The sequence below is a fragment of the Salmo salar genome, chromosome ssa07 (genome assembly GCF_905237065.1).
Source record: "Salmo salar chromosome ssa07, Ssal_v3.1, whole genome shotgun sequence".
Lineage (NCBI taxonomy): Eukaryota > Metazoa > Chordata > Actinopteri > Salmoniformes > Salmonidae > Salmo > Salmo salar.
The window spans coordinates 36634670-36705662 of record NC_059448.1 but is presented as its reverse complement, the minus strand read 5'-3'; the positions used below and the strand labels follow the sequence as shown (position 1 = coordinate 36705662).

The window sequence follows — 70993 nt, the reverse complement described above, 5'->3', positions numbered from 1 at the left end:
GGATCCTCTTGATGGGGCTGTCCGTATCGGCAGACTGTGAAATGGCCATTTCTTGGAGAGACTCCTTCCCCTCCAGGAGACTGTCAAACATGATGACAACACCACCCCAATGGGTGTTGCTGGGCAGCTTCAATGTGGTACTCTTATTCTTCTCACTTTGCTTGGTGAGGTAGATTGCTGCTATAACTTCATGATGCTTCACTTACCTAACCATTTCCTTGGTTCTCTTGTCGAGTGTATCCATTATTTTCAGTGCCATGATGTCCTTGAGGAGCAGATTCAATGCATGAGCAGCACTGCCAATGGGTGTGATGTGAGGGTAGGTCTCCTCCACTTTAGACCAAGCTGCCTTCATGTTCGCAGCATTGTCTATCACCAGTGCACATACCTTCTGTGGTCCAAGGTCATTGCCTTCAGCTCATCTGCAATGTACAGACCGGTGTGTCTGTTGTCCCTTGTGTCTGTGCTCTTGTAGAATACTGGTTGAGGGGTGGAGATGTAGTTAATTGTTCCTTGCCCACGAACATTCAACCAGCCATTAGATGATTGCAATACAGTCTGCTTTCTCTATGATTTTCTTGACCTTCACTTGAACTCTGTTGAACTCTGCATCCAGCAAATGAGTAGATAAAGCATGTCTGGTTGGAGTGGTGTATGCTGAGCAAAGAACATTCAGAGATCTCTTCCAATACACATTTCCTGTGAGCATCAGAGGTGAACCAGTTGCATACACAGCTCAAGCAAGACATTCCTCAGCATTTCTCTGACTACGTTCCTCCATTGAGTCCAGGAGGACCATAAGCTGTTGCTATCGATAAGGTGTCTGATTCATTTTCACCTCGAATAGAAGTAGAGGGACTTTTGTCAGAGGTCGCTTGTTGTAAGTGCTGAGGGAACTTTATGCACATGGCCAGATGATTCTGCATCTTTGGTGCATTCTTCACATATGATTTGGCACAGTATTTGCAGATGTACACAGCTTTTTCCTTCTACATTAGCTGCAGTGAAATGTCTCCACACATCATATAGTGCCCGTGGCATTTTCCCGTAAAGATTAGGGAAAAATGAGTTTTAAAAAAAACATACAATTCCATGTACAGATAAATTAAGCAGTTAGATTAAACAACTCCTTTGTAAGATAAATGTAAAAAATAAATAATAATAATAATTTCTTTCACTTTTTTGACCAGCTAGGATAGTTGAGAACAGGTTCTCATTTACAACTGCGACCTGGCCAAGGTAAAGCAAAGCAGTGCGACACAAACAACAGAGTTACACATGGAATAAACAAACATACAATCAATAACACAATAGAGAAAAAAAAGTGTATATCTACAGTGTGTGCGAATGAGGTAAGGCAATAAATAGGCCATAGTGGCAAAATAATTACAATTTAGCAATTAAACACCGGAGTGATAGATGTGCAGAAGATGAATGTGCAAGTAGAAATGGGTGCATGGAGCAAAATAAATAACAGTATGGGGATGAGGTAGTTGGATGGGGCCATTTACAGATGGGCTATGTGCAGTGATCTGTGAGCTGCTCTGACAGTTGGTGCTTAAAGTTAGTGAGGGAGATATGGGTCTCCAGCTTCAGTGTTTTTTTTGGGGGGGGAGAACTGGAAGGAAAGGCGAGCAAAGGAGGAATTGGCTTTGGGCGTGACCACTGAAATATACCTGCTAGAGCGCGTGCTACGGTTGGGTGCTGCTATGGTGACCAGTGAGCTGAGATAAGGCGGGGCTTTACCTAGCAAAGACTTATAGATGACCTGGAGCCAGTGGGTTTGGCGACGAATATGAAGCGAGGGCCAGCCAATGAGAGCATACAGGTCGCAGTGGTGGATAGTATATGGGGCTTTGGTGACAAAACGGATGGTACTGTGATAGACTGCATCCAATTTGCTGAGTAGAGTGTTGGAGGCTATTTTGTAAATGACACCGCCGAAGTCAAGGATAGGCAGGATAGTCAGTTTTACGAGGGTATGTTTGGAAGCATGAGCAAATGATGCTTTGTTGCGAAATAGGAAGCCGATTCTAGATTCAGTTTTGGATTGGAGATGCTTAATATGAGTCTGGAAGGAGAGATTAGTCTAACCAGACACCTAGGTATTTGTAGTTGTTCACATATTCTAAGTCAGAACCGTCCAGAGTAGTGATGCTGGGCGGGCGGGCGGGCAGGTGCGGGCATCGATTGGTTGAAGAGCATGCATTTAGTTTTACTTGCATTTAAGAGTAGTTGGAGGCCACGGAAGGAGAGTTGTATGGCATTGAAGCTCATCTGGAGGTTAGTTAAGTGTCCAAAGAAGGGCCAGAAGTATACAGAATGGTGTCGTCTGCATAGAGGTGGATCAGAGAATCACCAGTAGCAAGAGCGACATCATTGATGTGAAGAGAGTCGGAACGAGAATTGAACCCTGTGGCACCCCCATAGAGACTGCCAGAGGTCCGGACTACAGGCCCTCCGATTTGACACACTGAACTCTGTCTGAGAAGTAGTTGGTGAACCAGGCGAGGCAGTCATTTGAGAAACCAAGGCTGTTGAGTCTGCCGATAAGAATGTTGTGATTGAGTCAAGCCTTGGCCAGATCGATGAATACAGCTGCACAGTATTGTCTCTTATCGATGGCGGTTATGATATCGTTTAGGACCTTGAGCGTGGCTGAGGTGCACCCATGACCAGCTCGGAAACCAGATTGCATAGCGGAGAAGGTACGGTGGGATTCGAAATGGTCGTTGATCTGTTTAACTTGGCTATCGAAGACCTTAGAATGACAGGGTAGGATAGATATAGGTCTGTAGCAGTTCGGGTCTAGAGTGCCACCCCCTTTGAAGAGGGGGATGACCGCAGCAGCTTTCCAATCTTTGGGGATCTCAGATGATACGAGAGGTTAAACAGGCTAGTAATAGGGGTTGCAACAATGTTGGCTGATAATTTAGAGAGGGTCCAGATTGTCTAGCCCTGCTGATTTGTAGGGGTCCAGATTTCGCAGCTCTTTCAGAACATCAGCTATCTGGATTTGGGGGAGGCTTGGGCAAGTTGCTGTTGACCAGGGTAGGAGTGGCCATGTGGGAAGCATGGCCGGCTGTAGAAAAATGCTTATTGAAATTCTCAAGTATTGTGGATTTATCGGTGGTGACAGTGTTTCCTAGCCTCAGTGCAGTTGGCAGCTTGGGAGGAGTTGCGCTTATTCTCCATGGACTTTACAGTGAAACATGTATGGAAACACATGCATCATGTATGGAAACAGGTGAATTAACACTCGTCAGTTAGCAGGTTCAAGCAAGCTACAACCCACATGGTAGCAAAAACTAACTAGCAGAAATTAACAAGGTAGAAATTATTTAAACACACTTTGCTGTAGGCTACTATTTACTATTTAACAAAACATCATGTATGTCATATAAAATATATTCACCCCACCCAGTATTGTAATCAAAACTTACCAGAAAGCATGACGTCCTTGGCTCAGACAGTGTAGTAGTGTGGGCTCAATAGCATCTCGTTAGTGTGCAAGATCTTGCGAATCCGCTGCACATGTGATGGAAGAATGCACTGTGCATGCAGAGGGTTGCAATTCCATTGAATTGGGGATAGTTTAACCAAAATATGCCACTAGACCTAGAGTTGCCTTATGTGTATCCCACATAAAAGGTTCACTGTCATAAGGTAACTTTCTTTTAGGACTTTTAAGCAAAATTCCCGGGCTTAACTACCCATGGAAAATTTCTGGGAAAATCAGGAAATATACCGAAAGGTTTCCGACCCTTTGCAACCCTACTACCACCCCATCAAATGTTCCATGGATTAGAGAATCATGGCAGAGTTCCAATGGAATGTGGGAAAAACCATAGAAATAGAGTTATAGAACTTGCTGATTCCTGTCACTTTTTCTTGCATCATTATAAGTCAGTCAGCCAGAGTATTCCCAACTCTTACCATCTCTGCCATGCTCAGTTTAATGTGTAAGGAATTTGATTTGCTATCGTCTGGCAGTGGCAATTTTATCATTGTAAATCTTGGTGGGGCAAACAAAACAAAAAGTGTGATGCATGCCTGCAAAGCCACTACACATAAAAACATAGCTGATATGGCAGATTTGTTAAAACAAATGTGGTTTCTACTGAGAATTGAGGTGTACAAACTGTGACATAAGGGGATGACAAGCAGATAAGAGGCAATCCGTAATTTCGATTAAGACGATGAGCAAGTGATAACGGACATAGTCAATAGATTCTTCAAATAGCCACCCTTTGCCTTGATGACGACTTTGCACACGCTTGGCGTTCCCTCAACCAGCTTCATGAGGTAGTCACCTGGAATGCGTTTCAATTAACAGGTGTGCCTTCTTAAAAGTTAATTTGTGGAATATCTTCGTCCCACCTACTCAACAGCCAGTGTAATCCCGTGGCGCGCTATTCAAATACCTCAAAAAGGCAAAAACTTCAATTTTTCAAACATATGACTATTTTACACCATTTTAAAGACAAGACTCTCGTTAATCTAACCACACTGTCCGATTTCAAAAAGGCTTTACAACGAAAGCAAAACATTAGATTATGTCAGAAGAGTACCCAGCCAGAAATAATCAGACACCCATTTTTCAAGCTAGCATATAATGTCACATGAACCCATACCACAGCTAAATGCAGCACTAACCTTTGATGATCTTCATCAGATGACAACCCTAGGACATTGTTATACAATACATGCATGTTTTGTTCAATCAAGTTCATATTTATATCAAAAACCAGCTTTTTACATTAGCATGTGACTAGCATGTGACTAGCATTCCCACCGAACACTGCCGGTGAATTTACTAAATTACTCACGATAAACGTTCACAAAAAACATAACAATTATTTTAAGAATTATAGATACGGAACTCCTCTATGCACTCGCTATGTCCGATTTTAAAATAGCTTTTCGGTGAAAGCACATTTTGCAATATTCTCAGTAGATAGCCCGGCATCACAGGGCTAGCTATTTAGACACCCAGCAAGTTTAGCACTCACCAAAGTCAGATTTACTATGAGAAAAATGTTATTACCTTTGCTGTTCTTCGTCAGAATGCACTCCCAGGACTTCTACTTCACTAACAAATGTTGGTTTGGTCCCAAATAATCCATTGTTATATCCAAACAGCAGCGTTTTGTTCGTGCGTTCAAGACACTATCCGAAAGGGTAATTAAGGGTGACGAGCATGGCGCATTTCGTGACAAAAAAATTCTAAATATTCCATTACCGTACTTCGAAGCATGTCAACCGCTGTTTTTAAAATACATTTTTATGCCATTTTTCTCGTAAAAAAGCGATAATATTCCGACCGGGAAAGCGTGTATACGTACAAAGAGAGAGAAAATAAAAACATCTCGTGCACGAGCCTGAGTCTCAGAGTACTCTGACCGGCCACTATCCAAACGCGATAATGTGTTTAAGCCTGGGGCTGCCTCGATATCATTCAGCTTTTTCCCGGGCTCTGAGAGCCTATGGGAGCCGTAGGAAGTGTCACGTTACAGCAAAGATCCTCAGTCTTCAATAAACAGAGACAAGAAGAACAAGATCTTGTCAGAGGGCACTTCCTGTAAGGAATCTTCTCAGGTTTTTGCCTGCCATATGAGTTCTGTTATACTCACAGACACCATTCAAACAGTTTTAGAAACTTTAGGGTGTTTTCTATCCAAAGCCAATAATTATATGCATATTCTAGTTACTGGGCAGGAGTAGTAACCAGATTAAATCGGGTACGTTTTTTATCCGGCCGTGTCAATACTGCCCCCTAGCCCTAACAGGTTAATGCGTTTGAGACAAACAAGTTGTGTTGTGACAAGATAGGGGGGTGTACAGAAGATGGTAAGAACAGCTCAAATAAACAACGCGAAACGATAGTCCGTTACGTTAAGACATGGTCAGTCAATAACATTTCAAGGACTATGGAAGTTTCTTCAAGTGCAGTCACAAAAACCAAGCTCCATGATAACTGGCTCTCATGAGGACCGCCACAGGAATGGAAGACCCAGTGTTACCTCTGCCTTAGAGGATAAGTTCATTAGAGTTCCCAGCCTCAGAATGTGCAGCCCAGATAAATGCTTCACAGCGTTCAAGTAACACACATCTCAACATCAATTGTTCAGAGACTGCGTGAATCAATCTTTCCTGGTCAAATTGCTGCAAAGAAACCACTGCTAAAGGACACCAATAAGAAGAGACTTGCTTGGGTCAAGAAACACGAGCAGTGGACATTGGACCGGTGGAAATTTGTCCTTTGGCCTGGAGTCCAAATTTGAGTTTTTTTGTTCCATCCACCGTGTCTGTGAGAAGTGGTGTGGGTGAACGGGTGATCTCTGCATGTTTATTTCCCACCATAAAGCATAGAGGAGGAAGTGTAAGGGTGCTTTGCTGGTGACACTGTCTGTGATTTATTTTCAAATCAAGGCACACTTAACCAGCATGGCTACCACAGATTTCTGCAGCGATACGCCATCCCATCTGGTTTGGGCTTAGTGGGACTATCATCATTTGTTTTTCAACTGGATAATGACCCAACACACATCCAGGCTGTGTTAGGGCTATTTGACCAAGAAGGAGAGCGATGGAGGGCTGTATCAGATGACCTTGCCTCCACAATCCCCCAACCTCAACCAAATTGAGATGGTTTGGGATGAGTCGGACCGCGGAGTGAAGGAAAAGCAGCCAACAAGTACGCCGCATATGTGCGAACTCCTTCAAGACTGTTGGAAAAGCATTCCAGGTGAAGCTGGTGGAGAGAATGCCAAGAGTGTGCTACGCTGTCAAGGCAAAGGGTGGCTATTTGAAAAATCTCAAAAATAATATTATTTTTGATATTTCGTGATTCCGTATGTATTTCATCGTTTTTGTGTTCACAATGTAGAAAATAGTAAAAATAAAGAAAAACCCTTGAATGAGTAGATGTTCTAAAACGTTTGACCGGTACATGAAATATTAGTTCAAATCGACACAGGGCTTTTATTCCAGCTGTTAAGGAATACGAATCAATAACACATGCACTGAAAGGGATACGGTTGTTTAGCTCTGCGGAAGAGGTGTCCTGGGGCTGGGCAGTCCGATATGGTCGCGCAGCCTAGGCCAAGGTGGAAAATACCCCCTGGCTATGAACTACAATCATCAGCCTCTGTGGAGGAAGAATCACTTCAAACAAATACTAGGCGATTGCCGGTAGGCCGCTATACCTTGCCTGACGACTCAAACTGAATTATTCCACTGCTCATTAGCTGTATATTTCAGTCTGACACTGCCGTCATTGAAGTCGTTTGTGGTGACATCAAAATGAGGTGTCTTGTACAAAACAACGTGATCAGTCATCGGATTATCTCTAACCAATCAGAGTATCAAAGCTAATGAATGGCTAGAATGTTTGTCCTTTATAGAAAAATACTTGTCAGCAGAGTGGAGAGATTCTCTAAAGCCCCCCCTTTTGACAAAAATTCTCTGCAGCCTAGTTGTAGGGGGTTGAAGCTGAGCCCTATACTACGAATCAGGTTTGAGGAGTTAACTTTGGTAAACTGGTGCGATGTTTAACAGGGAGAATGGCAGAATGGTGACCTTACTAAATGACAGAGTTTGACTGTGTGATATTAGGTTGCTTCTTGTGTAAATATTTTCCGTCTGGATTTTAATGATTTGATACAAATCATTAAAATCCAGTCTGAAAATATTTAGTAAGGTAGTCATTTAGTAAGGTCACCATTCTGCCATTCTCACTGTTAAACATTGCACAGTGTTCAACACAACAGCTCTTTATGTCCATCATTTGATCTGATCAGTCAACGGCAGTTTTTTTTCCTTTTTTTTCTAAAGTAATCTGTGAAAGTGGTTCACCTTTTTAGCCAGGTACATTTCTACAGCAACAAATCCTTCAGAACTAACCTGCTCCAGGGCAGTCTAACTCCATTTATCCTGAAATCAATGTCTGAGCCACGAGTTGAGGACCAATGAAATCGGATACCCTTCCTCTAGCAAAGTTTGTCTCATCATCCCCTTCATTTGAGGACAAATTCAATATTTTATTAATTATACTGAACAGAAATATATAAATGCAACAATTTCAACGGTTTCACTGAGTTACAGTTCATATAACAAAGTCAGTCAATTGAAATAAAATCATTAGGCCCTAATCTATGGATTTCACATGACTGGGCAGGGGTGCAGCCTTGGATGGGCCTCAGAGGACATAGGCCCACCCACTTGGCAGCCAGGCCCAGCCAATCAGAATTAGTTTTCCCTGACAAAAGGACTTTATTACTGAGAGCGTTACTCCTCAGCACCAGACCCACCCCTCAGACGATCCCGCATGGGAAGAAACCGGATGTGGCGGTCCTGAGCTAGCGTGGTTAAAATAACTCAAAGAAATATAATTACTAGAACGGGCATTCCCATTCAAGTCATGGTTCTGTGATTGGTGGTAGGCTAATTCTGTGACTATAGATCTCAACACTTTACACCAATCTGACCTCTGTGATCCCTCTTTCACAGAAAGCCACGAGGAAAACAGACAAGCCTCGGCCAGAGGACCTGGATGTGACTGAGCTGACTAGTGAGGGCCTGAAGGATGAGCTGCTCAAGTATGGAATCAACGTCGGACCCATCGTGGGTGAGTCAGTCAGTAAGAGTTGGAAATTCAGGGAATTAAGAGTTGTATTGAAATGTATTTTAATAATGGACATTATTGTTGCAGTCTTCATTCATTTATTAACAAAGTTGTGTTGAATTCATTTGAATAATGTCTGAACTTTTGGCAGCCTCCACCCGTAAGAGGGATTCATAAAGTTCTATTGAATTTATTTGAATGCCTTGTCATGGCAGTCTCAACCCGTAAGCTGTATGAGAGAAGGCTCCAGAAGCTGTTGGACCAGGGTCCTCCTGAGACCGTGGCTTTACCGGTGGTCATCACTCAGGTAGACAGCAACCATAACGGCAACTCTGACTCAGACCGCTACAGCGACAAGGAAGAAGGTAAGAAACGGAACACTCAGTCATCCTCTTTATTAGACCAGGTTTATTACAGATTCTAATCGGATTCATCTTGGCAGTTGACACATTAGATTACACATTAGATCTTTTTTTTTCGGAGATGCCAACTTTCAAACCAAATTGGCCCTCTGGGATAATACGAATCATGGATTGATTGGTTGGTCAATAGACTGACTGACAGAGCGTGACATTGCTAGAAATGTTGTGGTGTGTATGTGTTTAGAGGTGACGACAGAACCAGAGCCTGTCCCAGTCCCCGTGGTTGAGAGACCTGTCAGAAGCAGAGGGAAGACCCCAGTCACCACCAGGACCCGCAGCAGCCAGCACAACCGGGTAAGTCCCTCTTTAATTTATTATCTTTTTTTAAATCGGTGGACAAAAGCGCATCCTCACCCTAGGTCAACCTCATGGTTTGCATTCCTTCAAATCTCACAATACAGAATGTGTTAAAATCTGAGTTAAATAGCATGCATATCTCAAGTTGTGATTTGGCCCGAAGTGCTACACATTTGGCAATGATTAGTAGTCCCATTACAGGCTATAGGATGTGCAGCGGCACAGCTGGGGTCGATTAAACCGGTCTCTAATAAATTATTTGGGAGAGGGGAAATGTGTCATTTATGAGACGCCTATAGGGGTGTGAATCACGTGTGTGTGGAAAACAAAGCACCAAATGTCTGTCTGAAGGACCCTCTTTGTGTCTGTCTGTCTGCTGGGAGTTAGTGCAGCAGGCTTTGATCTCAGGACCGGCCACATGACTTGGATTAGCTTGTATTTTTCTTTGCCACTGGGTGCCTCTAGTCCACTATTATTGTTCTCTCTATCCCTGTTTCATTCTTTCCTCGCACGAACATACTTAAAGCCCCTGCTTATTATTTAATTTTTTTTTGCAAATTCTATTCTTTGAGTTTTAAAAAATATATATTTTTAAGCCATTTTACTTTTCCCCTCCTCTTTTCCTGATACTTTGGGAGGTGTTGGTGACATCTAGTGTCGAAATCCTGAACGTCCCAGATGGGAACCTATTCAACTGAAGCTGCCTGTCTCATGTGGATATTGTAACCACATTAAAGGGATAGTTTGAGATTTATCTACTACCTCAAGTTAGCTGTTCCTGTGTGTTTCCAGTCATGGGCTAACTAGTTAGCGTTGTCTCGCACCTCTAACTTCCTTCATACTGGAAGTATAGACATCAGAATGTTATCCCAGAGTTCATCTGACTCTGGGGAAGTCGATGGGCTTCATTGGCAAAATCTCAAACTGTCCCTTTAAAAGCAACTTTACTCACTGAAGTTGGCTTTGTAAGGTGTGTTCGCGAAGAGGTGGAAGGTCGGGTGTTCTGAGAAGTGTGTGTGTGTGTGTTTAGATCTATGCTCCGGAGGAGGAGGATGATCTTGAGGAAGAGCATCCTGTGTTGAACATAAAGAGACCATTGAAAAGATCATCTCATAGAGTTGACCAGATGGTCCCTGCAAGCGATGATACTGTAATATACACTGAGCCTATCCATCTCCTTGGGTTTGTGGTGCACTGGAGAAGTGTTTAGCTTGATAATCACCTTTTTTTGTGGATAGTGTTAGTCATGTTATATATTTAAGGTTTATTTGAAATTGTCCACATTTGCAGCATACATAAGTTCTAAATAAGTAAAAATGAGGTGTAGTATACAATTAGTTAGGACAGGCATAGGCTGTCTTAATTCACTGGGTTCTCCACATCGACTATTTAATATTATATGTTTGGATTTATTTGGGAAGCTACTTTTGTGTGGATGGGTGTGTCCTCCCTTTCACCACGTCACCTGGTGCCACTGTCTTCCTCAGCTATAGTGAACACTGAACACTACACAGGTAGCAGGTCTCGCCTTAAGCCTAGATGCATGATTGCCTCAATTATTACGCAGCTTCCTCATCATTCTCCTCGTCCTGCTCCAGGATGTCTCTGAGCTATCAGCTGGTGAGGTAGTTCTTCCAACTCCAAGAGAGGCAAAGACCAAGGCACCTCTGCTTCTGGTGGGTTTGTGATCAATAGACATGGGTTTGTGATGTCCTGAGTAAACTTTCCACTGATTTCATTTGTCAGTCTTCCCTCTAACTTCCTTTCGCCTCTCTCTCCCCATCTGTCATGTTCCAGGAAGTCCTTAAGGAACCTAAGCCTATATTGACAGAAAAGCCAAGCTCTAAGTCCACTCCCTTACTGCATGGCCCAGCCCATGCCCAGTCCACTAGGACTATCCATCAGGTTGTCCTAACAGCCAGGGCCGAGTCCCCATCACCCAGACTGACTCAGGTACCTGTGAGGTTCGCTGTGGTTACTTGTCACTCACTGTCACTATGAATGGTTGTTGTGTTCCTGGCACGGATTGATATTGGAAGTTGTTTAGTGGGTGTACATGGCTAATGGTCACGTAGTCACAGTGGTGTCTCTTAGTCATAGTAAGATATGTGGGACTGTACCATTTTGCATATTTTTTTCTTATTGCTGAACCTTAATGTTGAGTCACTCATCCACCCACCTGACGTTTTGGCTGTTTAGTCTAGTACTCTAAAGTCTCTACTGTGACTTACCATCAGTCTGTCCTTGACCGAGCCTTCCCCCTGAATGTGAATGCTGCTGCGCTCTGGTTCCACAAAGCCAAACCCAGCAGGCCCCCAGTCAAGACCCCCAGCCACGGTGTCCCTGAGGGCCACATAGGTCTGGAGAGCCCTCACTCCCTCACTCCCTGGCAGACCTGTAGGAAGGTGCTTTCCTTGCCCCTTTCACGTATTCACTCACTGGGAGATAGAAATAGCAGGGTAAATGTTTGTCGGGGAGGTGAAGGAAGCGGGGATTTTATCTTCTTGGCCTTCCTGCCACACCTGGTATTGTAGGTGTCCTGGAGGACAGGCAGATGGTGGAACTAGGGTGTCCAATCAAAAACATATTTTTGCCAATAGGTAAATTAATGTTAATTGTGTAGATACTATAGTCCAAACCTCATGTCACTATCATAATCCGTTCAACGGTTATTGCCGTTTTTACCTTTGTAAGATGGCCCAAATTAGGGTAACTAAATCAATGGAGGTCAGACAAAAAGTGGCAAAAACCTGGAAAATAGCATCTTTCTTCTCGAATCCGAAGGACACTAAACAATATAGAGGTAAGATGTTTATCGATTTGAGGCGGGACAGAAGATTTCTCTCAAAAACAAGCATGTCTCTTATGAAATACTTTTTATTTTCAAAGCTTTTTACATTTAATTTAGCCCATTCATGCTAATTTAGCTTTTTGCGACTGGCAGAAACATCCTTGCAGACTACCACCACAACATGTAAAATCCTAAAATGTTGCTGCGAGAAAGCGGCACCACTCTGTCAAGAGTTCGGTGCTTATTGGATGTATTAGGTTACGAAATTCAACTTTTTGGATATAATGTTAAAGACCCCACGGAATGATTCAGAACATGAATAATCTTATTTGTCTTGGTAAAATGTATTTAATAAAATAAGGGAAGTGAAAGTTGATCAACAAACCGTGTTTTCACCCACTCTGGGCAGAATTGGTGGACACCCTAGAGGAAGCCAAATGAGATGTGGCAAGAGAGACAGTGGAAACCAAAAAGGAAGAGAGGGGGGGGCTGGTGGTAAAGGAACGATGGAAGGTATGCTCACTGCTCCCTTCTATAATTCTAGCTAGTCTCTAGTCTTCCTATTAAACAGGATGAGCTACATGTCAATGTTTCGTTCCAATGGCCAGCCTGATTTTGGTTTACTGAGCATGGTTGGATGATTTGATCGATTTCGGGATGGGTTCGGAACTATACCTATCATGTGTAAACGGCGAGTGCAGCACAAACATCTCGACTGTTTCAATGCAGTGGACAAGTTTGACCTCTGGCGTAAGAAGAACTTCCTGGAAGATTTTTCTGCCACCAAGACCTTTTCATCCACTTCGAAAATCAATTCTCGTTTGTTTCTTGTGTGTGTTGTTTATCTAATCCGAAAGCCACAACTGTTCTTTCCCCTCTGAAAAAATAAAGCCATTCTCTTGTATTCTAGCTGTGCTGTGAGGAGGATGGTGGTCTTCCTCTCACTCTGACTACTAAAGCTCCCAGTCATGAGCTAAACTCCCTACTCAATACAGCTCTTTTAGAGGTTTGTGACATCTCTCACGTGCTATACTTGGGACATCACTCTGTATTGAGTGTTTTTGTCTGATTTTTGGATCTGTTCACAATTTGCTCAATGCTCTGATCACTGGCTATTTGTTTTGGTCTCACTCTCTTGCCGTCAGTCTCTCTCCTGGGTCTGTATGGATATCAACCAACCTCTTCTATAACTGATATTTCTAATCTATATCTGTGGTCATCTCAGGAACCTGCACCAAGTGTCCATGCTCCAGTAGGACAGAGCATAAGACCCCTGAAACAATGGCCTCTGGTGGGTATATGATCTTAATCACACTGTCCTCTTAGGATACACACTACTGTAATATTGCTCACTGGATTTTAAATGCACCTGTGTAAGTGATGGCCCGACTCTTCTAGTATAGGATACTGATCCAGTGTGTTACTTACCCTATCTCTGTTAAAGGGGGTACCACAGGAAGTCCGCCCGCTCCTAGGAGCCAACCCTTCCCCACTACCTCGTTTGTCTGGAAGTGACCCCTTTGCCTCCTTCACCGTCAGGCCTGTAAGCTATGTCTCACACACCCCCTCATCTCCATCCCTGAAGGAACAGCTGGAATCCCTATCATCTCTCTCTGCCAAGTTTGACATGCTGTCCAATCGCTTTACTCGGGTATACAGTTTCAAGTATATTGTCCAATAGTTGTCCTCAAGAGTTCTGTTCTCCTCACAATGGTTTGTTGTGGTGGCACCTGGAATTTGGAACTTCATTGTGTTGTTGGGGAGTGAAAGTGATCACACTGTTTTTCCTCAGACATGGTATAGTTGTAAACATATGGGTGATGATTATGAATGGGGCTACTGTAGAGTGTGTGTGTGTGGGGCACAGCTGTCTAGTACAGCTGCATAAAATATGTGAGGGGAGCGAAAGAAGACTAACCCCAATACCCACCCGTCCCCCGTCTCTTACTAACACACACTCACCTCTTTGACCAGCAGGACCAGCGTGAGTCTAAAAATGACCTCCAACCTAAGTGGAAACAGCAGAAAAACACCCCCTTCCTCTCCTCTGTGACCCCAGTGAGGGGGCAAGACAGTGTCTCCTCGAGTATCTCTAAGGAGCCATGGGTACGACAGTAATTCACTGCTATGCCTTATGCAGGTATTACCTAGGGTCTGTGCTGGTTTGTTTGTCAAGGTGGTATTATTCACAAGACAAGGTTATGGTGTTTGTCACAAGCCTTGGGTTTACTGGTGGTTTGGTCACATGGGCATAGGACTGCAACAGGCCCATCTAGTGGTCTTTAGGAGTACACCCTCTAGCTTATTCCAAAAAATAATAACCCTCTAGCCCTTATGTGAAGGTGGTGGTTTTGGCATTGACTTGGTAACACGCAAATGGAACAATGTCTCATCCTCACCCTAATCGCTCCGCGTTGGCCTCAACGTCCAAGGAATGTGTACTAAAAGATGTGTGTTGCAGGTGGAGAAGATAGCAGCTGGTGAGCAGACACCCAACAGGGTGGATGAGAAGGATGTCCTGAAGGAGATGTTCCCCTACGAGACCGACACTCCAACAGGAATCAAGTAAGACATATGCTTTATTCTATCGGCATACATAAACAACTTTAATAAATCCTTGTTATATCTGGCAGACTCCCACCCACAGTCTTGTCATTCTGTAAAGCAGTATCCTGTAACTAATTTAAGAGTTTGATCATAATACTTGCCTGATGGCAACTCATGTGTGGAATGTCACAATGAATCTCAACTTTCTTTCTCTGCCGTCCTTCTAGCGCCACCTGTCGACGGCCCATCCGAGGGGCAGCCGGCAGGCCCCTAAAGTCTGGTGACCTGTGGACAGATGACACCCTCCTGCGCTCCTCTCGCTCTTCCTACACAGAGAGCCGCACCGCCACCGTCCACAGAGTCGCCACCCTGCCCCCCTCTACCAGGCTGGTAACGTCAGTGGCACCCCCTACTGGAAAGGCCATAGCACCACCCCATGGCCTGCCTGTCTGGCTGAAGCTGCTGCTCCTCGGCATTGTAGCTGGCTTCATATTCTTCATCTACCAGACCATGGAGACCAACGCTATGGCCCCCTTCGGAGGGTCCTCAGATTCCACGCAGACCAGTGACCGTGAGGTCCGCAAGTGAAACCTGGATGACAGTGCTCTGGCAGCATAATGTTACTGCCACCGTTTTCATCGTTCTTCGCTTCCTTGGCATTCTTTTTTCTTTTTTTTTTTCCTGTTTCCGTCACTTATAATTGGTTAAATGGTCTGGTACGGGAGTCTAATCTGTATCGACTCCTCCTGAAGGCGACAATGTCCAAAATGATATATTGAACATTGAAGATGACCATTTCATTCTAAAATGACAATACTGTCTTCTGTTTGTTTCAGTCCGTCCTTTCCCCATCTGTGAGGCTGAGAGAAAGCCAGTCACACCAATAATCTCCAGATAACGTACATACACCGAAACAGTGACTTCCAAATTATGTGAACTTTCTTTATATGGTCTGTTTTTGTTTTATATCTCTGCACGGTGTAATCATATGATTGCATTTGCCGGAGTCTGTGATCGAGAATTGCCTGTGTGTGTGTCTGTGTTTCACACGGTTTGCTTTTGTAATTAGCAAAAACAGTCAGGCAAAGACTGAAGGAATTTCAACTAATTGTAATCAGTTATTTCTTGATCGAACCATCTATACAGCGGGTATGTGTGAGAGACAGGGATTCTTAAACTCATGCACACATATAGCTCTTATATGCCACCGCCACTTTTCTATTTTTTCTTTTTTTTGAAATTGTCTGTGGAGCCTAATTAGTAATGTATGTATTCATTCTAATAAATAATGTAATATCCTCTCAATAAAACTGTTGTAATATGTAAGGATAAATGTCTATTGAGATTTTTTTTACTAAACTTGAAACAATAATAATAACAAATGTGATTTTTAAAATCACATTATTGTTTCAACAAAACGAATATTAGCTGTGAGCAGCAATGAACAGGGTTCACAGCATGACAGAAAGGAAACAAGATCAGTTGGATTATAAAGTAAGCACTCTGTTTCTACATGATAATCTTCCTTTATGTGCAATAAGGGAAAGGGTGGGATACCTAGTCAGTTGTACAACTGAATGCCTTCAAATGAAATGTGTCTTCCGCATTTAACCCAACCTCTCTGAATCGGTGAGAGCATTACCAAGTTTCTCTGAATACCACAAGAATGATGCAAGTGAAGTTTGGTCTAGTGCTGTAGGCTGGTTATCTTTGAGTGCAGCAGGTAATCATTCTTAGTCATTAATAATGTATTGAGTATATGCCAATTCTGGGGTCAATTTGACTAATGGTTTATGTTAAGATAAGTTAGATATTTTCAGTGTTTAGTGTAAATATTTGTTTGTGTAAATGATTTTAAGTCTGTTGGTAAACTCCACATTAGTGTTCCAAAATGCTTCAATACACACTCAGCTGTAATGTGTCGACTGCGCAACTAGCAGGACTTCCGGTTTCTAAATTTCCAAAATACAATATCCACTTTTCACTATGTTCAGACCACATACTTGGGCAACAATATGTGATTATACAGATGTACTAATAATGATATTTCACATTGTGTGTCTGCATAATTGAAATCTAACATTAATTTGCGTTAGACCAAGCCCACTTGATCAATAGTTGTATCCTATGGCACCACTAGTGCCACCAATTGGTCTGGTGCAGCCATCTAAGGTTGCAGTGACTTTTTATATTCGCACAGCTTCTAAGGGATGTATACATGAGGTTTACATACCAAATTTCATTGCCCCATGTCCATCGGTTTAGTTCTTCTAGCCCTGGTGTGATATGCCATCTAGTGCTGTAGCGTGACCGACTATGAATGCAGCAACTAATTAGACTGATGTAATGAGTCTAAATACAAAATCGGGAGTGAATCTGACGTATGGTTCACGAGGAAAAGATGATTGCAGATTTTGAGCATTAGCGTTACATATGCACAGACTGATTAGTTTCCTTGTTTTTTTTTAGATATTAATACCAAATTCAGTGTGGGTCATCTCGTTTTCGGGACGTCCGTGATAACAATGACAAGTTTCAGATTAAGTGAATTGACAGTGGTTTAAATGGACATGTAAAATCTGTGATTTGTCAGTAACTCTGCCACCTTTTTACCAATCCCTTAGCTTTACTCAAACCATGTACCATGGGCTTACATTCCAAATTTGGTGTCATTTGGTCCTGTGGTTCATGAGAAGAAGCATAGGAGCAAGAATGTTTTGCATATTAGCGTATCTGCTGGTATAGTGTGGCCATCTTTGAATGCATCAATGTTATTTTCTCAAACTGTTTAGGGACTATTGTGATGAGTCTAAAGACCACATTTGGAGTTAATCTGACTTTTAGTCCATGAGAAGAAGATTTTGTTTGACTATGTGTCACTGTTTAAATAATCAAAGTTAATTATTAATAGATTCCTTTTTTTATAAGATATCAATGCCAAACGTAACATGGTTCATCATGGTAATGTCTTTGATGACCCTAAAAAGTTTCAAGTTGATAGGCCATTGTGGAGTGGATTTACAGCAGATTTAAATGGACACAAAGTCTGATTTCCTGATTTTATCAATAGCCATCTCTTAACCATAGTAGTATATAGGCCCGGCCTATATACTGAATTTCGTGTTATTTGGACTGGAATGTTGTGTTATTTTGTGTTATATGGTTCAAAGGTTTTCAAAATATGTCCAAGATGGAGGAAAATGTATCCTGACGGATCTTATGGGTCTTTGAGGTACATTTGTTCAATATGAAGAAAACACCTACATACAAAGTTTCAAGTCTAGGTCAAACGGGGCAGTGGATATGAGGGTTTAAGTGAGACTGCTAATTTGAAATGAAAATATAAATACAATCTATTATTTTAAGCTAGGGCTAAACTCTGGTGGTGCCAGAATAACAACCTATCCCTCAATGTAACCAAGACTAAGGAGATGATTGTGGACTACAGGAAAAGGAGGACCTAGCACGCCCCCATTCTCATCGACGGGGCTGTAGTGGAGCAGGTTAAGAGCTTCAAGTTTCTTGGTGTCCACATCAACAACAAACTAGAATGGTCCAAACACACCAAGACAGTCGTGAAGAGGGCACGACAAAGCCTATTCCCCCTCAGGAAACTAAAAAGATTTGGCATGGGTCCTGAGATCCTCAAAAGGTTCTACAGCTGCAACATCGAGAGCATCCTGACTGGTTGCATCACTGCCTGGTATGGCAACTGCTCGGCCTCCGACCGCAAGGCACTACAGAGGGTAGTGCGTATGGCCCAGTACATCACTGGGGCTAAGCTGCCTGCCATCCAGGACCTCTACAGGAAGGTCTGTAGACCAGGACCTCTACAGGAAGAGGTCCAGGACCTCTACAGGAAGAGGAAGGCCCTAAAAATTGTCAAAGACCCCAGCCACCCCAGTCATAGACTGTTCTCTCTAATACCGCATGGCAAGCGGTACCAGAGTGCCAAGTCTAGGACAAAAAGGCTTCTCAACAGTTTTAACCCCCAAGCCATAAGTCTCCTGAACAGATAATCAAATGGCCACCCGGACTATTTGCATTGTGTGCCCCCCCCAACCCCTCTTTTACGCTGCTGCTACTCTCTGTTTATCATACAGTGAGGGAAAAAAGTATTTGATCCCCTGCTGATTTTGTACGTTTGCCCACTGACAAAGAAATGATCAGTCTATAATTTTAATGGTAGGTTTATTTGAACAGTGAGAGACAGAATAACAACAAAAAAATCCAGAAAAACGCATGTCAAAAATGTTAGAAATTGATTTGCATTTTAATGAGGGAAATAAGTATTTGACCCCCTCTCAATCAGAAAGATTTCTGGCTCCCAGGTGTCTTTTATACAGCTAACGAGCTGAGATTAGGAGCACACTCTTAAAGGGAGTGCTCCTAATCTCAGCTCGTTACCTGTATAAAAGACACCTGTCCACAGAAGCAATCAATCAGATTCCAAACTCTCCACCATGGCCAAGACCAAAGAGCTCTCCAAGGATGTCAGGGACAAGATTGTAGACCTACACAAGGCTGGAATGGGCTACAAGACCATATTCAAGGAAAGTATTCAGACCCCTTGACTTTTTCCACATTTTGTTACGTTACAGCTTTTTTCTAAAATGTATTAAATTTATGTTTCTCCTCATCAATCTACACACAATATCCCATAATGACAAAGCAAAAACAGAAATACCTTATTTACAAAAGTATTCAGACCCTTTAATATGAGACTCGAAATTGAGCTCAGTGGCATCCTGTTTCCATTGATCATCCTTGAGATGTTTCTACAACTTGATTGGAGTCTACCTGTGGTAAATTCAATTGATTGGACATGATTTGGAAAGGCACACACCTGTGTATATAAGGTCCCACAGTTGACAGTGCATGTCAGAGCAAAAACCAAGCCATGAGGTGGAAGGAATTGTCCGTAGAGCTCCGAGACAGGATTGTGTCGAGACACAGGTCTGGGGAAGGGTACCAAAACATTTCTGCAGCATTGAAGGTTCCCAAGAACACAGTGGCCTCCATCATTCTTAAATGGAAGCAGTTTTAAACCACCAAGACTCTTCCAAAAGCTGGCCACCCGGCCAAACTGAGCAATCGTGGGAGAAGGGCCTTGGTCAGGAAGATGACCAAGAGCCCGATGGTCACTCTGACAGAGCTCCAGAGTGGAGATGGGAGAACCTTCCGGAAGGACAGCCATCTCTGCAGCACCCCACCAATCTGGCCTTTAGGGTAGAGTGGCCAGGCAGATGCCACTCCTCAGTAAAAGGCACATGACAGACCGCTTGGAGTTTGCCAAAAGGCACCTAAAGGACTCTCAGACCATGAGAAACAAGATTCTCTGGTCTGATGAAACCAAGATTGATCTCTTTGGCCTGAATGCCAAGCATCACGTCTGGAGGAAACGTGGCACCATCTGTAAGGTGAAGCACGGTGGTGGCAGCATCATGCTGTGAGAATGTTTTTTGGCGGCAGGGACTGGAAGACTAGTCAGGATCAAGGGAAGGATGAACGGAGCCAAGTACAGAGAGATCCTTGATGAAAACCTTCTCCAGGGCGCTCAGGACCTCAGACTGGGGCAAAGGTTCCCCTTCCAACAGGACAACGACCCTAAGTACACAGCCGAGACAATGTAGGAGTGGCTTCGGGACAAGTCTCTGAATGTCCTTGAATGGCCCAGCAACAGCCCAGACTTGAACCCGACCGAACATCTCTGGAGAGACTTGAAAATAGCTGTGCAGCGACGCTCTCCATCTAACCTGACAGAGCTTGAGAGGATCTGCAGAGAAGAATGGGAGAAACTCTCCAAATACAGGTGTGCCAAGCTTGTAGCGTTGTACCCAAGAAAACTTGAGGCTATAATCGCTGCCAAAGGTGCTTCAACAAAGTACTGAGTAAATGGTTGGAATACTTATGTAAATGTGATATTTCAATTTTAGTTTTATTTACATTTGCATACATTTCTTAAAACCTGTTTTTGCTTTGTCATTATGGGGTATTGTGTGTAGATTGATTAGGGGGAAAAAAATATTTGATCCATTTTAGAATAAGGCGATAACGTTTTTTGTTTGTTTGTTTAAAGTCAAAGGGTCTGAATACTTTCCGAATACACTGTATGTAACCACAGCTCTGCATAGCCTGTAAGTTATGTATTTTACACCAATAAGGTGAATTTATATATTAAGGTGAATTTATATATAAAGGTCTGTTTGTCGTCGGGTCCATTCGGGTTCGGGTTTGATTTTTCTCGGGTCCGTTCAAGTTCGGGTCACCCTTTAAAAAAATTATCAGGTCCATTTGGGTCCAACGTTTGGACCCGAGAAGACCTCTAGTCCAGACATGATGTAACAAGTGATGGTGGAAGAAGGCGGATTTGGTGATGTATTTTATGTGGGGCTCAAAGGAGAGAGTGGGACCCAAGTTTCTGACCGCAGATGGAAGAGCCTTCAATGAACATTACGAGGTCTCCTACTTTCTTGAGGAGAGCTTTGGGAGCCACCAGTATGATCTATTTTATTACTGTTGAGTTTGAGTAGATTGGATATCATCCAGTTCTCATGTCCGTGATATTTGATCATAGACAGGGGAGAGAGATGAAAGGTGGGTTTGGTATGGATGTAAATCTGGGTGTTATCCGCATAGCAGTGGATGTTGAGACCATAGCGGCGGATGATCTGGCTCAGGGGAAGCATGTAGATAATGAAAGTCAGAGGTTCGAGGATGGAGCCTTGAGGCACTCCTTGGACAAGCTTATCCAAAATAGCTACAGTATTTTTCTTACAGCAGTACCTTCTAGCTGCAGAGGGGGAGCTGAGCCTGCCCTTACAAAAAAAGATTCCAGTATTGAAACTGCAGTAAAAGTGCAGAAACTGCAGTCGACTGGTATTTTGGACGGAGTAATTGCAGAATAACTGCAGTGTACTAGTTATACTGCACTGTAACTGCAGTTACATTGCAAAATTACTGCGGTAAAAAACAGTTATTTTGGATGCAGTATTTGCAACATATTGCAGTTATAATGGACTCTAATTGCAGTTATACTTCAGTGTACTGCAGTTATACTGCACTCTGACAGCAGTCTTTTTTGTAAGGGTGTCAATGAAAAAATACAGGCTCCACTGAATACCCTCTACTTAGCCCAGAGTGGAAATCGGGAATAGTTTCACCTATTGCACTCTTATATAGGACCCTGATGCTAATTGTAACTTCACCCAGACACCTACAAACAGTCAGCCAGAAGCAGGATTGCGCTTCCTACTGACTGACCATTGCCAAAGGATTGTTAAATATAGGTTGTAGTAGAGGCATGAAGGCATTTTCTGTGGTTTCTGCTCTCTGATTTGATATTTATTAAACTGGTCCAATCATTCAGAGGTCCACTTGATAAGAGCTTCACATGCTACTCGGGAACTAGGACATTCTGACATTTCTGACTTAACTGGTAGAATGTGGCATGTGTATAACTACAACCATAGCAAGTTGGAAATGTCAGAGTTTCCTAGTTCCGACTAGCACGTGAATGCCGCAAAAGTCAAGACTGCCCTGACACTGATGACCGGCAGGGATGAAGCCTGTCCTGCTCTACAGGCCTAGATTAATACAATGGACAAGAATAGACTGCCAAGGCATAGTAATCTACTTACTCAGACCTCTCTCTCTCTCTCTCTCTCTCTCTCTCTCTCTCTCTCTGTCTGTATCGCTCTCTCTCTGCCCCCTCTCCCTCTTTCGCTCCCTCTCAATTCAATTCAAAGGACTTTATTGGCCTGGGAAACATATGTTTACATTACCTCTCTCTCCACCTCACTCCCTGTCTTTACCTGACACACACATGCACACACAGCACTCCATCATGTATAAACTAAAGTGGCAGGAATACAAATGTAAAAACCAGCAAAAATCATTTTAACCGTTTCTGAACACAAGAAAGCAACAAGCACAGCAAATGTGTTTAGTCTTCCATGTGGTTGGTGGCACTGTCACTTCTAAAACTCAATTTAAAGAGAAATCTACCATTGTATTTCTATGACAGCACTGAAGGCCTAGGAAAGTCCTATTTCGTGATTGGACCCCGCATTTTCATTGGTCGAACTGTCATTCCGTATATCGTCCCTGATAGGACGGGACGCAGAAGGACTATCCCAATTTTTCCCGTGACGTCATGGAAGGACAAAATGATTTATCGCGAGGTCGTTCGGCCCCTGTGACCGCCGGTTGAAGTAGAGTGGAGGCTCCATTTTAAGACACGGAGAGAGTGAGTGCAGTGCTACGAGATATCTAACATAACAATTCGATTTCACAATGTTAGAGTAGAATGGTTTCTTAAGTCTTTACTGTAATGCTTTGTTTAGGACGTTTAGAATGTTTTATGTTGCTAACTTGTCTTGCGCAACCGTTCCACCTTGGGAAAGCTAGCTAATCAGCTAGTAGTGAGCAAGCTAACGTACTGTAGCTAACTAGAGGAATAGCTAGCTCACACCAACAATAACATGATCTAATACTGTTTGCCTTTCCATTCAATGTTGTCTGGATGTCAAATTATAGCTACATCCCCACGTGACATTCGAAACCACTTCCTAGGCTGTTGTCAGTGTAAGCTGAGCTGTTTTACTGTTGATCGTGTTTCTACAGCAAGGTAGTGAGCTAGCTTGCTAACATTCGCTTTCACTCTACAGACCGGTTTTGGACACCATGTATCCGACCACACTAACGCAGTTGTCCCGGGCTAATCCCTTCAACGCCCCGCTATTCTCCCTCCAAGAAATCGAGGAGCCCAAACAGAGCCTCCCCGCAAATGGACAGAGCCGCAACCTCGCTGCCGCAGCAATTGCTGGTAAACCAAGGTTCTGCATGCTAACAAGTAACGTTACGGTTAGCAAGTAACGTTAGCTAGCTAGCGAGCAATTACGCAGTCAACTGAATCAATGATAAGACGAGATACCGATTTTATTCAACATGTGTCTTTTTAATATATACGACTTGTGTGTTCGTCAAACGTTCACAGCTATCTAGCCACTGTCATTAAATGTGTAATGTCAAAGACAGGCCTTGTCTATGGAGGACACGGAAGGGCAGATGTAAACTTTGAAATATGCCGCAGGTATTTGAACTGAATTCATGACCCCCCCAATCGCTGTTCAAAACTAAGGTGAGAGGCCACTGACTCAAACGTGCAAAGTAGAAGTTAGGTCAATGTCTGTATTGCTTTCTAGCACACCAACCAGCTAATGATATGCGTCTGACCCCTAGACGGGGTCATTGCATTGGTTCTCAATTCGGATAGGTTTGAGAAGTTTTGTCAAGATTTAGGATCACTTGAAATGCTATCCTTTTTGTAACGTAAAGCATGGCCTTCAGCAACCCCTGTTATATTCTGACCATTGCAATATTATTGCTGTTTTTCATTGCTGGCTTAATTAAATATTTCTATTGAATATTTTTGGTTTTTACGGCTTAGCCGACCTAGTTCTAAAGATGACATTAGCTATTATTGAACCACCATGTTTGGGTCAGGCTTTTGGTTAGTTTTGGAGCTTGCTGGCCGGTGTCCTTTTTTATAGCCTAAATACTGTGTGCTGGTTGGTTGATTAGTTATATAGCTAGTCTGCTCTGCTGTTACAGGGCCTGTTGCACAACAGTCTGCCCTCACAGGGAGTAAATGTTCTATGTGTGCATGGCTCTATGCACCTGTGATATAGGCCTATGCAGACTACATAGGACAGGACACACACAATTAAGCTCCACTTGAATTTGGCCTTTAGCCTAGTGAAGATGCATTTTGCTCTTACTTATTACCACTTTTCTAATGATCAACATCAACACCAAGTCCCCATTTTGAAAGTATTGCCTGACTCTTTCTTCAGAGGGAGACAGCTGTGAGTTCGGCTCACGGAAGTATTTACTCCTCTGTGGGTTTGGTGGCATCATCAGCTGTGGCACCACACACGCAGCCCTTGTGCCCCTCGATCTGGTCAAATGCAGAATGCAGGTCTGTCTATCCCTGTGGCCTGGAGCCACTTAAAACCCAACACGCTGTGTTGTTTTTGTTGTCTGAAATGCGATTTGCATGGGAGAATGGATGTAACAAGCAGCCCGGTTTTGTGCAGTCGTGGTGAAATCGTTGTCATTGTTGTTCCTCACGTTTTATCCCACTTGATCACCTGATTTTGTTTTTGAATAACCTACATCGCATGGTAAGTGTGTGATTCACAATCACCAGTGTTCCTGTTATTGTTTAATGAACCTCCCTGCCTGCTACATTCCCCTTCCCAATCCAAAGCTAAAGGACTTGTAGGTCACTGAAAGGTCAGGAGTGACAATGGGAAAATATGTTCAGAATGTTCACTCTGCTATTTATAACATGATCAAATTGCAGCTATGCATTGCTAGAATGTAGCCTATAGCTTTATAAGTAGGTTAAAAAGCCCAAGTAATTTACACCTCAATGGAATTATTCCCAGCTTAAAATTGACTAAAGTATAAACGCTTAATATATTTATGTAAGCTATATGTATTATTTTAACTAACTATGCAGCTGATGCTTCAACACTCATTATTATTTTTTTGTAAATGTTCAAATTCAGGAAGTATACTGGAAACTGATTCAAATGCAAAAATGTAATCATAGACAAGCATTGAGATAAATTGGATTGTCAGTTTACTTCCAGAATTTATAAAGGAATTGACCTAAACCCTGATTAACAAGTGTTTGAAATTTAATCTGGCTCATTCCCTGGTGTGTTCTAATGTAATGGTGGCATGTTTGTTGGTGATTATTGTCCTGTGTTGCGTGTGTTGTGACTGCATGTTGGGCACGTATTGTTGTTTTTTGCTGCAGACTCTGCAGATGTGAGCTGTGAGTTTGGCTCAACAAAATACTATGCCCTGTGTGGGTTTGGGGGTATCCTGAGCTGCGGCCTCACACACACAGCTGTTGTACCCCTCGACCTTGTCAAGTGCCGCATCCAGGTTTGTGGTACCCCCTGTAGCTGTCTGCTGTGTGAAGGCCTCCATAGCTCCTGTAAGGAAAGGTGCCCAATCCCAAATCTACACCTAAGAAGTTAGTTTCAACTTTATTGTCCCAGAGGGATTGTTCAACAATTGTGGCCTTAAAATCCGTCAAGACCGTGCAGTCCCAAATGTACCCTTAAGTCCTATGCACTTGAATAGATGAGGAAAAAATTGGGCGGAAAACTCGATTTGGGATTGGGCGGAAGATTCCTGTAGATTAGCAGACATCAGATAAATCACTAGCTATAAGTAGTAATGTTCATCTGGATAACCCCCTAGTTCACATCCTGAAACCTAGCTAGTATTTTAATTTTTAAATGAACATAGCCTAGAAACCTTAGATAAAATTACCTAGATTTCAGCCCATGGGGCTCTAGTCCCATTGTTCCTTTGACTCTCTACTAATCGATTGTTTTTTCTTCCTTAGGTGGACCCTGACAAATACAAGAGCATTGGCAAAGGCTTCTCCCTCACATTGAAGGAGGATGGAGCCCGAGGGCTGGCTAAGGGCTGGGCCCCTACCTTCATCGGCTACTCCATGCAGGGTCTCTGCAAGTTTGGCTTCTATGAGATGTTCAAGATCTTCTACAGCGACATGCTTGGAGAGGTCAGTCAGGGGTAGGAACCAACACTGTTGGATTCCCATGTTTACAGTGTTTTTAAAGGAACAGTTCACCCACCCAAAATAATTAATTGCATGCTAATTAGCAGGCGCTTTTACCCAATTACAGTACAGTGAGCACTTACATTTTTAGTATTTATATGTAATCCCTGTGGGACTTAACATATGGCATTTGTTTTGCTAGCCCACAAAGGACCACAACTGACTTCGCCCCCTTTCATCTAACAGGAGAACACCTACCTGTGGAGGACATCCCTGTACCTGGCTGCGTCTGCCAGTGCAGAGTTCTTTGCTGACATTGCCCTGGCCCCCATGGAGGCTTGCAAAGTGCGTATCCAGACCTGCCCCGGCTACGCCAACAACCTCAGACAGTGTGCTCCCAAGATGTTTGCAGAGGAGGGAGTATGGGCGTGAGTAGATATTGTTTGTGATGTCATTCGGTTTTTGTATTTGTTTTGGAGGCTGTATAACCTGTAAAGGTATTCCATCCTTCTCAGGGACAGCTATGAGGTGTATGTTTTTGTTCCTACACTAGGTGAACAAACCTGCTTCAACTTGTGGCCTTTATTAGATTGTGTGTTTCATGGCTGGTATGGAACATAAGCCTGCATAAGTAATTCTTGCTCCCAATAGCTGATTTGAGAGGTTACCACCAAACACGCTCCTTAGATCCACCTCTGGAGGGCATTCCTGTGCTGATGCTGTTGTCTGAGTGCTGCAGCTCCAGCCTGGAGGCCCTCAGCAGCTTTTTGGCTGTACAGTTGGAGGTGCTTGAGTCATTGGCGTGTGAGAGCAGTCTACCTGCCTCCCAGCACCCCTGCTGCACTGGCAACCCTCAGTTCCACTGATGGAACCCTACCAGTAGAGCTATGCTGGGGGATGGACAATCCCATTGGCCCTAATGGTATTTCCCAGGTTTGCGCCTTGATAGTCTAATGTAGTTTGTTCTCATCTCCTTTACACTCTTGTGTGGGGATAATTGACTGCTGAAAGTCGGTGCCTTGTTAGTGACCACCATATTGCTTTCACCTGTTTCTGATCAGAGAGACGAGAACTCTGATCTGTATGTACGGAACTCTCAGGTTCTACAAGGGTGTGGTTCCCCTGTGGATGCGGCAGATCCCCTACACCATGATGAAGTTTGCCTGCTTTGAGAGGACCGTGGAGCTGCTCTACAAACACGTGGTGCCCAAACCACGTGCTGACTGCACCAAGGCTGAGCAGCTGATCGTCACCTTCACGGCCGGCTACATCGGTGAGTAGTAGTACCACAGGAAATAGGATAAAGGTGGGTCTAGGAGCTCACCTTGAGTCATGTTTGTGTTGTCCTCGTAATAACTAAGGTACATATTATCTCGACTAACCGATGCCCCCACACTTTGACTCTACCGGTACCCCCTGTATATAGCCTCGCTATTGTTATTTTACTGCTGCTCTTTAATTATTTTGTAAATTTTTTTTAAACTGCATTGTTGGTTAGGGCTTGTAGGTAAGCATTTCACTAAGGTCTACACCTGTTGTGTTCGGCGCATGTGACAAATACAATTTGGTTAGGATTTGGGGAAGCGTAATATGATCCTAGATCTGTGACCAATGGCAACTTCTTACCCAGAGAGACCTGGGTCGTATTCATTAGTGCACACCATAGCAAAACGTTTTGCAACGGAAAATGAAAACAAGTGTTACTTATTTGACAAAGATGACCCTGGCTTCTGTTTGAGGGTATATAGTGGTCCTATATAGGAGTGTGCTGATGATTTGTCTGTCCCCTGCAGCTGGTGTGTTCTGTGCCATCGTGTCCCACCCAGCGGACTCAGTGGTGTCTGTACTGAATAAGGAGAGTGGCAGCACCGCCGTCCAAGTGCTCAAGAAGCTCGGACCTAAAGGTGAGTGGACAACCATAGGGCTTGTCTCATTTAGGAAATGCATCCTTCCTCAAAGATATCACTGATGTGATTTGGTACCTCAGGGTACTTTATCCAATCAAACCCTCTCAGTTTACTGGGCGAGGATAGGTGGGTCTGAATAAATAAATAAATAAAAATTTAAAAAATATTTAATGGCCCAACTCCTACAACACGCTCCTCAGATCCACCTCTGGAGGGTGCTCCTGTGTGCTGGTGCTGTTGTCTCTGAGTGCTGCAGCTCCAGCCTGGAGGCCCTCAGCAGCTTTCTGGCTGTACAATTGGAGGTGCTTGAGTCATTGGTGTGTGAGAGCAGTCTACCTGTTCCCCAGCCAGGCTGGGGGTGGTTAACACTTGTTTTAGTCCCTTTTGGGTACCGTCCAGTAGCGTTCAATGTAAAGTCGTTCTATTGAGTACGGCCTTTTTAAATCTTGCATGTCTGACTGCCCAACATTGAGTGTTTGGCCCACTCAAAGAAACAAAAACAAAAAAAGTATAATTTATTTATACACTTCTAGCAAACACCTCCCTTCTCCCATTCTCTCCCCCTTTAAGGTGTTTGGAAGGGCCTGGTTGCCCGTATCATCATGATCGGTACTCTGACCGCTCTGCAGTGGTTCATCTACGACTCCGTGAAGGTCTACTTCCGCCTGCCCCGTCCCCCTCCCCCCGAGATGCCAGAGTCCCTCAAGAAGAAGCTGGGGCTCACTGAGTAAAACAATAAAACGACCTTCATCTCCAGGACCCCCTCTCACCTCACCCCCCTGGCTGCAGCACACAGCTCTGTTTTCTATATTTATGTTCCTAAAGCAGCTCCTCTTCTCCAGGCCCAGGGCTGTTCCTCCCATGTATATTTAAGAGAAAGAGAGACCGGAAGGGAGGGATCCATGTTTGTCCCCTCTCTGCACTGAGGTACAGGAAAATATACGTACTGTAGAAACATGGTCTGGTTTTATCCACTCATGTCATTAGTAATGTGGAAATTATTTAATTATTAAAATGTTTCCCTCTAAAACATGTCCTGTTTTTAATTTCTTGAAGTTTTCCACTGAAAATAAAATACTTTTGGTATTGTGGATAAGTGGTATATTGGTATGCTATACATTTTAAGCTGCCGTGTCCATTTGATTTGAGTAACTAAAAAATTACAACTATCTATGGGCAAAAAAAACAAACATTGGCTGACATGGTCTAGTTGATCTGGACATTTCTGACAAGTTATAAATAGCTTTCTAAGGTATGCAATGACTAACATTTACATGAGGAACTGATGCTGCACTAACCAACTGAGAAATTGCACCTTGTGCATTCCTATACTACAACTTTCAGGAGTTCCTTTAAAAAAAATATAGAAAATGTAACCTTGTAAATCTCTTTAGGACAGTGACTTATCAGTATATTCGCCTGTATTTACCCCCCCCCCCCAAAAAAAAATGGTATGCTAATGTGGCTATCATAAAGTACTACAAATGCCACGATGAGACTGCTGAATCAAGGCAAAGGTAAGAATCTCTGGATTTACTATGTTAGCTAAGTGTAGTAATTTATGAATTGTCTATATTTCTTTAAACTCTCTTGTACAAGTTCTAAGATGACACAATACCTATTGGCAAAGGTGTCATCTAGAGATGAAGTGCAGGAATTTGTCTTGCATGATGTCTACTTTGATGCTGATTAGGATTTCGGGATCTGAGAGTAAATAAAGCTGAATATATTGCTAAATGTCACATTGTCCAGGAGAGATTTACATGGTTATCAAAACATCCCTCCAGGGTAAGCCTACATGAAACACAGCCCTTATTTTGAGTGTTTCTAAAATTTCCTTTGGGAAAAATGATTGGTGGAAAAACAATTGGAACCATTTCCCTGTTTTACCGCTAGGAGGTTTTGTGGCTATTATGACACCCTTTGTGGAGCTCTATAACCATAGAAACGGGTGCAGGATTTGTTTCTGTTCTCTAAAACACTAGAGGGAGATGTATACCATGTACAGCCTGTGTCAGAACAGATGACCTGAATATTGATTGCATTTGTATTACTTTGTGATACACAAAAAAATATTTGTCTTTAGTGATGCTCATATCTGATGACTGTCCCTGGATAGAGGATGACCCCATTTATTAAAAATGCATCTTGTCAGAACATCAAAATTGCCTGCGTCATTCTGCTTTGTAAAATGGAGGCATGAGCATTGATAGTATGTGATTTGGGTGCAGGGCTAGGAGGTGAGCAGAACTACCTGAGGCTCGGGGGAATCTAATGGACTAGTATATCAAGCATGCGTCACAATGAACCCAAGAGGTGTCACATCAACAGCCTCCCAATGTTAATCGGACCGCATTGTGTTCAGTAACGAGGCCATTATAATCCATTTGGCTGCTTTTTAATAATGGGTTTTTCACATTTCCGTTCCCTGATAGCGGCAGACACAATGGAATCGATGTTTCCAGGAAATTAGATGTGTTCGTGTACCTGGAGATCAGGTCTGTGGAATGTTGAGGTTGAGAGGGGTCATGGGAAATGGATTCCCATTTCTTTGTGACCCCTTGGTGACCTCTGCATAACGTGGTAACCATTGAGTGCTTTCAAATAGTAATGACTCAGATGTACTCTGCTGCTACTGCTGTTAGAAAAAAAAACATTATTTTAAAAAGGGGATGTTGGTGAGCATGGAATATATTCCCAAAATGTGTAAGATTCTGAAATTGCTCTACAGATATTGATATCATGGTATGAATAATTCAGTCAGTAATTTAGTAATTTATTAACTATTACTTGTGGTGTTATGTAGCCTAATGCATCATATGTATACACTTTTCCTTTCATCAATTAGTACTTGTAATGTACTTCCCAGGACTAACTACCACCTCAAGCAAGTTAACATTCCAGAGATGCTCAGTACTGCTTATAGATAACTATACTTTTAAGTTGTATTAGTCATATGTACAGGATACACAATAAATCAAATATAAGAACAAACTAATGGCTCAGTAAAATAGAATAAATGCAACATTTCCTCAAGTTAACATCGTCCTGGGGTGTAAACTCTAAAAGGATAGCTGCTGAGGGTGACAAGCTCGGGTTTGCTATTTTTACCCTGGTCCCTATTTTATCTATGTGGACTACTGACGTGGCGACAGCTGCATCCCATCAGTGCCAGTGCTCCCAATCCCCAGCGAGACAGGCCTGCCAATGTTTTTCCACTTCTATCTTCAATGTTATTTTAGTACTACAACTGAAGATGAAACTGAAGACCCAATGTGGAACTGAAGATTACTATAGTTGAGAGAAGTCCTGAAAAGCTTCAAAGGTAATACTATGGAAACACAAGATATTGGAAATAGTCTGAGCCTGCCCTGGTGATATTGGAACTATTTTATATCAGGCACTTATTGCAGTTTATTCATTATTTGATTGCACCACAGCTGACCACAGCACAGGAAACAGTTAATATGAATATCCTTCCTCCTCTGTGTGTGCGCATGTGTGAATGTTTGTGCTGTCATGCAGAAGTGTGTGTGTCCACTCCATTGTGTCTCTGCCCTTGTGTTGGTTTTGTGGAGGTCACTCTGAAACAGTAGCCAGTGTTCCTGTGTCACGAGCTGGGCCGAGTTAGGGTGTGGGCTGCGCCTGAGTCTTGTGTATCTGAAATGGTACCTCTGTAACTTATGTAGTGAACAGCCTCCGGCCAACCTCATGGGCCTCTGTCATGTGTAGTATAAAGCAGTAGCTAACTTACTATGTGGGAAACGTGAGGTGAAACTCATGCATCATGTGACTAGTGTTTCTCATTGATCATGGCACTTGATGATATAGTTGTGTGAAACACATTCAGGGATTGTGGCCAAGATAGAGGTCAGTTATCCAATGTGTGAATGCAAAATAATTGTCCTTCGTTACATTGAAAACATCTATATTTACCATACAGTCAGACTAAAGGAAATCGAATCTGGTTACCGTGCCCATCTATTGTGTCTTGAAGGTTAAGTTTTGACTCATGTGTCCTTTAATAGAAGGAACAATGGCTATCATTGGGCAGATTGGATTATGCTGAGCCCTGAGGCACCGGTCTATTGTCCGTTACGTGAACAGGCAAAAGCGGTGAGGGAGGAGCACCCTTCTCAAATCTAACAGTAATCTGCGCTGCTCGGTCATGTTGTCAACATGGCAGCATGGTGCATCGTCCAAAAGCATTCATCTATTTTCTGTAAAATATGTTACTTTTCAAACTAGTTTTCATTGGGAAGGCAGATAAAGCATTTTTAACATACAGAGGTTGGCCTTTCCTGTCATATGACCCTTTCCCATCAAATTCATTCCACGTATTTTAGGGGATAAATTGAAACCAAATCTCAAGTGCTTCACATTACAACAAGCTTTGCTACCACTCATGACCTTGTTAATGGTGGGACTGGACTGTGTGTCATTGTGCCCTGTAGTCAGTCACATGTACCCACCGTGTGTGTGATGATAAGGACATCTGACAGGGAGAGAGAGAGAAGAGGTGGGAGAGATGGAGACTTAAAGACAGAGACGTGGGAGGGAGACAAAAAAAGACAGAGAAATAGAGAGAGCGAGGGAGAGAGCTTGCTGCACCACACTAAACGCCCCCTGCTTGCATGTTCACCAAACAATGCCCTTGCTGCAGCTGACTGGATGTCCTTAACAGGATCAGTGTCCTCTCACCTCATTGGCTGAGAAAGTAGGAGTGACTTAACCTGTTTAGGATAGGGGGCAGTATTTTCACAGCCGGATAAAAAACGTACCCGATTTAATCTGGTTATTACTCCTGCCCAGAAACTAGAATATGCATATAATTATTTGATTTGGATAGAAAACACCTTAAAGTTTCTAAAACTGTTTGAATGGTGTCTGTGAGTATAACAGAACTCATATGGCAGGCCAAAACCTGAGAAGATTCTATATGGGAAGTGCCCTGTCTGACCATTTCTTGGCCTTCTGTAGCCTCTTTATCGAAAATAGAGGATCTCTGCTGTAACGTGACATTTTCTAAGGCTCCCATAGGCTCTCAGAAGGCGCCAGAACGTTGAATGATAACTCTGCAGTCCCTGAGCGAAAAACAGTAGGGGTTTTGGCAAGTGGTTGTTCTGAGAACAATGACACTGGTGCGCGCGTGCATGTGAAGACTCCATTTTCTATTTTCAGTGTTTGAATGAAAACAACGTCTCCTGGTTGGAATATTATCGCTATTTTACGAGAAAAATTGCATAAAAATAGATTTTAAACAGCGTTTGACATGCTTCGAAGTACGGTAATGGAATATTTTGAAATTTTTTGTCACGATACGCGCCGGCGCGTCACCCTTCGGATAGTGTCTTGAACGCAAGAACAAAACGCAGCTATTTGGATATAACTATGGATTATTTGGAGCCAAAACAACATTGGGTGTTGAAGTAGAAGTCCTGGGAGTGCATTCTGACGAAGAACAGCAAAGGTAATCCAATTTTTCTTATAGTAAATCTGAGTTTGGTGAGTGCCAAACTTGGTGGGTGTCAAAATAGCTAGCCATGATGGCCGGGCTATCTACTCAGAATATTGCAAAATGTGCTTTCACCGAAAAGCTATTTTAAAATCGGACACCGCGATTGCATAAAGGAATTCTGTATCTATAATTCTTTAAATAATTATGTTTTTTGTGAACGTTTATCGTGAGTAATTTAGTAAATTCACCGGAAGTTTTCGGTGGGTATGCTAGTTCTGAACAAAACATGCTAATGTAAAAAGCTGGTTTTTGATATAAATATGAACTTGATTGAACAAAACATGCATGTATTGTATAACATAATGTCCTAGGAATGTCATCTGATGAAGATCATCAAAGGTTTAGCTGTGGTTTTGGTTTTTGTGACATTATATGCTAGCTTGAAAAATGGGTGTGTGATTATTTCTGGCTGGGTACTCTCCTGACATAATCTAATGTTTTGCTTTCGTTGTAAAGCCTTTTTGAAATCGGACAATAGGGTTAGATAAAGGAGAGTCTTGTCTTTAAAATGGTGTAAAATAGTCTGAAAAATTGAAGTTTTTGCATTTTTGAGGTGTTTGTAATTCGCGCCACGCTCTATCATTGGATATTGGTGAGGCGTTCCGCTAGCGGAACATCTTTAAACCCCATTGGGTGCTGCGGCTTCACGTGTGAGATTCATAGGATTGCAGCAACATCAGGAAAGGAGGGAGGGAGAATAGCCATCTAATACAGTATGTGATACATGAGTTTACCCCTCTGTTAAATTAATCTATTGGAGGACAGTGGAATAGATATAGCAGAGTGGAATGGAACACAGTGAAATGGAACACCAAAACCTTAGGCTAGTACAGTGGAAATGTAGTAGATTTACCATAGGTCTATGTTAACCTCTACGGGATCGGTGGTCCCCCCCGCGGGACGGTTGAGCTAACGTGCTCTAATGTGATTAGCATGACGTTATAAGTAACAAGAACATTTCCCAGGACATAGATGTCTTATATGGGCAGAAAGCTTAAATTCTTGTTAATATAACTGCACTGTCCAATTTACAGTAGCTATTACAGTGAAAAAAATACCATGCTACTGTTTGAGAAGACTGCACAACAACAAAACTTTTATCACAGCAACTGGTTTGATACGTTCACTTCTGAAGGTAAATAATGTACTTACATTCAGTAATCTTGCTCTGATTTGTCACCCTGAGGTTCCCAATCAATTTTTATATTCAAATGTAGGAACTGGGTTCTACAGTTTGAACCCCTGCTGTGTCACATTTCCACAAACTTCAAAGTATTTCCTTTCAAATGGTATCAAGAATATGCATATCCTTGCTACAGGCAGTTAGATTTGGGTATGTCATTTTAAGCAAAAATTGGGGGGAAAAAAGGGTCCGATCCTTAAACATCATCGTAAAAATGCACAACATGATTTAAATAAATGTTTTCCTTCACCTACATAATCCCTCCAAAAACTGGGAGCACTAAAACATTACAAAGGGGAGTACAAACAATGTAGCACTGAGCCAAAGTAAACATCCTAGCGGCAGGGCGATGTCTGTACAGGAGACAGGTAGTGTCTATCGTCTGTCCACAGTCTGGTTTTATTGATATCATCACCCCTCTCTCTCCAGTTGACCGAGTGACTGTTGGACCTGTTGCAGTAGTTACAATAAGAGACCCTTAGACCCTTGTAATATTACATCATCGTACTATACCCTTTACACATCACACTGTGAGGGAATGACACAGCTTGACTGTATGTCACTGTAAAAAAGTGTGTAACCTGGCTGCCTTAACATTTTTAAGTACAATTTGGATTTCGTGTTGAGTTAACTCGATCTAAAGTTACTTCAACCTAGTAAAGTAAGTGGAACTGACAAGTTGGATTTAATAACTTGTTGAGTGAACTTGATACTTTTAGTCAAATCAATGTGCTCCAACTGATGTTTTTAGTTGTCCTAACAAAGCTATTCAAGTTGTTTTGACAAATTACCAAGTGGAGAGGACAAGTATTTGATAGTCAAAACAACTAAAAGTTATGTTTTTCTAACTTACTAACGTTTGTAACTTGGCTGCCTTCAAATGTCAAGTTGTGTCAACTTCCTATACAGTTGAAACAACTACTTAGAAAATGACACATTTCAGTGCTGACTAAATCTTTAGAATTATTTAATAGAGATTTCAGAAAGGAACATTACGCTCCCATCTGTCTCTTGCTCAGATGTGAGCTTTTTCGGCAGTTTCAAAACTGGCAGTGCACTCTTTAGTGTCAACCAACAGACCACTTTACCTACAACAACATTCTCAATAACGGTTACATAAATGTTTTACTTGTTACTTTTTAGGTGTGATTGTTTAAAACATCAGTTGAAGTCATCTGAACCTGACATTTTAAGTCGACACTACTGTTATGCTGCTTCAGTTGATTTGACTTATTGGTTGAGAATTTCTGAGTTGAGTGAACACCTAGTTCTTAGCTGATTCAGTATGATTCAATATGATTTCATAAGTTAAGACAATTTGATATATTATAGTTGACTTTACATTTTTTGTCAACACAATTGTTATGTTGCTTCAGTTGATTTGCCTTCATGGTTGTTCATTTCTAAATTGAGTAAACAAATTGTTTTTTGCTAACAATACGTTTTTACAGTTGAAGACAACTCAACAAAATGTATTTTGACTTGGCTAGATAAAACAAGTCCTTTTGACTGTATCTTTTAATTTTTTTAAATTTTATTTTTACATACGGGTCAACTTCATTAATCCACAAAATGTTGATTTTAAAATAATGTATGAAAGTGACGTATCCTTTTCCAGTAAGTAGCCTTGTAGTTTTTAACTTTTGTAGGCTTTTTGAATGGTATTCAATGGGCAAAAACATCATAAAGGGCATCTGGTATTCATCTACAAACATGAATATACAGTAGCAAGAAAAAGTATGTGAACCCTTTGGAATTATGTGGATTTCTTCATAAATTGGTCACAAAATTTAATCTGATCTTCATCTAAGTCACAACAATAGACAAACACAGTCTGCTTATACTAACACACAAACAATACGTTTTTATGTCTTTATTGAACACACTGTGTAAACGTTCACAGTGTAGGGTGGAAAAAGTATGTGAACCCTTGGATTTAATAATGGTGTTGACTCTCCTTTAATAAACTCAACCAAACATTTTCTGTAGTTGCGGATCAGGCCTACACAATGGTCAGGATGAATTTTGGAGTCTGGTGTAAACCGCTCTTGAGGTCATGCCAAAGCATTTTAAATCAGGTTGAGGTCAGGACTCTGACTGGGCCACTCCAGAAGGTCTATTTTCTTCTGTTGAAGCCATTCTGTTGTTGATTTACTTCTGTGTTTTGGGTCGTTGTCCTGTTGCATCATTTTAACTTCTGATGAGCTTCAACTGGCGGACAGATAGCCTTACATTCTCCTGCAAAATGTCTTGATAAACTTGGGAATTCATTTTTCAATTGATAATAGCAAGCTGTCCAGGCCACGAGGCAGCAAAGTAGCCCCAAACCATGATGCTCCCTCCACCATACTTTACAGTTGGGATATGAGGTTTTGATGTTAGTGTGCTGTGCCTTTTTTCTCCACACATAGTGTTGTGTGTTCCTTCCAAACAACTCAACTTTAGTTTAATCTGTCCACAGAATATTTTGTCAGAAGCGCTGTGGAACATCGAGGTGCTCTTTTGCGAACTTCAGATGTGCAGCAATGTCTTTTTTGGACAGCAGTAGCTTCTTCCGTGGTGTCCCATGAACACCATTCTTGTTTAGTGTTTTACGTATCATAGACTCGTCAACAGAGATGTTAGCATGTTCCAGAGATTTCCGTAAGTCTTTATCTGACACTCTAGGATTCTTCTTAACCTCATTGAGCATTCTGCACTGTGCTCTTGCAGGCGTCTTTGCAGGATGGCCACTCCTAGGGAGAGTAGCAACAATGCTGAACTTTCTCCATTTATAGACAACTTGTCTTACCGTGGACTGATGAACATCAAGGCTTGTAGAGATACTTTTGTAACCTTTTCCAGCTTTATGCAAGTCAACAATTCTTAATTTTAGGTCTTCTGAGATCTCTTTTGTTTGAGGCATGGTTCACATCAGGCAATGCTTCTTGTGAATTGCAAACTCACATTTTGTGAGTATTTTTTATAGGGCAGAGCAGCTCTACCCAACATCTCCAATCTCATCTCATTGATTGGAGTCCAGGTTAGCTGACTCCTGACTCCAATTAGCTTTTGGAGAAGTCATTAGCCTAGTGGTTCACGTACTTTTTCCAACCTACACTGAATGTTTAAATGATGTAATCAATATAGACAAGAAAAATACAATAATTAGTGTGTTATTAGTTTAAGCACACTGTCAATTGTTGTGGCTAAGATGAAGATCAGATGAAATTGTATGACTAATTTATGCAGAAATCCAAGTAATTCCAAAATGTTCTCATAATTTTTCTTGCCACTGTACAGTACCAGTCAAAGGTTTGGACACACCTACTCATTCAAGAGTTTTTCTTTATTTTTACTATTTTCTACATTGTAGAATAATAGTGAAGACATCAAAACGATGAAATAACACACATGGAATCATGTAGTAACCAAAACAGTGTTAAACAAATCAAAATAAATATATTCTTCAAAGTAGCCACCCTTTGCCTTGATGACAGCTTTGCACACTCTTGGCATTCCACTAGCTGCGGGAACTTACTTCCATTCAGCCACAAGAGCATTAGTGAGGTCGGCACTGATTTTGGGCGATTAGGCCTGGCTCGCAGTCGGCGTTCCAATTCATCCCAAAGGTGTTCGTTGGGGTTGAGGTCAGGGCTCTGTGCAGGCCAGTAAAGTTGTTCCACACCGTTTTTGACAAATCATTTCTGTATGAACTTCACTTTATGCACTAGGGCATTGTTATGCTGAAACAGGAAAGGGCCTTCCCCAAACTGTTGCCACAATGTTGGAAGCACAGAATCTTCTATAATGTCATTGTATGCTTTAGTGTTAAGATTTACCTTCACTGGAACTAAGGGGCCTAGCCCGAACCATAAAAAACAGCCCCAGACCATTATTCCACCTCCACCAAACATTACAGTTGGCATTAAACATTCGGACAGGTCGCATTCTCCTGGCATCCGCCAAACCCAGATTAGTCCATCGGACTGCCAGAGAAAGCGTTTCCAGTGCTCTAGAGTCCAATGGCGGCGACCTTTACACCACTCCAGCCGACACTTGGCATTGCGCATGGTGATCTTAGGCTTGTGTGCGGCTGCTCGGCCATGGAAACCGATTTCATGAAAATTCTGCATTTTGACATGTCCCTCTGTGCACCCTCTGTGACTTCTAGGAGGATTTTAACCCATTTAACGCCAATATTATTTATTTTGTGTGATTAGTGAATCATTTACGTCTGTCCCTCATTTTAAGGTCAACCCTGTTATGTGAACTGAACTCATGTTTTAATATGCTGAAACTAGTCCTTCCATTTTTTTTTTTAAAGAAACATTGAACATCTAATAGTCAAATCATAGTGTAAAAGTAGGTGAGATGGTTCTACCTTCTCCATTACAGGCCACTCCAGTAACTCAGGATCATGATTCCCACCACAATTGCAACACCGTCGTCCTTCTACACACCATTCTTCAGTATACTCTGTTCGTCTACACACGCTTGAAACACACACGCTTGTAACATACGCCCTTACGGCGAATGTTACATAACCAAGCTTCACATACATAGGTATTTGCACTTTATCAACAAAAAAAAACAGTACCGACAAACCTTCCTCTTTTTCGCCATTCACCCAGCGGTTCAGACGCCGGGAACCAACCACACCATGAATTCTCTTCAGGTATTCAACCTGACCATCCGTCGTCACCCCTGAGATGACTCCTTTGACGGGTGCTCTACTCCGAAGTTCAAAACACAAAACTTCTGTTGTCCGGACTCTTTTGAGGCCCGCTGTAATCTTCCTCTGCTCATCAGAAATACAATTAATAAAAATAAGACCAGTCCTGTTCACTCTGACAGACTCCACTCAACAAACGCACATCCTTGCTCAACAAACTCACTTGCCCAACAAGAAGCGATTCATTATCATTTACACACGTATTCTCCACTCCAACTTAAGACAATTTCCTTTTTGATACTACTGTAGTCCATTCAGAACATTCGTCTTCACCAAATTTACTTGACGCGCTGCTTAATTCAAACTCAGCATCCACTTCCGCCATTCATCCTCCTCTGACAGAACCTCTCATCAACTCACCACTTCCCGTAAGAAAATGTGGATATGTCATAGGGCTACCTCCTTAGTGGGTGACTCGATTTACCATATTCTCTGAATGGAGGGCCCTTCTTTATGGAATTATGTGTAGTCTACTCATGATGACCAGACAGAATTTCAAGGAAATGGGCTCAACAGGGAAATAATTTATTGGGAGATGTTTGTGTAACAAACTAATAAATAATGTCAACCACAAAAAAAGCTATGAGTGTATCAAGTTTAGACCATGTGTACACCACCATCTTGTCTATTTCAAGTCTTCTCTCATTGATTGAGAAAAGTGTCTGTCAAAATGACATGCAGCACTTTGGGATGGACCCACCTCTCAATTAATGAGAGGACTTGAAATAGACAAGATGGCAGTGAAATTATTGGGTTACTTCATGGTGCAAAAAAACATATTTATTTTAATAAAGGAGCATTTTCTAAAATCAAAACGGAGCCCCTGTAACTGGACACAGACATTTATGAGACTCCTGTTTGTACGAATCAAGGACGAAGGCAGTACTGCCAAGCTAAGGTTGGTTGAAAATTCTCTGTGCTACACCAAACAGTACCTCACCTGTAACTCACAGAATAATTGATACCCCATTTTTTGGGGTTAAATCATAATATCTGGTGTTACAATCTTCAGCTAAGACCATTGCAGCTTGTGAGCTTACTAGGGTTTGGTCTACTTATATTGGAATCACCTGTTGTCAATCACCAGAGGCTTTTAGATTTGCACATGACATATCTCTCTCTCTCTCCCTCCCTCTCTGTAGGTGCTTGGAATACGCTTTGCCTACAATTTCCCTTTTAATATTAAAGTCCATTAAACACACCTAGTCTGTGTAATAGGCCTATTATATACCTACACAGTCCAATAATAAAACATATAATAGATACATGCATATAACGTTTTGTAACAACCAAAGATTGAGTCATGGGAAGTCAAATGTCATTAATGTATTTATATGTACCCGTTGTTATCGCAGAAGAGCAGCCCTTAATTTCCTCTTTTGTGTGTGCCAATGTGTTCCCATGCCAGCATGCCAAGGTGAACGTGGTCCAACGGTCATGGCTAGAAGGATACTGCTTAACGTTAAAAGTAGATTTGTTTGCATTTTAGCTAATCCTAACCTTAACCAATTATCCTAACCAGCTACGTTAATTATCTTAATCTGCCGGTGTAAATTCTCAATTTAGTACAAAAAGTCAAATCGGACAAAAACGATATACCATCTAGCCAAAACCTGTTCCAACGGTCTGTTAGTTAACATATTTCACAATCTCAATTGCAAAGTCTTCACGTCCTCTCTCCTCATCCTTGCCTTCTCAAAACCCATTGGAGGAAAAAGCCAGAGGTGCCGCTCCTCTGACCTTTTCCTCCAATGGGTTTTGAGGAGGCGAGGAGAGAGGACGCGAGGAGGAGACAATTGATATTCTTTTCGTGTCAAACTCAGCCAGTGGTGAAGCCCTACTTTGCATCCTCCTCTTTGGCTAAAAACCCTTTTAAACCCCGAACTCCATAAGTGAAGTCATCACGTCCTCTCACTACCTGACTCTCGACGGACGCTGCTTCAATTGCCTGCCTCTTTGGACCAAAAAGGGATATAACCGATCTTTAAAATATATGCAAAAGGTATGTATGTAGCTACCGCCGGTGTTTGCTTTGACTTTGAGTGAATTGTTATCATAGTTTTCTATTCTGTTCCGTCATGTGACGCACGACTGACTCATCACTTCGGTGTATGCTCAAAAATGCACGTAGGCCTACACACAATTTTTGGATACGTTCTGTAGTTGCAACCTGGTTGCAATAGGCTAAATAATGTTCTTGATATTCCTACATGGTTTGGTATTTGACATTTGGAATAGACGATGTAGGCTACGCGAAGCCTAAGGCCACTTCGCTAAAACACAGCATGCCATAACTCCCTATAATAGTCGATCGGTTGTCGTTAAAGGGGTGGATGGCGCTAATTGTACAGGAAACTGACATTTTCCTCGTTGAGCTTCCTGAGCGACTCTGTCTTGAACATGACAAAGTTCATGTATTACGGAATGTCATTTGAAGACGTGGTTAATGATTGACTGGCGACATGAATATTAGTTTGAACTGTGCAGATTGTTAATGGAATGAGGTTTGTCATAACCTCCACCTCGTTTGTCTAACGTTATAGATGTTCTGCCATCTTGCAGCCGACCAGTGTAAAACACAAAAAAAGCATCCGGCCATCAATGACGATAGGACTATTGCGTCAATGTGATTACAAAAGGGTATTAAACATTGGCCTACAAGGATATAGCTACGTTTTTTTTAGGGAATTATAATTGACCTATTGTGATATCAGTTATTGCATGTCTGACATCTTGAAGCTTCAATATTTTTAATTTGATCAAGCCTATTAGTATTAATAGGCCTCTTTAGGGCGAGTCCACGACAGCAAGGCCCAAACATATATTGTTGGTATCTGACTGTTCAGGCAATTCTCACAGAAACTTAATTGGGAGGTAGTATGTTTGATATTCTTTTTACATTTGTATCAGCAACCACTTGAGAAGATCATGATGAGGCCATTTTAGGCCCTTTTTTTCTTCTTCATATACATGCCTCTTGAAACCCTATGATACAGACATCTTGGTGTCATTATACATTTACATTTGAGTAATTTAGCAGACACTTATCCAGAGCGACTAAGTAAGTAATGACTGCATACTTTTTTCTGTAGCTACAAGACCCCAGTGGGACTCAAACCCAGGCGTTGCATCATGCTCTACCAACTGAGCCAACACGGAACCCATTATGGTCCTTAGTGTGCTCTAAAATATGGATGTCTAGATTCTGAAATGCATTTTGTCACATTGTCTCAAGTGCCCTTCTTGGTTTTGTTCATATGATGACATATTGTTTAAAACAGAGTGGGTGCTCTGCAACTTTTAAGTTGTGATAAATGTTATGAGCACCACCAACACAGGGAATGGGCAAATTGATTTAAAGGGAACTCCCTCTGCTTGTGATTTGCTGAATGTGCACTCCTAAAAGAGGTCTGGGATTGTTTAAAGGAGAAGTTTACTCTATTTGAACCAAATCCTTATTTTTGATGTAAATGGCATTTTATAGACTTTTTGTTGTTGTTGCTATTGAGAAAGTATCTTAGATATGTGCATAACGGAATCACAAGGTAATATTTCTTACATTTACAGAAGGTAAACCATTTCTCAAATTAAACATGCATTGTGTTTCGCTGTATTTCTGTAACATTGTAATATTTTTTTCATGGTAGATGTTTTTATGACCCCTTTTCTATCTGTTTATCCAGAAATCAAAGCCTTTACTTATGCCAAATTTTGAAGATGGAAAGTGGTTGAAAAATGTATTTATGCCTTCATTTCCCCAAATATAGACTTAGCTGTCATTTGACACCCACTTTTGATATGCTCCTATGAACTTCATATGTTGGTGCTCATGGGTCCATTTTGATGGCAATGCGTACTGTTCCCCCCCAAAAATTTACAAAAATAAGCAAAATCATCAAGGGTACTTTTGAGATTCATTAATATTTTTCATGTTTAATGTGAACATCTTTATTTCAGAATCTAGAAATACTCCATATTTTAGAGCTTTATATAAGGATTATAATGAAACCAAGATGTTGTCTGTATTATGTGTGATTCACGGATCATGGGATCTTACAAGAGGCATGTATGGGCCTAAAATGGAAACTTTCATTATGATTTTCAAAAAAAGGACTTGTGATAAAATTAAAGCATGTTAAACGACCTTCCTCCCAATGAATTTTCTATGTGATAATTGCCAGAACAAACAGATCTACATTTTTATTCGGGTCTTCCTGGTGTGAAATCACCCTATAGGCCTCTATGATAAGCTACTAGAACATCACGTATTTGAAATGCTATGTTATAGCTACACAACACAATGTCTCTTGGAATTGCCCCTTCACAGTCCACTGTGAATAGGCAGCCTCTGACACCAGCCATAGTGCCGTTATCCACCCATTTTGTCAAGAATTTTGTTAACTAATTTCTGTAGTATTGTTCTGTGATTGACTGACAAGGTGAACACATTGCGCCTAATGGACAAGCCTCTGATTCCCTCTCTCGCCGTGTCTAGACTTGACCGTTCATGCAGCTTTAGTATTCTGATCATAGTTCTGATCATGGAATTCTGACCGTGTCTTGCGTCGACGCCTGCATTTAAATGTCTACTGTGACCAGAGTGTGTCCGGATTCCCTTTTCGCACGCTATGTTCAAGTGACAGTATGCATTCTACAAACGGTGGAATAGGCAAAATATTATAACACAACAACTGATGGCAGTAGACCAGATCTGAACACAATCATACCACAAGTGACTTTTGTGTATCTAGACCCATCTTTTCAATGTGATCTTTGTATTTTGATAGCAGAAGTTGCATGCAAGTGACAAGTGTAGACATGACCTATCGACCTTGTTCAGATATGGTTAATGGGTGATTCCTCACAAAATACTTTTATTTTTTTATTATTTATTTTTTTGTCCGAAATATAATTCATAGAAGGGTCTTTTGGAGGAAGGATGTTGACACATATTTAACATTTGTATCTTAAGGCATAATTGAGAAATAATTTAATTGAAGTTGGAATATTTACAGGCATATCAAGGTTCCAGAGTGGGATCTCGGATACTTTTAGTTATGATCCAATTTGTAAGCATTACCAACACAGAGGGAATGTGAAAATGGATTCAAAATGGTTGTCTACACCTGTTGTTTAAGACGCATGTGGCAAACAATTCAAATATTAATTTGCCAACTGTAGTAACTGCCTCTCACATGGACATGCAATAGGCTAGATATTTGCGATTATGTGAACAGAGCAACTCCCAACTGCGTATTCTCTGGTCCAGGAGGACCTCAGGGGGGACCTTCTGGTTGGACAAGGGGGGGAAATCTGGGGCTGTGGAAGTAGGATGGCCCTCTGCTGCCTTTGATCCGTGGTAGGCCTTGCATTGGCCTGCTCTGCTTTATCCTAGCCTGGCATGATCACTACTTGATGGTATCTGGCGGCAAGGAACCTTGCCAGACAAAGCAAGTATCCTGTTTGATCAAGATTGCCTGGTTATCAAACTAACAATGTCCGGTCATTGTGATTGCCTTATGAAATTACCCTGGCTTAGTTGTTGCTTTATATTGTTCCGTATGTCTAGCCAGGATATTCTAGTAAAAATGATGAAGGGACATAATTATTGTCCTTGGGTTTTGATAGTAAACTAACTACTCGTGTGTTTACTTGGTAGGGACTGCTCAGTAAGGAAGGTTGTAATGGTAGGATGTCCAGGCTTTTGATTCCAAAGAGCCTCTCCTATAAATGTTTGAAGCTGTATTGTACTGTTGGTCTCCTGCTGGAGTTTAAACTGTGTGTGGGTGTAGGCCTACATGTTGCGGGTTAGTGAGTTTTGCAGTTGGTTGCGTGCCAAAGCAGCAGGACTTAAGTTGACCAACAATGGTTTGAAGCAATGCCAGTTTACTAGTCTTAAATTGGGCTACAGTATATCAAGCAATATACACTAACTGCACTGGAGTAGCTATGGAAAACAATAGCAGGACATTTTAGAAACGTGACCTTTAACCCACTATACACTATGCAAAATGGTTACGAAATGCGTGTCTAAACAAGACCTTTGGCCCTTGGACTCAAACACTAGGGACAGACAGCCTACACTAAATAGTATCTTAACCTATTTCAATTACTTTCAAGGACATTTCGAAGCAAGTATTTGGATATATTTTCTTTGAAAATAGGCTACAAGTAGTTGAATATTCAGAATGCATTTTCAAATATTTAAATACTTCATGCATTTGAACCCAGGTCTGTTAGGTCCTAGGTGTATTTGAAGTAATGTATTAGGAAGTTAGTAGTTCAGGCTATTTATCAAAGTTTATTTGAAAATATTTCAAAAGTAGCTGATTTTGACCACATTTAAAAAAAAACAAAAAAAAATTAAATATGCATTTATTTGAACCCAAGTTTGACTAGGATATTGGTTTTGACTCAGTCTGGAGTAAATCCATTAAATACAGCAGTGTTTGTTTCATTGGCTTAAGAAATGCATTCCTTGGGCTAGATTCCCAGACACAGATTAAGCCTATGCCTGGACTAAAGAGCGTGCTCAATGTTGAGGCAAAAGCACGATTACCTCACACAAAATTCACACACTGTGATCTTGGACCAGGTTTCCCTTTGAATATTTATTTTCTCTCAGTAGACTAACCTTGATAACTAGACTAAAGGTTTAACTATCTCCTTCCTTCGCTCCCTCCTCCAGCGTCGTGGATCATGTCGTCTGTGATGCAGAAGTTGATCACCCCCATGGCCAGCGGCCCTGCTGAGCCCCCCAGGAACAAGGTGACCGTGGTGGGGGTGGGCATGGTGGGCATGGCCTGTGCCGTCAGCATCCTCCTCAGGGTAAGTATGACTATATCACTGTCTTACTATTACTTTACAACTGCATTACTACTCTTACTATTGTGTTATTAGTACTTTACAAGTACATTAGTCCTAATTTACTTTACCTCTGAATTACTACTACTATTGTGATACCAACAAATAGTTACTACTCAGTTATTATGTAGGCTGGTTGTAATTGTGGATTTTACCATATCATTTCTAAGTAAATACCAGGTGTTCATGACCAAACTATCCTTCTGGCCCTTCTTTCCACCCCTACCTTCTCCCTCCTCCTCCTTCCTGTAGGACTTGGCTGATGAGCTGGCTCTGGTTGACGTGATGGAGGATAAGCTGAAGGGAGAGATGATGGACCTGCAGCACGGCAGCCTCTTCCTAAAGACATCTAAGATAGTCGCTGACAAAGGTAAGAGAATCCCCCTTGTGTGTATGCCACTGGAGTGGTTCAGAGCAAAAAAGGCGGAATATGTATTTTGCCATTGCAAGTGTAATGCAGCTTGTTTTGAAACCAGTTTAAGGTTGATTGCGTCTCATTGATGGCCATTTAGACCCCCCCCCTGCTAAATGGGAAAAGTCTACGCAATTCAATTGCTCTTTCCCTATCTCTGTCCAGACTATGCCGTGACTGCAAACTCCCGCATCGTGGTTGTGACCGCTGGCGTGCGTCAGCAGGAGGGAGAGAGCAGGCTCAACCTGGTCCAGAGGAACGTCAACATCTTCAAACACATCATCCCCCAGATCGTCAAACACTCCCCCAACTGCACCCTTATCGTGGTGTCCAACCCAGGTACACACACTGACAATTTAAATCTTGGACACAAGGTAAATTGTTTCCATCATTATCCCCTAGATTGCATTGGCCAACCCAGTTCCAACATTCCACCCTTACCAACAGTATCACACCACTCCATAATTCAAGATAAGAGAGAGGGTACTGTGACAACAGTGGGTGGCAGGGATGGGCAGTCAATCATTAACGTTGTCAAGGGTGTGTGTGTTTGACCATATCCCTGTCTCTCCCTACCCATAGTGGATGTGCTGACCTATGTGACATGGAAGTTGAGCGGCCTGCCCAAACACCGTGTCATCGGCAGCGGCACCAACCTGGACTCCGCCCGCTTCCGTTTTCTGATGGCTGAGCGCCTGGGCATCCATGCCACCAGCTTCAACGGATGGGTGCTGGGAGAACACGGCGATACCAGCGGTGGGTAGGGGTGACGCTGATGGTGATTGGTCCTGGTAGAGCACAGACACACCATCGGTGGGGATGATGTCAGTGGAGTGCATACTTTAGTGGGAATCTGAGCACATGTGTGAACTTCTTTTCACACGCAGTAAGCCACACCCAGTTGGCAGCTTTAACAGCTTTTAAAACAAAAGTACTTGTTTTGGCATTGTTACATCACTCTGCACATCCAGTTATCTGTCAGAAATAATGAGTGAATTGAGTCTGCTTGTGTTTAATTTTTTGGGGGGGGGAAATCTGAATATCTTCTGTGTAAAATAATAAATATCTCTGTGTGTGTTAGTCCCTGTGTGGAGCGGTGTCAGCGTAGCTGGAGTCAACCTGCAGAAGCTGAACCCAGAGTTTGGCCTTGACGGAGACAAGGAGGACTGGAAGGCCACCCATAAGGAAGTGGTCGACAGGTAAATACCCTAAACCTATCCCCAGCTCCATCCAGAGTCTAAATGTGTACCTCTGCCTCCACCTAGAGCTCGTAGTACAGCTAGAGTTTACACCGTACTGCTCACCACCTTCTGATTCATTTATATCTACTGGAGCTGTCAAGGTATAAGGGCTCAAATAAGGACGAGATCAGGCTGGGATAATTTTTGGTATCATTAATATAACTAGTTCTACTGACATTGTGTGCTAGAATAAGTATCAAAGCCTGCCCTCACATTTTTATTTTGCATTAACCTTTTATTTGAGTTAACGTTCATACAGGTTCACCTCATTTCAGAGAGTTTTACCTGTTCAAGATTGCAACAGTTGGACGTAGATGCTGACTGACAGGGATTGTTTTGTGTGCTCCTCCAGTGCCTATGAGGTGATCAAGCTGAAGGGGTATACCAACTGGGCCATCGGCCTGAGTGTGGCTGATCTCACTGAGAGCATCATCAAGAACATGAGCAGGATCCACCCCGTCTCCACCATGGTCAAGGTGACGGGATAACACACACACATGCGTGCAGACACACACAGTTACACACACACATTATGTGCATGTAAACACACACACACACACACACACACACAAAGAGCGAGAGAGTGAATCTAACACATTTCTACGTGATAATGACTGACAGCTGTTTTGTTTCCCCAGGACATGTATGGAATTGGCGAGGAGGTGTTCCTGTCCCTGCCATGTGTGCTGAACAGCAATGGAGTGGGCAGCGTGATCAACATGACCCTGACCGACGCTGAGGTGGGCCAGCTGAAGAAAAGTGCAGACACACTCTGGGGCATCCAGAAGGACCTCAAGGACGTCTAGAGACACACATCTACCCTTCCTCCCTCCGTTCCCGATGCAGTCAATCCTAGACCCAGTTTCACCCGTCCTCCGATCTACTGTATCCATCTCCCTTTCATCTTAATCTACTGGTATACATTCTTCCTTTACCCCCCCTATCCTTTTGTAGGATGAGGTTACTGTGTTTCTGTGCTAGGTACTGTGTGAACCAGTATGACTATGTACCCTCATTGGATTCGTGTTGAAGCTATTGTACTACGATCAAAAAGTGTTGGCTTTATCCTCCATTTGCACTTTCTTGAAGCACTGTTCTGTTCACTTCCTGTCAGGAGCGCAGAAACAAAGACCCTATAACTGGGTCTCCTCCTGTCGGGGAACAGTGGTGTTGGTTATTGTGCGAGATGTTCAGTCTGACATTGATTGCCAGAAAGAAACAAAGGGGGGGGAAGAGGGCAGAAGTGGAATCAATCGAAACGGCCTGCTTTAGTAATTTTTTTTTTATTTTTTACTTACTGTAACACCCATGTTTGTGTAATGAATGACGACAACCAATGAGTAATTTAATAAACACTTTAACCTTATGAAGCATGTTATTGTGTCCAATGACATAAATGTTCCTCAATAAACTAGGCTACACAATGCCTCCCTGCTGTTAGATATTGCTGCTAAGTAATCTGACATTTAACAAAATGATGAGTGACATGTAGAAGGAAATCCAGGTCCCTTGTCAAACTTTTATTCACATAAACCGTCAAATTAATTTGGACAATATTTTCAGTAAAGGAACATTCTGTTAAGTAGCCAAAAGTACTGCATGTTAACATCGCTTTTCTTCCCCAACCAACAAATTAAGGCCCTGTCCACTTTTTAGTGGTTGCTGAAATGAGTGGCTGATTCAAGACAATTACACTACGTGGCCAAAAGTATGTGGATACCCCTTCAAATTAGTGGCTTTGGCTATTTCAGCCACACCTGTCAACAAAGCTGTCTGTCCTCGGTTGCAATACTCACTACCGAGTTCCAAACTGCCTCTGGAGGCAACGTCAGCACAAAGCTGTTCGTCGGGAGCTTCATGAAATGGGTTTCCATGGCTGAGCAGCCGCACACAAGCCTAAGATGCTCAATGCCGAGTGTCGGCTAGAGTGGTGTGAAACTCGTCGTCATTGGACTCTGGAGCAGTGGAAATGTGTTCTCTGGAGTGATGAATCACGCTTCACCATCTGGCAGTCGGAAGGATGAATCTGGGTATGGCGGATGCCAGGAGAACGCTACCTGCCCGACTGCATAGTGCCAGCTAAAGTTTGGTGATGGAAAAATAATGGTCTGGGGTGGTTTTCATGGTTCGGGCTAGGCTCCTTAGTTCCAGTGAAGGGAAATCTTAATGCTACAGCATTCTAGACAATTCTGTGCTTCCGACTTTGTGGCAACAGTTTTGGGAAGCCCCTTTCCTCTTTCAGCATGACAATGCCTCCGTGCACAAAGCGAGGTCCATACAGAAATGGTTTGTTGAGATCGGTGTGGAAGAACTTGACTGGCTTGCACAGAGCCCTGACCTCAACCCCATAGGACACCTTTGGCCTAATCGCCCAACATCAGTGCCTGACCTCACTAATGCGCTTGTGGCTGAATGGAAGCAATTCCCTGCAGCAATGTTCCAACATCTAGTGGAAAGCCTTCCCAGAAGAGTGGAGGCTGTTATGGCAGCAAAGGAGGGACCAAATATATATTAATGCCCATGATTTTGGAATGAGATGTTCGACGAGCAGGTATCCACATACTTTTGGTCATGTAGTGTACTTTTGGAGATTGAGTGTATTTTCCTTATTGTCATTACATGGTTTAATAATTACATCACACAAGACATGTACAAAACTTTTATTCAGCAGACTTGTATTTTCCAAACCCACCTTATAAGTAGACAATATGACACACAAACTCTTTACCTCACGAGCGAATGGTTATAACGATGCTGCTATAACTGCTATAACTTAAGCAACTGACCATCTCCATTGTTTAAACATTAGTTCCTTCTTGGGAAGGAACCAATTTAGGCAGGAACTTCTATTTCTCTGAAGTAGAGTAGAATAGGCAACAGTTTGCTTGTCCTGGATCTTATGAGGTTGGCCTTAGATGTGTTAAATATGTTGCGCTTTCCAAATCGGAGCCCAAACGGGTTGAAGTTGAATTTGCTGGTCCGAGTTAAACGATGTTTGCAGATAATGTGTCGCTGGTCTTCATCACTCTCTTTCAAAAGGTAACAAAGGTTCGCATCGTCAGGTAAATTCGGACTGACAACCTTGCTTCTCATCACAACAGAGTGCCCCTCTTGCGCCTTAGCAGGTGTATGTCCTGAGAAAAGAGAGAGCATCAAATTATAAAATCGAATTTTCTTTTATTACTTTTGGATATTAAAAAGTTTGGCTCAGGACATTATGAGAAGAAAATGAACCTATAAGAAATCAAAAAGTAATTAGACTATATCAAATCAAGAAATTACCTGGGATATCCGTCCACCCAAATCCTGGAGTTGGAGTCCCCCATGTTCCATACTGGCGAATTATCGCACAAACCAGGAAAAATGCCAGCATTCTCATTCTGTCAAAATCCAAGTGATCACACTTCGCATCCAACCAATGCAGCAAGAAACAATATGTGGTCATCGACACTAAGCTGTCTGTCTTTGATGCATGACGTGTATTCTCTGCCTTTTATATTTCCGTCTGTATGCACCGGATTGTTGGGAGCGAGATGACAGTGGATGAGTAGCGTTCGCGGCGCTGTCCACTGTTTAGTGGTGTTGAATAATTCATTACCTTCTAGGAAATGTTGACATTCCGCGCCATGGGATGACTTTTCTCTGAAAATGTTACTGTCAGATGTGGTCATTGTTGAATTGATGCAGTTTGCTAGAGTGCATGAGAGGTTTGAGGGATATGGGAAGATTTTGGCCAGCAGAGACATCCATATAAATTACTTCACCCATGATTGATTCTTGTTGGGCCATCAGAAGTGGATGCATTCTATTTGACCAACATTCAACCCCATGCTTAAAACACAACTCATTCAGGATGCATGGGGGTGCCAAGTGTTTGCAAAGCCAACACAACATATGGGGACTATTTCTGGGAATGAAACCCAGATTATTTAATGAGAAATTATGCCATATACCACCAATATGCCTACCTATAGGCTAAACCACCTATAGGCTAGGCAATATTGAGAAATAGGACTATGGGGGTGCCAAGCAAAAATTAAGCAGGAAGCACCAGTGACTCGGTCTATAAAAAAGTGCTCAGATGAAGCAGATGCTAAACTACAGGACTGTTTTGCTATCACAGACTGGAATATATTCGCGATTCTTCTGATGCCGATTCTTCCGAGAAGTATACCATATCAGTCACTGGCTTTATCAATAAATACATTGAGGACATTGTCCCCACAGTGACTGTACGTACATACCCCAACCTTAAGCCATGGATTACAGGCAAAATTCGCACTGAGCTAAAGGGTAGAGCTGCCGCTTTCAAGGAGAGGGACTCTAACCCGGAAGCTTATAAGAAATCCTGCTATGCCTTCCGACGAACCATCAAACAGGCAAAGCGTACTACGACGCTCGTCGGATGTGGCAGGGCTTGCAAACTATTACAGACTACAAAGGGAAGCACAGCCAAGAGCTGCCCAGTGACACAAGCCTACCAGACGAGCTAAATAACTTTGATGCTCGCTTTGAGGCAAGTAACACTGAAACATGCATCAGATGTTCCAAGCTCGCAGCAGCCGATGTGAGTAAGACCTTTAAACAGGTCAACATTCACAAGGCCGCTGGGGTAGACGATTTACCAGGATGTGTACTCCTAGCATACGCTGACCAACTGGCAAGTGTCTTCACTGACATTTTCAACCTTTCCCTGTCTGAGTCTGTAATACCAACATGTTTCAAGCAGACCACCATAGTCCCTGTTCCCAAGAATACTAAGGCAACCTGCCTAAATGACTACCGACCCGTAGCACTCACGTCTGTAGCCATGAAGTGCTTTGAAAAGCTGGTCATTGCTCACACCATTATCCCAGAAACCCTAGACCCACTCCAATTTGCATACCGCACCAACAGATCGACAGAGGATGCAATCTCTATTACATGCCACACTGCCCTTTCCCACCTGGACAAAAGGAACACCTATGTGAGAATGCTATTCATTGATTACAGCTCAGTGTTCAACACCATAGTGCCCTCAAAGCTCTAAGCTAAGGACCCTGGGACTAAACACCTCCCTCTGCAACTGGATCCTGGACTTCATGACATCCACCCCCAGGTGGTAAGGGTAGGTAACAACACATCCGCCACGCTGATCCTCAACACGGGGGCCTCTCAGGGGTGCATACTCAGTCCCCTCCTGTACTCCCTGTTCATTCATGACTGCACGGCCTGGCACAACTCCAACACCATCATTAAGTTTGCTGATGACACAACATTGGTAGGCCTGATCACCGAGAACAATGAGACAGCCTACAGCCTATAGGAGGTCAGAGACCTGACCGTGTGGTGCCAGGACAACCTCTCCCTCAACGTGATCAAGACAAAGGAGATGATTGTGGACTACAAGAAAATGAGGACCGAGCACGTCCCCATTTTCATCGACAGGGCTGTAGTGTGTAGTGTAGCAGGTTGACAGCTTCAAGTTTCTTGGCGTCCACATCACCAACAAACTAACATGGTCCAAGCACACCAAGACAGTCATGAAGAGGGCATGACAAAACCTATTCCCACTCAGGAGACTGAAAAGATTTGGCATGGGTCCTCAGATCCTGAAAAGGTTTTACAGCTGCACCATCGAGAGCATCCTGACTGTTTGCATCACTGCCTGGTATGGCAACTGCTCGGCCTCCGACTGCAAGGCACTACAGAGGGTAGTGCGTACGGCCCAGTACATCACCGGGGCCAAGCTTCCTGGCATCCAGGACTTCTATACCAGGCGGTGTCAGAGGAAGGCCCTAAAAATTGTCAAAGACTCCAGCCACTCTAGTCATAGACTGTTCTCTCTGCTACCGCACGGCAAGCGGTACCGGAGCGCCAAGTCTAGGTCCAAGAGGCTTTGTAACAGCTTCTACTCCCAAGCCATAAGACTGCTGAACAGCTAATCAAATGCCTACCCAGATTTTTTGCATTGCCCCCCCCTACGCTTCTGCTACTCTCTGTTATTATCTATGCATAGCCACTTTAATTACTCTACCTACATGTACATAATTACCTCAATTACCTTGACACCGGTGCCCCCCGCACATTGACTCTGTACCGGTACCCCCTGAATAAAGCCCCACTATTGTTATTTACTGCTGCTCTTTTATTATTAGTTATTCTCATCTTTTACTTTTTGGGGGGATTTTCTTAAAACTGCATTGTTGGTTAAGGGCTTGTTAGTAAGCATTTCACTGTAAGGTCTACACCTGTTGTATTCGGCGCAAGTGACAAATAAAATTTGATTTGATTTTGATGCGCTTGAAAAGGCTACATGGACTGAACATGGATTAAGAGCGAGGTCAGGTTTCAATGTGTGGATACACTACACAGCCCTAACACTTGGCTGTCACTGAATGAGGAGGAGCAAAGTTCAAGCAAACATTGCGTCACGTATAGCCTTCTGCGTGATCATTAGCAGGAAGTAACTGTAGTCTTACCTAGGTTTTGTTTTTGTCGCAATGAGATTTTCCCTAACATAAACTATTGTTTCAAAACAAAAGTGTAATTTGTGTAATTATTTAGGCTATTGTAATTAATGTCGAGGTCCCTCTATTGCAGACATATGATATGCATGATAATAAAACTCCAGTAGGCCTAATATAGTCTACATCGCCAAAATAAGGAACCGTAGCCCTTTAAATAGTAGGGTCAAATTCATAATATAAATAATAAACATTTGCATTTTTATGTAAAAAATACAATATCCAAACGTGAATGAGTATTTTTTATATCATGAATTTGGCGTCCTGTTTAAGGTTAGGGAAACCACAGAATAATGACTGTAAAACTTTGATTTATAATTTATGTAGGATCTTAATTTTTGATCACTCTTTTGTTGCTGAGAATTGTCCTGCATAGAAGGAAATGCAAACTTGTGGTGTATTTGAGTTTTAAAAAGGCTTCGAAAGTTTGTAATTTCCAGTAACGAAAAACGTATCAACCCCCATAAAAATTTCCATTCATTATAATCCACATAATAATTCTTATTTCCTATTGCTGCAGGATTATTTTCCTGCTGTAGCAAACTGGCTCAAATGAAGATCCTATATCTGTATATTCTCCACTTTTGCTCACTATTGGCTTTGTCAAAACATTACTCTTGATGTCTGTGTGTGGACTTCAGTCCCGTGCATGCAGCCAGGGAATGTTGACTTTCTGTTCAAAGACGAGGGTCAGATTCAATCACAAAAAGTAGGACAGTGGACAGTGGACTTCTAGGAGTGACAAACTGGGACCATGGGATGTGTGTTGCATCCTCTTCTGAGTTCAAGTGAACTCCAGTGGGATATTCAGATGTGAGAAGATAGACAGTTTACAGTTGAACCTACAGAGGAGAGGACCAACACACTGAGAGAGCATCAGTGGCACTTACCTTTTCTTGCCCCTGACCCGTTCCTTATCCATGACGTCACATGACGTCTGCCTCTGCGGGATGACAAAGTTCTACCTGTAGACGACCTGCTCTTGTTTGAGTTAGCCTGGGAGGTTACTAATAAATGTTAGTATTACCTGACTGAGAATGATCTGCATGGAGATAGACAATTCACTGTAAAGTTTCTAATGGTCTTGGTTCCCTCCTCAGTTTTGTGTCCCTCCTCAGTAAATGTTATAGTGACAGTGGATGCAATGTTGTATGTATTGTCTACAGATGCCATTGATGATCTTGCAATTTTAATAGTACATCACTTATTTTAGGCAATGTTACTACTTTTGTGTAAAGATGGGTTGCAGTGAAGTGTACAAATATGGAGCAACTCTTAAAGAGTTCATGACCCCTGGATTATTGGTCCAGATTGGTCAGATATGGGATACTATCATGATTGAGAGGATCATCTTAAAATTCCTCTGGAGCTGTGACAGTTTAGCCTAATGCCAGTGTCACTTGTCATCTTCATTTTGCTAAATATGGTCATCTTTGAATCTTTGGTCCCAAAAGAGCAAATGTTGAAAAATTTTGAAAATACAGTGTGATTGGAGAATATTAACTGTCTCACTGTCTGAACTGTTAGACATTTAATTGAAGATAAATACACAATCTCTGTCAAATACATATGTCTTAATGTTGTTTGTGTAACAGGATGTGTGAACCATATGAACTATGGTTATATAAACTATATGAACCTTAACCTTACTGGCAAAATAAACGTGTGTTCCTGGAAAATAGACTAAACTAGACATGAGAGTCCCAATGATCATAGAAACAATGTACTTTTTGTAGTATAGGGCTCTTCAGTTCTGTGTACTGTATATGGACAGATCTGTTGTCTGAGTCTATCCTGTTGTTGTGAAGAGTTCAGAGGTCATCCACGTATGCAGTGTTGGGGATTAGTGAACTACTGTATATGTAGTCAACTAGTTCAACCCACAAAGCTCATAACTAAGCTAAGTACCCTGAGACTAAACACCTCCCTCTGCAACTGGATCCGGGACATCCTGACCGGGCGCCCCCGGGTGGTAAGGGTAGGCAACAACACATCTGCCACGCTGATCCTCAACACGGGGCCACTCAGGGGTGGTGCTTAATCCCCTCCTGTACTCCCTGTTTACCCACGACTGCGTGGTGAGACAGCCTATAGGGAGGAGGCCAGAGACCTGGCAGTGTGGTGCCAGGACAACAACATCTCCCTCAATGTGAGCAAGACAAAGGAGAAGATCGTGGACTACAGGAAAAGGAGTGCCGAACACGCCCCATTCACATCGACAGGGCTGTAGTTGAGCAGGTCGAGAGTTTCAAGTTCCTTGGTGTCCACATCACCAACAAACTATCATGGTTCAAACACACCAAGAAAGTTGTGAAGAGGGCACGACAACGCCTTTTCCCCTTCAGGAGACTGAAAAGATTTGGCATGGGTCCCCAGATCCTCAAAAAGACCTACAGCTGCACCATCGAGAGCATCCTGACCAGTTGCATCACTGCCTGGTATAGCAACTGCTCGGCATCTGACCGTAAGGCGCAACAGAGTGTAGTGAGTACAGCCCAGTACATCACTGGGGCCAAGCTTCCTGCATCCAGGACCTGTATACTAGGCGGTGTCAGAGGAAGGCCAAAAAATTGTCAAAGACTCCAGTCACCCTAGTCATAGACTGTTCTCTCTGCTACCGCATGGCAAGCGATCCCAGCGCGCCAAGTCTAGGTCCAAAAGGCTCCTTAACAGCTTCTACCCCCAAGCCATAAGACTGCTGAACAATTACTCGAATGGCCACCCAGACTATTTGCATTGACCCCCCTTTTGTTTTTACACTGCTGCTACTCGCTGTTTATTATCTATGCATAGTCACTTGACTCCTTCCTACATGTACAAATTACCTCAACTAACCTGTACCTCCGCACATTGACTCTGTACCGGTACCCCTTGTATATAGCCTCATTCTTGTTATTTTATTGTGTTACTTTTTTACATTATTTACTTTAGTTTATTTAGTAAATATTTTTTGAACTCTATTTTCGTAAAAAGTAGTTTGGACGTAGTGAAGTAATTGGTAGCTTGGTAACTTGGTAAACTATATTTTAAGAGTAGCTTCCCCAACACTGCTTATCATGTATGTGTATTTGGCATCAGGGAAACGTCTTATGCACCTATCATGGTGTGCAAACGTAATACAGGGGTTTCTGATTGTTGATGGTCCTCTTCACAAATATTTGACTGTAGCTTATCTTTTACGCAGCATTTTCAAATTTATTTTGTTATTTATATCATGGTCTTTGTTTTTGTTAATTCCAGACTATTAATCGTGCAAAATACACAATATCATGCAGAACTATATCTTAATATGTGGACACACTCACCTCCCCTCATGTGTGTCACAAGTTAGAAGGTTTGACTCTCATGTATGTTATATATTTTTCCTCCAGTTGATGGGATCTACACAGTGATCCAGACCAAGGCCAAGATAACAGTGGATGAACGGGGGGGAGAACTTATTCATGATGGGGCCGTTTTCCGAACACAATTTCAAGACCCAGGTGGAGCAGTGTGAGCTCCCAAACCCAGCCATCAAGAAAGCTATGGGCCCCTTATTGACAACGGCTGCCTGGTACTCTACTACAGATTTATTACATCATCTTATTTTCTATTCTATTCTATAGGTGTGACATGCAAGTGGAGAATACACAATCCTGTAGTAGTACTTTCTGTCCAGAAGAGGGCAGCCATGCACTTCTACAGAAGTAGGCCTACACCGTTAACGCCAATGGAGTTAAATAGAGATGATGAGTCCACAAGTTGGCAGACAAACACCATCTCCAGGATCAGAGACAAACAAATACATCAGCAGCTTCAGAAACTATTATTTAGTAGTATTTCAGCTTTGCCCCATGTGTTTGATACTGTGATTGTGGGTTTCGTGTTGGTTGGTACTGTCTTCTAGAACCACACATATCGTCCATTTCCATTTCCATTTACATCATTTAGCAGACGCTCTTATCCAGAGCGACTTACAAATTGGTGCATTCACCTTATGATATCCAGTGGAACAACCACTTTACAATAGTACATCTATATCTTTTTTTGGGGGGGGGTTAGAAGGATTACTTAATCCTATCCCAGGTATTCCTTAAAGAGGTGGGGTTTCAGGTGTCTCCGGAAGGTGGTGATTGACTCCGCTGTCCTGGCGTCGTGAGGGAGCTTGTTCCACCATTGGGGTGCCAGAGCAGCGAACAGTTTTGACTGGGCTGAGCGGGAACTGTGCTTCCGCAGAGGTAGGGAGGCGAGCAGGCCAGAGTTGGATGAACGCAGTGCCCTTCTTTGGGTGTAGGGACTGATCAGAGCCTGAAGGTACGGAGGTGCCTTATGTTGGGATTATACTGTATGTTTTAGGTGTACTTTGGGCGCTGGCTGATCGAGGGCAGTCCCTATGTGATCCTATTTGACACGGGGTCAGCAGCCTGGAACCTGGACCGATGGAAGGGGGATCTGTGGGACACCTGTGGTATCGATATGCCCGCCCATGACAGTGAGGCAAACGTTTTTGGATCCATGGTTGCCTGGTTCTTTAAAGAGGTAATTTGTCAGCTTGATAAGGATGCTGTGAAAAATACTCGGAAAGAGGTTTAAAGATTGCTGTATGGGTTTGTTTTTTGAAGTCAAGAATATCTGCTTGATGTGAATATCTTAATGTCAGATACCTTTAAAAAAAAGATATACAGTAGCCTACTTCTTTTTACTCAAAACATATTCACCCTCTTGGGTAATATGAGATTATAGAGCTAATCATCAGTAATTCGTTGCTTTCATTCCTATTTAACTGACCAGCTTGGAGACTCGCCCAATGTCCTCGACCATTTCCAAGAGTGGCAGGCAGGGGGAAGACTTATTCTCTGTCGCTCGCGGAAGATTCCCTTTGCAACCATCATCACAACCCATTCCACTCTGTTGGGACAATACCTCTGTGCCGGAAATGTGGACTTCTACAACAAATTGGACAAGGTAAAGAGGCCACACACGCACGCACGCACGCACACACACACACACACACACACACACACACACACACACACACACACACACACACACACACACACACACACACACACACACACACACACACACACACACACACACACACACACACACACACACACACAAACCTATAAACTTTCGTTATTGAAATTCCTCACTAACTTTTTCAGCTTTAACAATGTTGGGGTAATAATACGTTAAGCATTGTTTGTCTCTCCCGTGCGTCAGTGAGCTATAGGTCTGTGGCTTTGTTATTCAAATGCCTCACAAAATGTTTTGCTCATCACAGAGTCAGGTGTTTTTGTTAGATTTAGAGTTTCTCCCAGTGTCTCCCCTGTGTGTCAGTAAGCTATGGGTCTGTGTTGTGTTTGCGCTGGTGTATGGAACTGTAATTGGCCCTCAGGCTAAGTGTAAAAAGGTCATTGTGGGCCTAAAGGTCATTCACTGGGCAGGCTGAGTAATTGACAGCAGCTTCTCATTATGGAGAGGAAGAGGAAGCCTCCTCCTCGCTGGCAGACAGGAGACTCAAGGGAGATCCCACTTCAAACATTTGTCAAACTCTAAATGAACCCCATAGCCCCAATAATAGTTAGTGTAGAACATTTGAAAGAGTTTTATTCACAGGTTTCATTCACTATTTAACTGATATTTACTTAGAATGTGAATGACAATTGGTAATTACACAATAGTTATCTTAATAATGACCTATTAATGACTCTTGTGTTGATTTCTGATGTGCCCCTGTCAGTTCAACATCGACCAGGAAGCTGGTGAGAGGCAGATCTACCATTGCTACTGTCTGGAGAGAACTGCTGTCCACTGTGCCCATGTCTTTGCAACTGTACTTTACAACTGTACTCCTATTGAACATAAAGTGACAGAGCAGGGATATTTGATATTGAAGTAGGCTGGGTTTCTCTCTGTCTACTGTACAGATATGGTGATGCCGAACAGATTGAACATCAAGAAGTTCTCAGCCATGCACGAGTTCCCAGAACCTTCACTCCACTAACCAGGGTCGGATTCAGGAATTTATCAGGGGACACTTCTATGGGTAATAATTAAGTCCTTATTATGTTTTCAAGTTTGTTATCCAATATACTGCTAACTACAGTACCAGTCAAAAGTTTAGACACACCTACTCATTCAAGGGTTTTTCTTTATTTTTTACTATTTTCTACATTGTAGAATAATAGTGAAGACATCAAAACTATGAAATAACACATATGGAATCATGTAGTAACCAAAAAAGTGTTAAACAAATCAAAATATATTTTTTATTTGAGATTCTTTGTAACGGCTGTCGTAGAGAGGGGACCAAAGCGCAGCGTGTTGATTGCTCATGATGAATATTTATTTTAACTCAGAACACTAAAGAAAAAATAACAAAGCGAAAACGCACAGTTCTGTCAGGTACAGAAAACTAAACAGAAGACAACTACCAACAAACACAGGTGGAAAAAAAACCCTACTTAAGTATGATCTCCAATTAGAGACAACGAGGACCAGCTGCCTCTAATTGGAGATCATCCCAAAAACAACAACATAGAAATAGAAAACTAGAACTTAAACATAGAAATACAAAACATAGAAAAACACAAAACACCCCCTGTCACGCCCTGACCTACTCTACCATAGAAAATAACATCTTACTATGGTCAGGACGTGACATTCTTTAAAGTAGCCACCCTTTGCCTTGATGATAGCTTGCACACTCTTGGCATTCTCTCAACCAGCTTCACCTGTAATGCTTTTCCAACAGTCTTTAAGGAGTTCCCACATATGCTGAGCACTTGTTGGCTGCTTTTCCTTCACTCTGCCATCAACTCATCCCAAACCATCTCAATTGGGTTGAAGTCAGGTGATTTTGGAGGCCAGGTCATCCGATGCAGCACTCCATCACTCCTTCTTGGTGAAATAGCATTTACACAGCCTGGATGTGTATTTTGGGTCATTGTCGTGTTGACGTATTGCTGCAGAATGCTGCGGTAGCCATGCTGGTTAAGTGTGCCTTGAATTCTAAATAAATCACTGACAGTGTCACCAGCAAAGCAACCCCACACCATCACACCTCCTCCTCCATGCTTCATTGTGGGAACCACACATGCGGAGATCATCCGTTAACCTACTCTGCATCTCACAAAGACGAGGCGGTTGGAACCAAAACTCTCAAGTTTGGACTCATCAGACCAAAGGACAGATTTACACCGGTCTGATGTCCATTGTTCGTGTTTCTTGGCCCAAGCAAGTTTCTTCTTCTTATTGGTGTCCTTTAGTAGTGGTTTCTTTGCAGAAATTTGTCCATTAAATTCTTGGGCGGCAGGTAGGCTGGTGGTTAGACCGTTGGACTAGTAACCGAAAGGTTGTAAGATCGAATCCCCGAGCTGACACGGTAAAAACATATGTCGTTCTGCCCCTGAACAAGGCAGTTAACCCACTGTTCCTAGGCTGTCATTGAAAATAAGAATTTGTTCTTAACTGACTTGCCTAGTAAAATGAAGGCCTGATTCACGCATTCTCCTCTGAACAGTTGATGTTGACATGTGTCTGTTACTTGAACTCTGTGAAGCATTTACTTGGGTTGCAACTGTAATGAACTTATCCTCTGCAGCAGCAGTAACTCTGGGTCTTCCTTTCCTGTGGCGGTCCTTATGAGAGCCAGTTTCATCATAGCGCTTGATGGTTTTTGCGACTGCACTTGAAGAAACGTTCAAAGTTCTTGACAGTTCCCGTATTGAATGACCTTCATGTCTTAAAGTAATGATGGACTGTCATTTCTCTTTGCTTATTTGAGCTGTTCTTGCCATAATATGGACTTGGTCTTTTAGTAAATAGGGCTATATTCTGTATATCACCCATACCTTGTCACAACACAACTGATTGGCTCAAGCATTAAGAAGGAAATAAATTCCACAAATTAACTTTTAACTTTTAACACTTGTTAATTGAAATGCATTCCGGATGACTACCTCATGAAGCTGACTGAGAGAATGCCAAGAGTGTGCAAAGCTGTCATCAAGGCAAAGGGTGGCTACTTTGAAGAATCTCAAATATAAAATATATTTTGATTTGTTTAACACTTTTTTGGTTACTACATGATCCCATATGTGTTATTTGATAGTTTTGATGTCCTCACTTTTATTCTACAATGTAATAAAAAAAATAATAATGGGCCTCTAATCAATACTGCACATCTACTGGTCTCTCTCAAAAGAAAATGACAGTTTAATCCTTAATTCTTCATTACATTTTACATTTACATCATTTAGCAGATGCTCTTATCCAGAGCGATTTACAAATTGGTGCATTCACCTTATGATATCCAGTGGAACAACCACTTTACAATAGTACATCTATATCTTTTTTGGGGGGAGGGTAGGGGGGGAGGGTTAGAAGGATTACTTAATCCTATCCCAGGTATTCCTTAAAGAGGTGGGGTTTCAGGTGTCTCCGGAAGGTAGTGATTGACTCCGCTGTCCTGGTGTCGTGAGGGAGTTTGTTCCACCATTGGGGTGCCAGAGCAGTGAACAGTTTTGACTGGGCTGAGCGGGAACTGTGCTTCCGCAGAGGTAGGGAGGCGAGCAGGCCAGAGTTGGATGAACGCAGTGCCCTTCTTTGGGTGTAGGGACTGATCAGAGCCTGAAGGTACGGAGGTGCCGTTCCCCTCACAGCTCCGTAGGCAAACACCATGGTCTTGTCATCTCATTTAAGCTTTTCACCTTCTCTCCCAGGTGCATAAGAATAACGTCAAAGTGGTGGTTTTCTTCATCATGCCAGCCAAGACCAACACCTTTAACGTGGAGATGCTGAAGGGACAGGCAAACAGCTCTGGTACGTCTATGCAACCCACAATGGTGCACCTCATGGAGTTCTGCAAAATGTCTGCAATATTAGCACCAAACATTTAATGAAAATAACATTCTCATTTGCATTCTTCTTAGAATTTTGCCTTGGAACTCGTGTTGCCAACATGGTTCCTATTAACATGTTAAATCTAAAACAGTTTGCTCATTATCTACTGTATGTATCTCTCTCTGACAGGGACGCTGTGAAAGATAAGTTTGGCAAGAGGCTTTACGAGGCTTTGTTAATGTAAGTCAATTAAAAACAATAAAAGAAAATATAGAGTCTCTCTTCCACCAGTGTATTCACCAGACCTGTACTGTATGTCATATCACCCCTCTATTTAGCAAGGAAATCCTTAGCAGGCTTTTGTTATGAATGAACTAAGGCTGCACTTCAAATCAAATCAAATGCTATTTGTCACATGCGCCGAATACAAGTGTAGACCTTACTGTGAAATGCTTACTTACAAGCCCTTAACAACAGTGCAGTTCAAGAAGAGTTAAGAAAATATTTACCAAATAAACTAAAATAAAAAAGAATAAAAAGTAACACAATAAAATAACAATAACGAGTCTATATACAGGGGGCACCAGTACCGAGTCAGTGTGCGGGGGTATAGGTTAGTTGAGGTAATTTGTACATGTAGGAAGGGGTGAAGTAACTACGCATAGATAATAAATGGCGAGTAGCAGCAGTGTACAAAACGAATGGGGGGGGGGGGGGTCAATTCATGCGGATGGTGTGTGACCTTTGGGTCTTCCACGTTACGAAAGTGTGGAACGAGCTTCCCTGTTAATGAAGGGCTTGTCCATGCGGGTTCTAATGTGATTACTTGAGTGTTGCTTTTCTGACCTGCTGATGACCTCATGATGTCTTCAGAGGAGACATCCCTGTATTGGACACCATCCTGGACAGAGACAACTTCACCATCATGAAGAGAGCCATCTATGCCACACAGGTAGGAGTTGGAGAGACAGATAATGTATGAAATATACTGAGGTAAAGGTTATAGAATAGAATAGCTGTAAGAAGTGCATTATACACAGTAATAAAGCCATTAAGTGTTAGGTTGTTGAGAATGCTGACAGTCTCCATACAGTAGATTGGGTCAAGTCTACATTATGATTAAAAGACCGGCGTATAGACATTTGTATGATGAACATCAAATAAAACAGAGTTGGGGTGTGAGACAACCAGAGTGGTAGAAAGACAGAGAAAACTGGACAACAAGGTAATATGGCGATGTATCGTCCAGAGAATCCCCATACATTGTACCCTGCTGTTTTATGAATGGAGTAACTAAACATTGACGTGGTAGAATGGGCCTATAGGGTCAATGTGAGGTATGACCCTGTAAGATGATCAATTCAGAATGGGACTGGGGGATACCTGGTGCTAAAACCATGAATGAATGGACCCTGCAGTTATACAGCCCAGCGTGAATCATTGAACTGCCATAACACCAGGCCATGGGTCAATAGATTGGATGGTGTTGCAGTATTTAATAGCAAAGTGCCAATAACAATGGCGTTGTCACTTAGATTTATTCATGTCACATGTGTTTAGGCGTAAAATGATGACACAGGTGTTTGATTGGTGGACAGATTGTGGCCGTCGTTACTCTCACTGCCATTTGTGTTGACCCTGAGATGTACCCGTACAGAATTACTTGTCTGTCTGCACTTTTGCTGCATTCACACAGTGGTTAGGGTGACAAATGGCTTTGCATGTCTGCTAAGTTCTTACGCTTCAAAGCTGACGTGAGATGTAGCAGCCTGTTCACTTGTGACATGTTTTTAGCATTACTGTCTGTTCAGCAACTCTTTTACATGCACGTTCATATCTTCTGGGAGAAAGGCTTGTGTTTCTTTTGAGGGTAATCCCAAGAGAAGAGAATCATTAAATATCATTAGGTCAATGGATAGATATTCTCCTTCAGATCCATATTCCTGATGTCTACTCGTAAAGGTTATTAGTCATGGATCAGTGACTTATAGATGTTGATACGCGCCATGTTTACTGCTCAAGGCACGTGCACATTGATGACGCAGTCACAACACATGCACATGCATGCACGTACACAGCAACACACACACACACACACACACACACACACACACACACACACACACACACACACACACACACACACACACAAACACTCTGTACTCTGTCTGTTTCTCTCTCTGCAGAGACACACCCTTCCTCCAGTGACCACTCACAGCATGCGGGATGACGCCTCTGACCCCATCCTGGCCAACGTGAGACGCATCGGCCTCTTCGGCGCTCGCACTGACCGAGTCAAGGTATGCAGGATGTACGTTTGATGTCCATGTTTGTTTATGATAATGTTTTTGCCTCGTTTATTGTGTTAAACCAGTTGAAGAATTGTCTGGAGAAGGTCTGGCAGCCGAGACGTTGACAATATAAAAGATATCATAAAGGCTCATATGTGCATATGATAAGTAATACCGGTTGCCCCCCCCCCATAGAAAACCGCTTTCAATGTACTTAAAGGACTAAAATCAAAGAGAAAAGATGTGGAAAAGATAATGGACTTATACATTTTTCTATAATAACTTATCATTGTTGAGAATTTACAATCAACAAAATAAAAGCTAGACAATTAGGCCCCCATTGATTTGGTTATAATGTTTGAGCATAAGAACACAATATTAGCCATGTCAAAATGCGTAGAATTGTAGGAAATTAGCTTTAAAACTACTAAATGTTCTCTAACCTCCATGGCAAACTGTATAGAATTTCAGGAAATTGGCTTTAAAATTGCAATATTTTCTTTCAGCTCCATGGCAGGATGTGTGGAATTGCAGGAGATTAGCTTTGAAATCTTCTCTCTCCGCTGCCACGATAATGTGTTTTACTTATTCTTTAGTCTGTGTATGTATTTTCACCGCACAACACTTATGGTGGGTTGCGGCTCAAAAGACACTTCAATTGGTGGGTCACGAACAAAAAAAGTTTGGGAACCCCTGCATTAGAGTATACAGTATATGCCATTTAGCAGACACTTTTATCCTAAGTGACTTACAGTCATGCGTGCATAGATTTTACGTACGGTTGGTCCTGGAAATCGAACCCACTATCCTCGTGTTGCCAGCGCCATGCTCTACTAACTGAGCTACAGAGGACCCTTAGAGCATACAGTATAGCCAGTGTAGTGCTGATCTCTATATTTTATTCTAAATGGTACAAACAGACATGTTTCCTGATACTATCAGATAGTGTTCCACCCAGAGTTCCTGTCCTCCACCTGCCCCCTGCTTCCTATGGACAATGAGGAGTTTGTACGAGGCTGTCACCTGGGGGTCTTCCCTTCTTACTACGAGCCCTGGGGATACACACCAGGTGACCTGTCACACTTACACAGCCTGCAAACAAACTCCATCACTTTGGTTTTCTCTGGCTAATGTTTATATCATTGTTTTTGTGTATTCCTGTGTGTGGAGAGTTGCATGATGTGTGGGTGCACTATTATGCTGGAGTTGTTATTGTTCCCCAGCTGAGTGTACTGTGATGGGGGACACCCAGTGTGACCACCAACCTGTCTGGCTTCGTGGAGGAACATGTGTCAGACACCACAGCATGCGGTATGTACAGTACATGCGTATAGACCTCTCCAGTTTCATCACCAAATCAGTGCATAGTTTAAGTGACTTCTTATGGAAGAGCTCTGATATATTTTGGGAGTTCCCCCGAAACCCAGAAGAACAGAATGACTCTCTTTTTATCAGTGAAATTCAAACCCCTACTTCCTATCAGTCAGCAGTTTAGAATAGAATAAATACTCTATTTATAATAGAATGGAATACTTTATTCCTGCGTCTCACTGGTCCGTACCTGTCCCGCTCCTCTCAGGGATCTACATAATGGACCGGCAGTTCCGTTCGGCAGATGACTCGTGTAACCAGCTGACCCAGTTCATGTTCGGGTTCTGCCAACCAGTCCAGACGACAGCGCATCATCCACAGGAACCGCACAGAGAGGTTGTCGGAGAGACGTTTTCCAGAGACGTGAATAATTTCTCTCTCTCTCTCTCTCTCTCTCTCTCTGTGCCCCCCTCCCCTCGGCATCAGTGCACTCTACCCCCCACTACAGTGATGAGGAGGATGATGATGAAAAGCTATATGATGATGATAAGGAGGCAGAGCGGGACAGGCAGAACATCAAAGCCCCCTTTACTCTGGGTGTCACGCCCGAGGGCAAGAAGACACACCCAGGAGAGACTGCCAACTGAGAGATCTCTCGCTACTAGCCTGGGATGGCCAACCCTGGTCCTTGAGAGCTGCAGTAAGTGCAGGTTTTTGTTCCAGCCCAGAATGTACAATATTAGATCTGTTGTAGGGACACTGAGCCTTAAGCAGCTGTTACACAATTACCTATGTATAATTTCTAAGAGAAAATACCTATTATTTTGATGATAAAAGTCCCCTCACGCCCACAGGAAATGAGACATAAATAGTTTACTCAATAGTTATATATCAGGAATTGCATTGAGAGGTCTCTCTCTCTATAGCCTGGGATGGCCAACCCTAGTCCTGAGTACATTACTTATATGATCAGATACCCTTAGACAAGTGTTGCTATGAATTCAAAATAATTTTATTAAACATTGTATTAAATAATACATTGAAACATTTTCAGTGTAGCCATACTTAGAGTCCAGTGTTTTTCTCACATCGCATTAAATAGTCTACATCCAACAACAAGAGATCAACAGATGCAATAGATTAGAATGTTATCAACAATAATAAATACATTATAAAAATACATCAGAAGTACTCTCTTTTCCATGCCGGCAAGTCTTGAAAGTACAGTTGTTCAGGATTTTCTTCTCCTGAAACGAAAAAAGATAAGTGCAATTAATTTTATGGCAATTTCAAACCTATAGCTTGGATGTAGTTAAGGGAACCCGATGCCTGAATTAGCGCCTATTGAGGTGGGCTTCCTTGGATGTATCCTTAACCATTACTGTAGGCTGCAATATGACCCAACTCACCATCCTCCTTGGCTTGCTGCAGGAAATTGAGCAGGACTGTGGCTGCCTGGTTCACACTGAGTTTCTCTGTGTTTTGACTCCGAGTCTCTGAAAAGAGGATGTCATAACAGAGTAATGATAGGTAAAAGTAAAAGATGATCTTAAAATCTCAAATCACCCTATTCCCCATACAGTGCACTACTTTACAGAGCCATACTGTAGCAGAGACATACAAAATAAGAATATGTGCATACTGCCAAATACAAATGTATTGTATTTACCTAAATGTAATGTGTCATATACGTCTCCCTCTTTTCTGTCCTCGCTGATAAACCGCCGTCCCTCTGTAATAGCAACATACACACAGTTATGAAATACAATATATTTTAGTTGCATTCATAAATAAACATACATGATAAGGAAATAATAGACAACTTCAGAATTAAATTATAATGTTAATCCCTTTACGTTGCATATTATTTCCAATTATTCTCTGTGGAGGACATAAATGCAGAAATACATTTAAAAGGTATGTCAAAGGAATGCAAAGTATGATTAGGCTAATATAGGTAGTAGACATACGGGTGCCCTTGAGGTACAGCATTGCCTGAGGTGACCAATTTCTCCTCTGGAAACTGCCCTTCGGTGCGCTCCACGAATGGGAGACGAGCGTTACCAGAAGTAAAAGAGCAAGTGCATAAGCTGTAATAGTCCTCACACCCTGAAACAGTTCAAAGTAAAGTTATGCTGTATGAACAAGCAGACAATGTAAAACAAATATGCGTTCAAAATAAATGACAAGAAGGTAATCATTTGCATGTGCCATGCTCATCTCCATTCATAAAAACGCAAAGATCAAAATGTACCTCAACAGGCAACTTACCTTCATTGCGACGGAGAATATTAGGTCCCGGTAATGCCAGTAGAGATCCGGGCAGAAGTTGTGTGCCTTGGCAAACGTTATCCCTGTATTTATATTGGACTGGTGAGGGAGACCTCGTAGCCCACAGCGCAACGCGTTATGGATGTCAACAGCAATAGGTCATGTCAATTTGATGAAAGAGAGGTGGACTCCAAGCGCAGAGAGGGAATGCAGAGAGGAACCAATCAAATCAATTACTCACATTTTAATGTACACAATACACATTTTATGTATACAATTAGCTGCCAAAGGCAATCATAGATCTACAGTACCTTCAGAAAGTATTCACACCCCTAGACTTTTTACACATTTATTGTGTTACAAGGTGGGATTACAATGGATTTAATTGTCATTTTTTGTTAATGATCTACACAAAATACCCTGTAATGACAAAGTAAAAAAAAAAATCTAAAGTTTGTAAAAAATTCATGAAAAATAAAACAGTAATACAGTATATCTTCATTACATAAGTATTCAACCCACTGAGTCAATACGTGTTAGTAATTACAGCTGTGAGTCTTTCTGGGTCTCTAAGAGCTTTCAATACCTGGATTGTACAATATTTGCATATCAACATCTTTAAATTCTTCAAGCTCTGTCAAGTTGGTTGTTGATCTTTGTTAGACAGCCATTTTCAAGTCTTGCCATATATTTTCAAGACGATTTAAGTCAAAACTGTAGGAACATTAGATGTTGTTTTGGTAAACAACTCCAGTGTATATTTGGCCTTGTGTTTTAGGTTATTTTCTTGCTGAAAGGTGAATTTGTCTCCCAGTGTCTAATGGAAAGCAGACTGAACCAGGTTTTCCTCTAGGATTTTGCCTGTGCTGAGTTCTATTACATATATTTTTATCCCCCAAAAAATCCCTAATCCTTGCCGATGACAAGCATACACATAACATGAAGAAGCCACCACCATGCTTGAAAATATGAATAGTGGTACTCAGTGAGTTAGGAAGGACGCCTTAATCTTTGTAGTGATTGGGTATATTGATACACCATTCAAAGTGTATTGAATAACTTCACCATGCTCAAAGGGATATTCAATGTCTGTTTTTATGAGAAAAAAAATCCCATCGACCAATAGGTGCCCTTCTTAGAGAAACCTTCCTGGTCTTTGTGATTGTATCTGTGTTTAAGATTCACTGCTCAACTGAGGGACCTTACAGATAATGAATTGTATGTGTGGGGTACAGAGATGAGGTACTCATTCAAAAATAATGTACAAAATCTATTATTGCAAACAGTGAGTCCATGCAACTTAATATGTGACTTGTTAGGCACATTTTTACTCCTGAACTTAATTAGGCTTGCCATAACAAAGAGGTTGAATACTTATTGACTCAAGACATTTCAGCTTTTTTCTTTTTTTGTAAAAATGTCAAAAAATATACAGCACCAGTCAAAAGTTTGGACACACCTACTCATTGAAGGGTTTTTCTATATTTTTACTATTTTCTACATTGTAGAATAATAGTGAAGACATCAAACCTATGAAATAACACATATGGAATCATGTAGTAACCAAAAAAGTGTTAAACAAATCAAAATATATTTTATATTTGAGATTCTTTAAAGTAGCCACCCTTTGCCTTGATGACAGCTTTGCACACTCT

General features: G+C 42.1%; 5 protein-coding genes, 2 non-coding genes and 1 pseudogene across 21 annotated transcripts in view; 6 read left to right on the top strand and 2 right to left on the bottom strand.

The window, feature by feature from the left end:
* Positions 1-16016, top strand: part of LOC106609124 (lamina-associated polypeptide 2, isoforms beta/gamma) — a 22782-nt gene extending 6766 nt beyond the window's left edge. Inside the window, exons 2-13 of one of the 12 annotated variants that reach the window (XM_014207576.2) lie at positions 8512-8629; positions 8842-8991; positions 9233-9342; positions 10376-10495; positions 10944-11021; positions 11143-11298; positions 13047-13142; positions 13362-13427; positions 13581-13679; positions 14114-14242; positions 14598-14701; positions 14911-16016. In XM_014207576.2, the coding sequence (XP_014063051.2) occupies positions 8512-8629; positions 8842-8991; positions 9233-9342; positions 10376-10495; positions 10944-11021; positions 11143-11298; positions 13047-13142; positions 13362-13427; positions 13581-13679; positions 14114-14242; positions 14598-14701; positions 14911-15271 (1587 nt within the window). In that variant the 3' untranslated portion in view covers positions 15272-16016. The other 11 variants (XM_014207575.2, XM_014207574.2, XM_014207577.2 and 8 more) reach the window with 11 other exon arrangements.
* Positions 16017-22710: 6694 nt separating this feature from the next.
* Positions 22711-29228, top strand: LOC100194554 (solute carrier family 25 member 3). 4 transcript variants are annotated; one of them, XM_014207488.2, is made up of 8 exons: positions 22711-22931; positions 23353-23510; positions 25515-25645; positions 26115-26294; positions 26538-26719; positions 27392-27564; positions 28085-28195; positions 28769-28931. In XM_014207488.2, the coding sequence occupies exons 2-8, from the start codon at positions 23369-23371 to the stop codon at positions 28927-28929; spliced, it is 1080 nt and encodes a 359-aa protein (XP_014062963.1). In that variant the 5' UTR covers positions 22711-22931; positions 23353-23368; the 3' UTR covers positions 28930-28931.
* LOC123743889 (small nucleolar RNA SNORA53) lies at positions 26965-27197 on the top strand. The gene has a single exon (XR_006770741.1). It is a non-coding gene; the product is annotated as a small nucleolar RNA SNORA53 (small nucleolar RNA).
* Positions 28385-28565, top strand: LOC123743890 (small nucleolar RNA SNORA53). Its single transcript, XR_006770742.1, has one exon. It is a non-coding gene; the product is annotated as a small nucleolar RNA SNORA53 (small nucleolar RNA).
* A 12080-nt stretch (positions 29229-41308) lies between the features above and the next one.
* LOC106609123 (L-lactate dehydrogenase B chain) lies at positions 41309-49496 on the top strand. Its single transcript, XM_014207572.2, has 8 exons — positions 41309-41615; positions 46302-46441; positions 46730-46847; positions 47055-47228; positions 47472-47645; positions 47971-48088; positions 48483-48606; positions 48769-49496. The coding sequence occupies exons 2-8, from the start codon at positions 46313-46315 to the stop codon at positions 48934-48936; spliced, it is 1005 nt and encodes a 334-aa protein (XP_014063047.1). The 5' UTR covers positions 41309-41615; positions 46302-46312; the 3' UTR covers positions 48937-49496.
* Positions 49497-50775: 1279 nt separating this feature from the next.
* On the bottom strand, positions 50776-51698 carry kiss2 (kisspeptin 2). The gene is made up of 2 exons (XM_045721896.1): positions 51413-51698; positions 50776-51264 (listed from the first exon to the last, which is right to left on the bottom strand). Exons 1-2 carry the CDS (start codon positions 51573-51575, stop codon positions 50963-50965), a joined length of 465 nt encoding a protein of 154 aa, XP_045577852.1. The 5' UTR covers positions 51576-51698; the 3' UTR covers positions 50776-50962.
* A 3587-nt stretch (positions 51699-55285) lies between these two features.
* On the top strand, positions 55286-67714 carry LOC106609092 (glycogen [starch] synthase, liver-like; annotated as a pseudogene).
* A 341-nt stretch (positions 67715-68055) lies between these two features.
* Positions 68056-69408, bottom strand: LOC106609159 (spexin prohormone 1-like). The gene is made up of 5 exons (XM_014207641.2): positions 69339-69408; positions 69038-69176; positions 68737-68799; positions 68477-68563; positions 68056-68314 (listed from the first exon to the last, which is right to left on the bottom strand). Exons 1-5 carry the CDS (start codon positions 69342-69344, stop codon positions 68250-68252), a joined length of 360 nt encoding a protein of 119 aa, XP_014063116.1. The 5' UTR covers positions 69345-69408; the 3' UTR covers positions 68056-68249.
* Positions 69409-70993: the final 1585 nt, after the last annotated feature.

Excerpts from the sequence above, each read along its gene's own strand:
- LOC100194554 (XM_014207488.2), top strand. The coding sequence starts at position 23,369 with ATGTATCCGACCACACTAACGCAGTTGTCCCGGGCTAATCCCTTCAAC. Across the intron at positions 25,646-26,114 it reads TTGTCAAGTGCCGCATCCAG|GTGGACCCTGACAAATACAA; the intron begins GTTTGTGGTACC and ends TTTCTTCCTTAG. Across the intron at positions 27,565-28,084 it reads CTTCACGGCCGGCTACATCG|CTGGTGTGTTCTGTGCCATC; the intron begins GTGAGTAGTAGT and ends TGTCCCCTGCAG.
- LOC106609123 (XM_014207572.2), top strand. The coding sequence starts at position 46,313 with ATGTCGTCTGTGATGCAGAAGTTGATCACCCCCATGGCCAGCGGCCCT. Across the intron at positions 46,848-47,054 it reads TAAGATAGTCGCTGACAAAG|ACTATGCCGTGACTGCAAAC; the intron begins GTAAGAGAATCC and ends ATCTCTGTCCAG. Across the intron at positions 48,089-48,482 it reads CATAAGGAAGTGGTCGACAG|TGCCTATGAGGTGATCAAGC; the intron begins GTAAATACCCTA and ends GTGCTCCTCCAG.
- kiss2 (XM_045721896.1), bottom strand. The coding sequence starts at position 51,575 with ATGACCACATATTGTTTCTTGCTGCATTGGTTGGATGCGAAGTGTGAT. Across the intron at positions 51,265-51,412 it reads TGGGTGGACGGATATCCCAG|GACATACACCTGCTAAGGCG; the intron begins GTAATTTCTTGA and ends CTCTTTTCTCAG.
- LOC106609159 (XM_014207641.2), bottom strand. Across the intron at positions 68,564-68,736 it reads ATATGACACATTACATTTAG|AGACTCGGAGTCAAAACACA; the intron begins GTAAATACAATA and ends TCCTCTTTTCAG. Across the intron at positions 68,315-68,476 it reads GCAGCAAGCCAAGGAGGATG|GAGAAGAAAATCCTGAACAA; the intron begins GTGAGTTGGGTC and ends TTTTCGTTTCAG.